The sequence below is a fragment of the Cucumis melo genome, chromosome 8, assembly GCF_025177605.1.
Source record: "Cucumis melo cultivar AY chromosome 8, USDA_Cmelo_AY_1.0, whole genome shotgun sequence".
In the NCBI taxonomy this organism is placed as follows: Eukaryota; Viridiplantae; Streptophyta; class Magnoliopsida; order Cucurbitales; family Cucurbitaceae; genus Cucumis; species Cucumis melo.
The window spans coordinates 16408342-16480430 of record NC_066864.1 but is presented as its reverse complement, the minus strand read 5'-3'; the positions used below and the strand labels follow the sequence as shown (position 1 = coordinate 16480430).

Below are 72089 nucleotides of genomic sequence, written 5' to 3'. Positions count from 1 at the left end.
ACGTAGGGAATGATTCATGTTCTTGGTGGAAAGGAATAAAAAGCTAATGTAAGATTTATATGATTTATGAAATGAGGTGTTGTGAGCCTATATTTATGAAATGAAAATAAATTTATGTGATGTATTGTATTCCTCAAAAAGGTATTTCTAAAAGCTTCATTCATTAAGTATTTGACTTCTGTGTTAAGTTTCCCTTCCCCAGGTGTTCAGGCGTTGAGACCAAGTAAAGAAGGATAAGATGAGTTTCTATGCGTGGAAGCTGTGCGAGCAAGCTGTGCTCTTTTACATTGTATTCCCTTGTAATAGGAGAGTAATTATACTCCTAAAAAACTTGAACACTGAGGGACATCTCAGTTTTGTGAAGGTTAGGCTAGGCATTCAAGTCTAAGATTTATCTTTGTACTAAGGAAGAAAGGAAAGTGTAATTGTAAGGTGTTGGTCTAAGTAATAAAAGATGTTGTGTTTATGTATCTTCCTCGACATTATTCTATGTTTATTGCTGGGTGGTTAAAAGCTTAAGAAGAGTTAAGTTAAGCAAGTTCTTAATTGATTATATAAGTTATTTTTCCCCTACGTTGAGTTGAGATCTCTTGAGTTCAAGGTTGGAGCTATGCATTGAGACTGGTAAAAAGAAGTTGTTCCACTTACTAGGCATTTAGTGTTTATCACGCGGTGTGATACGCATTGAGTGTCTAAGTGACATGCCTTCATCTGGTCGCATAAAGTGGTTTTTGGGGCGGAACAAGTGACATAAATGATTGTGTTGATCATGGTCAACGATCGTGTTGATAGTAAGCGATCATGTTGGTTATGGTAAATGATCATGTAATCCAATATAAATGGTCCTAAAAACTTTAAATCTAACGATCATATAATACAATATACATGATCGTTTAGATTTTGGTACATAATCGTTTAGAAATGCAACGACACATAGTTCTTTGTTAATATTTTTTACTAATCTTCTAAATAATTTAGAATTCTTACCGAATAAGATTAAGATGAAATAGAAGATTTAAACAACCAGATCTTATACTATAAACCTCGAAGAAAGAAAATCTGAAAGGGGAGATGAATAACTCGCAAACAAGATGAATAAATTGCAAAGAAGAAGAAGAAGTGAAGAAGTACACAACTTATCCCACAATATTCAAAACCAACAAGGGAATATATGGAATTTATGAAAAATTATCGGACTTTATGGGCTTTTCTTATTTTGTTATACAGGTCATAAATATTTAGGAGTTTTATTGCATTTATGTAAATTAACCTTAATATTATTTCATATATATCATATTTAAATGAAACTATCCACATAACTTAGATTATTAATTCAATTAATTTAATTAAATCAAATTGAATTAAATTGAATTAAATTAAATATCTCATATTTAATTTTAATTCATATTTGAATCATATTAACAAACACACACCATAACTGTTGGAAAGAAACGTCGAAGAAAATCTAAATGAAAAAGATTGATCATTTTAAAGATAAATTTAGAGGAAAAGAAGGTTGCGTTTTGAGAAAAGATGACGCAAGGAAAAGTGTCCACGTCTAAAAGTTAGCGCAAGGAAGCAAACGTTTTGCCTAGCAGAAGAGAGTGAAGTCTGGCAAGAAATGGATGCTCACTATCTATTGCAAGGAGAAGACAGACGAGGAAGAGTTGAGCATTCCATGAAGATAATTTTAGCATTTCAAGGGAGACGTCTAATCCTGAGATGAACATTCCAAGAAGATAAGTTTAGAGTTCTAAGGAAAGTAATTAATCCTGAATTGACTGATTGGTAATGTGTCGAGTTATAATTGGTTGCATGACCTGACAATCAAGTGAGTTACATATGTAAAGTTATAATTAGGAGCTAGTGGGTATAGAGAGAAATCAGTCAAAAGAATTAGTATAAATAGGAGGGAAGGTATCACAAGGAGTGTTGCTACTCATAAAAGTTGTCAAAAAGTGTTAAGAGCTAAGTTGTTGCTGGAAAAGCTAGGCGAGAAGATAAGGGAGCTAGGTGCCCTAGAAAGAAGAAAATCGAGTGTTTTCGTGAGTGATTTTTGTAAACGAAGTATTTGTGAATGATTTCTAAAAGAAATGAATTTGAATGTATCCCATTCAAGTTTATGGTTATGTATAACACATTATATATATGTACTTATATACTATTGTATTGATGTGGATGTTGCTGTTTGAAAAGAGAAAACTGTTGATTTATTATATAAAATGATTGTGATGCTTGTGTATGAGTAAACCATTAGTCTTATTCCTATCAAGTGAGCAGCTGTTATGTGGCGTGCACATAATATGTAAAGGTGTTGTGTGGACTACCTGTGCAACGAGAAAGAAGAATCAGAAAAACTCCTAGACATTGTGGATGGAGTGAACATCATAGTAGTCCACATGCATGATGCTGGCGAAAATGAATCGTAGTAGTCTTGGCGTGGAAAACGACTCATGTTCTCAGTAGAAAGAAATAAGAGCTAATGTGTGATTTATATGATTTGTGAAAAGAGGCGTAGTGAGCCTGTATTTATGAACGAAAAATGAATTTATATGCTTATATTGTATTCCACAACAGGTTTTCTAAAAACTTCACTCACTAAATATTTGGGTTGTTATGTGGAAAAGTTGAGTTTCCCCTTTCTCAAGTGTTAAGGCTTGAACCAAGTAAAGAAGGTTAAGATGGGTTGTTATGTGGAAAAGTTGATCAAGTTATCCATTTTCAGATATTTCAAATTTATTATATTTCAAGAGGGTTGCAGCTGTAAGGCCCTAAATCAAAAAGGGAGTCTTGTTGAAGAGGAGTCATGTTAAGAAAAGTTATGATGGTTAAGAGTAAATAAGAGACATTTTGTGAAGAAGGATGTGATGGAAAATAAGGCGATGTGAAGAAAAGTATTTGAGTCTAAGTGCTACCACGTTAAAGTAAGCAATACGATAAGGTTAGATGGCGAAGAAGAAACATGTGTTGACGTGAATTAAGCGTTTGATGTAGTAGTACAAGAGAATTCTTAAGCGTGTTGGATATTTTCTTCGAAGTACCTATGCTTAAGGAGTTGGGTCGTTATATGCAAAGATTGCAAGCTCTAACTTCTTGGGTGTTGTGTCAAACAGATATAAGGGATGAGTCAATGGAGATGTAATTTGAAAGTTCATCTTGTGAATGCAAATACATAAGAAAGATAGAAAAATGAATACATGAGTATTTATATAAAAATATTAGAGTGGATTAATGAGTACTTACGCCATGTATGCAACCAATGTCAAAGTCTAGATTCTCGCATGTTACAAAAATCAATAATATCTTCTCGAAGAACACATGTCTTTCTACCGATACCAAACAATGAGAATGGTAGTTGGTAACGAATCCCTGAATCTTTGTCCATTACCTTTTCAGCAAATCTGAGTATTGTCTTCAAAGGTAGTGGCATCTTGATATTGGAGTCACATACAACTTCTTTTTCATTATGAACCTAAGAAAGTCATAAATCCAACATTAATAAACTTTATAAGACTTATACAAACTCATGCATCAAATTGTGCCAAAACAATACTAATTACCTCTATAGCATCCTTCTGTTGATCATTCAAATAATCACATCCACATTCACCTCCTCTTTAACCACCTTCGTTGTGACATTCATTTTCTCCTTTTCCAGATTTTTTTACATTTGAATATCGTATTCCAATCTTGGTCTGGAGCAAGATCCATGTGCAGACGTCGGTGTAGATTGTGTTGAATCCATTTTTTATGAAGAACCTTATTTGGGTATTTCAATTGCAATACATCCACGTGTTTACTTAAACATTGAAACATTGTAATATATAGTTAAGTTTATGTCATTAATTACATAAAAAGCAGAAGACAAGATAATTCAAACTTTAACTTACTCTATATATGGTTGCACATCAATTGTATTAGCCAAAACATACTGATGACCTTGGTATAGAAGATCTTGTTCAGGTTTGAAGGAAACTTCTGCAGACGATGATTTACCAAGGCTTGAATTTTCTAAAGATGCATCTAATCTATCAATGCCTAGCCCAACAAAATCAACCCCAGACAAGAAGTCTGTACAAAACTCAATAGCTTCTTCTACTATATAACTTTATGCAATACAACCCTCTGGACGATGTATATTTCTCACATAGTTTTTCATGTATCTTTCGAAGGGATACATCCATCTAAGATATACGGGCCCACAAAGTTTGACTTCTCTTACAATGTGTACAGTAAGATGCATCATAATTATGAAAAATGATGGAGGAAAGTATTTCTCTAGCAAACACATAGTCACCACAACATCTTCTTCCAACTTTTCCAGTTGTTGCACATTAACGACTTTATTACATATCAGATTGAAAAATATACATAACCAAGTGATGGCATACCGAACGTGTTTTGGGAGTATAGATGTTATCGCAATAGGAAACAATTGTTGTAAGAGCACGTTACAGTCATGAGATTTTGAACCATGAAGTTTTGAATAAGTCATCGACACAAGGTTTTTAACATTGCAAGAATAATCTTTTGGGACCTTTACTTCTGATAATGTCTTAAGAACAAAACGTTTTTCTTCCTTTGTAAGAGTATAACAAGCAGGCGGAATGAAGATTTTTTTTCACTATTAATAGGTGCAAGCTCTGGTCTAATTTTTAAATGGACTAAATCACATTTAACATTCAAGCCATCCTTACTTTTTCCAGGAATATCAAGAAGCGTACCCAATATATTCATACAAATATTTTTTTTCAATATGCATCACATCTAGACAATGTCTAACATGAAGATCTTTCCAATATGGTAGCTCAAAAAACGAAGACACACTATTCCAACAACTCCTTGCACTTCCTTTCATAGGTTGTCTTTTTGTCTTCTTTTTTTCTCTTGGAAATTCAAGGTCTTTTATTCTTGAATATATAGCCTCTCCAGAAAAAGGTTCTAAAATTGTTTTAAGCTCCTTTTCACCATTAAATGACTTCTTTTGACGCCGGTATGGATGGTTGCATGCTTGAAATCTTCAATGTCCAAGGTATGCCATTTTCTTCCCATATTTTAGTCTTATAGCGGATGTATTATCTCCACAAATTGGGCATGCCTTATAGCCTTTCACACTAAATCCACTAAGAGATCCATATGCAGGAAAATCGTTTATTGTCCATAACAAAACAACCCTTAAATTGAATATTTCTTCTAGATTAACATCATAACATTCAACACCACATTCTTAAATATTTCTTCAAAGTACCTATGCTTAAGCGTGTTGGATAAGGTAGGTGTTCTGTTGAAAGGACTAAACGACCCTCTGATGGAAATTAAATGTCTGTTGCTTCCTGAGAAAAGAGTCAGGTGAGTTGAGCGTTATGAGAAGATAAGGTTAGCATTTCAAGGAAAATGTCTAATTGCGAAGTGACAGCTAGCTGATGTGTCGAGCTTGGGTTGGCTGTTGAGTACGGCGAAGCGGTTGAGTAATGCGTGTAAAGCATGGAAAGAACCTATGGAGGTGAAAGGTTACTATAAATACGACCAAAGACCGAAAAAGGAGAAGAAGGAAATGAAAATCCTTTTGGTATCCTGTTAAGAGAAGGTTTGTGAGTGTTAAAAGGCAAAAAGAGAAAGCCGAAAGCAAAGGAGGAAAGTGTAGAGGTCAAGCATTTCTGTGGGTGATTTTCATGCTTAAAACATGCATTTTTTCGAGTGATCTTGTAAATATATGAATGATCTTTATCAATAAAAGAAATGTTTAAGGAATAATTATAATCCTCGCTACAAGAAATTGAGGGATTTTCGATGCATAAAACAACGTCAGAAGAGGGAATGTCGGAATAGTCCCCTATTCTCGATGATGTTTTACATACAACGGGATACAATAAAAACATTATTTTAATATTACCTTATCCCGAAGTTTTATAAAGGGCGTCGAAAAACAAGAAGCCATTTCTGATGCCTGGGTCTAGGGCATCGGGAATAGTTCACAACTAAAATAAATATATAACGTTTCTTGACGTCCTATGCATGATGTTGAGAATAGAGACACCTATTCCTGACGGTTCTTGTCCGGTGTTGGAAATGGGTAAATAGTTCCCGATGGTTTGCATGGGACGTCGAAAAAACTTGAACATTAATTATGTCAGAGCAGGATTCCTAATGCCCCATGCATGACATCGAGAATGGTTATACTTGTTCCCAATGTCATTAATGATTTATCGGGAATGTTTTAAATTATTCCCAACGATTCACTAATGGCATCAAGTATTGGGTGGAATTCCCGACATCTTCTTGGTGCATAAGGAGTTTCCCTATATATTTCGTTTCAATTCTAGGAAAGATATAACTGAAACGAAGGAGAATAGGAGAAGAGAAGAAGGAGAAGTCCGAAACGAGAACAGTCGCACCTTGCCTTACCCTCACTACCATTTGCCTTGTCGTCGCCATCCCCTCGCCCCCGCGTCGTCGTTCTTTCATTTCTAGTAAGTTTAAAACCATTTTCTGTTATTTTTTAAATTAGTTTAGGTTAGAAATTAGTTTAGGATAGTTTATAGTTTTGTTTTTTTGAAGTTAGTTTAAGATTGAATATTGAATTAGTTTTAGGATATTAAATTAGTTATGGAATGTGGGTTGAAAATTTGAGGGGGGATGAGTTATTTGAGAAATTTGGTTGGGGAATTTAAATTTTGAGTTGAAATTTTGAAATTTTGAAGGGGAAGGGGATTTAGAATTAATTGAATGGAATGGAATGAGTTAAGAATTAGAGAGGGGGTCGAATTGGAATTTTTGAAACCATAGGGGTTCAATTGGAATTTTGAAGGAGGATTGATGAATTGAACTTTTCAAGGGGGTGGGGTGGGTTTAATTTAATATTTGAAGGGGATGGGTTGAGAATTAGGGGGTGTTATTACTGTTTTAAAAAATCTGTAATTTGTGTTAAGATTTGATTTAGCTATCATGCAGTTATGGTAGCCTTTAGTTCAATTTTAGTTATTTGTTGTTGATTTGGGATGGCTATCCTACAGTTATGGTAGCATTTTTTGTTTTGAATTTGTTTCTATTTATGATGGTTTTGAAGATGTGGTAGTAGGGTAGCTTGTAAGGTAGCGTTGTTGGAAGGGGTAGGTAGTATGCGAAGATTGAAGTTGTTTGTGGTTAATTAGGTTGTGGTGGCTATCCTGCAGTTATGGTAGCCTCTGTAGTTTGAAGTTAGTTTTAGTGAAAAGTTTGGGAGATTGTATATTCGGGGTAGTAAGTTTAGGATGTGAGAGGAGGAATATGCTTATAATCAAACCTATTTATGTTTTAGGGTCTTTAACAATGGATAAGGGTTGGATGAAACTTAGGAATATGTTTTTCCTTGAATATAGAGAGTGAGTGACCCAATTTTTAGAAGTTTCCAAGTTTCATGTTGATACTTACAGACGAATCAGATGTCTATGCAAGAGATGTATGAACTCAAATTGGAACTCATTAGAGGGTGTGGAACGACATTTACTTACTATTGGAATATCTCCCTACTTCACAGAATGAGTGTATTATGGAGAGTTAGTTAGCTTTAGAGATACAGAAAACATTAATGGAGGAACTAGTAGTAGCCACTTTCATAAAGAAGATGATATGTTTGGTATGCTGAATGATTTACAAGTCCCGATTGAAGAGAAAGAGGAAACAGAGGAAGGTCGTTTGAAGGATGAATTGTCGAGGAATATTAGGATAGATATAGAACAAGATACAACAGACCACTACTACAAATTTGAGTTTTAACAACGCAAGTTTTGCATCATAAAGACTTTTAACGACACAATTTTCGCGTCATTGAAGCCACTATCAAGAAAGGTTATTTAACGACACTTTGGAAAACGTGTCATTAAATATGCTTAGATGACACCAAAATTGCATCATTAATACCTTTACCTTGACACAATAAATATGTCACCGTTATCTATAACTCGACACCAATATATTGTCATCAATACCCTTATATTGACGCAAATCATGTGTCACCATTATCTATATCTTGACACTAATATATTGTCATTAATACTCGTAGATTGACGCTTTAAATGTGTCACCGTTATCTATTACTCGACACGAATTTATTGTCATTAATAACCTTATATTGACGCTTTAAAAGTGTAATCATTATCTATACCTTGACACAAATATATTGTCATTAATACCCTTACATTGACACTTTAAATGTGTCACCGTAACATATCACTCAACACAAATATATTGTCATTAATACTATTACATTGACAATTTAAATGTGTCACTGATATCTATCACTCGACAGAAATATATTGTCATTAATACTCTTATAACGACGGTTTAAGTGTGTCATCTTTCAATATAACTCGACATTAATGTATTGTCATTGTAAATGTTTCGTTACACAAAATTGTTGTCAAGAAGTGTGCTTTGACGACACTGTTTCTATTTAATAAAGGCTTATATGTCGACACATGTTTTGTGCCGTTATTCTTCATTTTCGCAACACATATTTTTCTGTCATATATTTCTTCTTTCAAAGAAATTAAATACTAAATTTCAACATTACCCACATATGTTTGGAAAGATATTTATATTGATAATAAAAAATATAAATTACATTGTCGGTAAAGGTTTTACAATAATCCAAAAAATAAATTAACTGTAATGTTACATGTATGTGTGACCTAATCTAACCAAATTGACGCATAAATGAACTTGATTGATACCATAGTCCATGGATTCTTCAACTATACCTGCAAATTTGAAATAAATGAACCTTAGCCAACATTCATTACGGAAAATGCATAAGCATAAGCATAAACATACATGCGAAACAGAAATCACCTTCTTAATAAGCAGATTAATAAACTTTTCAAAATAAGTGCCCAAAGTTCATACAACCAAGGTTTTTAATAAAAGACCCATAAGGAACGCAAAAGAAAAAAAACACTGACTACATAAGAATAAGCATAAACATAGTATATAAATGTTGCAAATGTAAGTTCCAATTCAATCTTTAGATTCCAAGCAATGTTCTAGTTTGCATCAAGTTGAAACTTAACATAAATTTACCCTTAGGCCCCCTCCTTCAAAGCCATTACAAAACAATATGATTCCTATAACATATGTCTAAGTGGATCAAACAAAATAACTTTTCAATGACTACCATAACTGCAGGATAGTCAACATAACAAAGTATCAAGTTCCTAAGTACATGTCAACACGATTCCTAAAACATATGTCTAAGTGGATTGCACAAAATAGCTTTTCAATGGCTACCACTGTAGGATAACCAAAGCAACATTCCTAAGTACATGTCAACATGATTCTTAAAACAAAATAGTTAAGTTATGGTTGCAAAACATAAAGCACGCTTACTAAATCTCCACCCCCATATTTTGATTACCCTCCACAGAGGCTTCTGATAAATTAAGTTAACATCATTATCAAAGTTATTCCAAGAACAAAAGTTGCAACCAATGTTATGAGAAAACAACAAACAATGTAACAAATAACAAACACTCTAAAAATTTACATAAGAAGGTGACTCAAAAAATCCAAATAATATATAAAATGCAGTTGCAAAATAAGTAAATCTCAAAACTTTCTTACCATGAGGATTGGGAAGTGTTGTTATCAAAGATCTCTTGTAGATCCTCTTCTATCAAATTCAAACCAAAAAATCGAGTAGACAATGCATTGATCCAAATTATCTTTGTTTTTCCCTAGGAACCATAGCACAAGAAAACATCATCATTGACACACAACACATAAGCAAATCTTTAATGGTTTAAATTGAGAAGTCATAGTTTTGTAACTTATCCTCGTATAATTTTTAATTTAGTCTATCACTATTCATAAATGTTAAAATTAGATGATAATGAAACTTACATAGCATGATACTTCATAGATTAGCACAAGTTTGAAAAAGTAAAAAAAAATCATCTAAGTAAGGAAAAATTAAATTTTTTTACTAATTGGAAAATGTAATGTACTTACAAAAACCAAGAACCAAGAAAAATGATAAGAAACTCAACAATTTAACTTACAAAATTTTTTTTTACTTTTACTTTTTACCGTAGCTTGGTGGCCAGTTAGGATGTTAGACCCAAGGGAATGATTCACTAGAAGAAAATTGGGCTTTAATGTCGGTTGGAAAAAATGAACAAAGACGTTTAATGTCGCTTTTAAAAAAGCGGATCTTTGATGTCGTTTTAAAACCGACATTAATCATTCATCTTTGATGTCGGTTTAAAACCGACATTAAAGATCCACTTTTTTAGAACCGTCATTAAGGATATATTAAGGACAATAGTTTTTATTTTTTTAGGGTTTCATATATATATATATATATATAGATGGGTTTTAGTTTCTTAGGGTTTCAAATCCCCCAAATCACTCGTAATTTTCTCATCCATCTTCCCATCAGATGGAGACGAAGCTGCGGCTGATTCTCATCCATCTTCCATCGTAAGTCTTTAGTAGATCCTTACATTCACCTCTTCACTCTATCCTAAGTCAGTCAACTGATCGCCAAAGTTGGATTTAAACAGACGCCAAGTTCTCGTAAGGATTCTCGACGGAGGATCCAAAACATTTCGTTGATTAAGAGGAAGCTAGCGCCATTCGACAGGAGGAGCCGGCCACAGACTCTGCTTCTGAAGTGGAAGGTTGAGGATAGAGTCGATGGTAGAGGTGAAATGGACGAGGATGAGAAGAAGTTGAAATCGAAGGACGGAGGAAAAGATCTCCATCGGGTGAGTCGGGAAAGACATGTGATCGTATCAGAGAGAAAACTCGCCGCTGGTTTTTGGCGGTTTCAGAAGCCAGAGGTTAGTGTTCACGAAGGAAATAGTGGTTTGAAATGCACACAGAAGCAGGGGATCAGTTCTTAGCCTATTGCTGGCCATGTTCGGGTTTCAATTCTCCGCCATCACAATAGCAACATATTTGTTGGAAGAAGCATCGACAGACGTAATTGTTTTATTATTTCCATTTTAATGGATTTTTTCTTTCTTTATTCTTATTCTTGTTTTTATTTTTCAGGTTTGAGCTTAAATACTTCGATCCATTTCTTGTTCTTGATAAGTTTTCTGGTAAACCCCAGTTCTACAAATCTCTAAATTTTTGAATTAATTATTTAATGTTGTGTTATGGAAATTAAGTTGAAATTTTGTTATTGTAATGAGTGCACCCGGTGGGTTTCCTGATCATCCACACATAGAGGATTTGAAACTGTCACTTACATGTTACAGGTTTCTTATTTAATTATTTATTGTGATTGGAATAAGAGTGAGTTGTTACACAGAGAAAAATGGAAAATCATTTGAGTTTATTTTTATAATGAATGAAATTTTTGTTTGTTGAAAATGATTAAAGGGAGCAATGATACATGAAGATAAAGGAAGAATTGAAGGTGGTGACTTGCAATGGATGACTGCTGGCAAAGGCATTGTTCACTCTGAAATGCCTTCTTCCATTGGCACTTAACTTGGCTTACAACTTTCGATCAATCTTTCCTCCAAACACAAAATGTAAGTTTGTGTTTTTATCATCTAAATTAAATAAATAAATCATTGATTTTATTTATTTGTGCTTTTATGAACTATAAATAAACTATAATGTAAGTTTATGAACTATAAACTTAAGCATGATCAGTTTCACGCGGTTGCGACACAGATGGAGGCGTATGGTAAGAGTACACTAATTGATTGTGCTTAAATTTCTTTTCTGGTGTTTTCATTTCTCTCTTCTCATCGGCATTTGTATACACTGAGGTTGATTTTTGCAAGAAACTATGTTGTAAGATTTTATATCCAATGTAATCAGACAGTATGACCACTGGGGCGTGGGGCCACAATTTTGGTTCATATCAAGGCAGCCCAGTGCCTCACATATATTTAAAGTTTGGAGCTGGATTACAAAGTTGTAAAAAAGTGATTGAATATAACTTTGGAGGTGCTCTCTGTCTTTACCTCTAATTCCAAATTTAATGGTTCAAGCCCTCTAGTTAGTGCTAAACTGGATTACAACAGAAAATCCTCGAGTAAATACATCTTGGGTATCTTGCTTGTTGTAGGAAGGTCCATTGATAGTTTCTTTGGCAGATGAGAATTTCAACATGATTTCAGTTCACAAAGCAAATAGAACTATTGGTTATTAGTTGTACCTTTCCGCGCGTCTCCCATGTCAGTGTTATACCTCTATGCAAACAAAATTACATTATCATAGTCACAAAGTTCTCTCTATGCAATCAATTTTTAGTTTCTAATTCTACAAGGTGAATTGGTGGGTATGCCATGGATGGCTTAATACGGTTGTGAGACTACAAAAGAAATGCCAGCGTATGACGTAACTTTTAAGGAAAGTGTAAGATCATTTGAGTTAATGCGGTTGAAGTAATATCTTGGATTCTTTGCTTGGAGAGAAACTATCAAAATTTACATTAACAGGGAAGAACGTGGGAGATTATGCCTTAAACCAAATGCATATGGTTTGATGATTTATTCTTCTCAATGTGCACTATTATTCTTAGCAATTAATTTCTGTAGGAGTTTTTTCTGGAACTCCTAAGAGGGACTGTAATTTTTGCATTTAGCCTTTCAATATATCTATGAAAAGCATCTCTGCCTTTCATTTGGAAAGAGAAAAAAGAAAACAGAGAAATTTGCTCTTGCCTGCCCTGATTTGTGCTGTGGGGTTTAGTTTGCATTTTTATATTTTTTGATTGGTCTTCATTGATCAGAGTTCGATCTTAGACTACATCACTTCATAGTTCATCATCTTTTTTTAAAGAAAAGTAAGTTTATTGTTATTTTTTATTTATTTCATTATGCTTAGACTCTTGAAAGGCCTATGATACTGTAATTAGGCTTACTTTTCTTTACATCAAGTACAACATAAAAAATGCCCTGCTCTCCTGGTGCTCATTTGCTCTTGCCTGCCCTTATTATTTGTATGCATTTGCATATAAAATTGACGTAGTTGTCTTTAAAACTGAACTGAGTTCAACAGAATTCTCTTTTACTGGTTTTTTTGAATGCAGTATCATTATTGCAGAGAATAAGATGAAGTCGGGAGTGATTTTTGAGGTCATTCTTTTAAAAGATTTTGTGAAAAGGATAGAAAATAATTTGGCCTGAAATAGTTAAGTTGGGTTTGGGACTTTTTGGACTTGGCCTAATTTTCTAAATATACTTAGCTAATTTGCAGGGAAGAGCACTGTGGCCTGTGCCTTGAGTCAAAGCTTATACAAAATAGGAAAGTTAGCTTATATCCTCGATGGGGACAATGTGAGGCATGACCTGAATCGCGACCTTGGTTTTAAAGCAGAAGATCGTGCTGAGAATATAAGGAGGGTCGGTAAGTTTGATTCGTTATCATTTATAATAACACTCTGGCCTGTTCTGTTAATGATTTCTAATTAGTATACCTCTTCCATAAATTAGGTGAGGTTGCAAAATTGTTTGCAAACGCTGGAGTTATTTGCATTGCTAGTGTGATATCTCCATATCGAAGGGATCGAGATGCCCGTCGTGCCATTTTGTCTGATGGATACTTTATTGAGGTATCTCTTCATTTTTGCGTACTATAGATTTTGAGTTGGTTTCTCTTACCTTGCATCTGAAATATATTTTACAAAAATTTGCTAAAAATATATAGGTGTTCATGGATGTTCCTCTTGAAGTTTGTGAAGCAAGAGATGCAAAAGGACTGTATAAGCTTGCATGGGCAAGGAAGATCAAAGGTCACTGCAACTTGTTATCATCTTCCTTAGATTTACTTGATGATCTCTTCAAACTTTTATAGGCTTTACTGGTATCGATGATCTGTACAAAGTACCATTGAATTGTGAGGTAATTCCAAATTCTGGAGGAAAATGACAAAATTTCTTTGAACATTCTTTCAATAGATTAATGCTTATACTACATTGAGAGTAAATGTTTTTGCAACATATGCTGATGGTTAGTTAAATAGTGAAGAACTTGTGGACATAACATAGTTGAACATTGTGTTTTGAACCTGATTGGGAGACCCTTTGAACTTTCTGTGTGTACTGTATGTGGTGTAAATGAAAGTCAATGATTTTGGCTGTTAATTCCTCCTTTTTCAGGGGACCCTTTATTTCTCCTATGAGTCCCCACAGGCTATAGAATTGCTTACTACTATGCTTGACATGTTTGTTTGCAATAATGGAGATGATAGAAATCATAAGTTATCAGATTAAATGGTTTATTTTGATATTGCTTGTAGGATGATTGAAGTCATCAGATTGAAAGCTAAGCGATTGTGTAGATAGCCAGGCGGTCGTTGAAGGTTGAAGACTGAGAAGGCGTTTAGGATTTCTTATTTAAGTCTTGTCTTAGGATCTTGTTTTATGTACTATTGTAGAATGTATATATAAACACAATATTAAGTTTTCATTTTGTGTATACAAATGTAAAAGATAAATATTATAGTTTCTAAAATAATATTAATTTTATTAATTTGTTGGAGCGAGAAAAAAATATTTATCTATATTGATTCAATGTTTATAAAAAATGGACAATAATACAACAATTAAATAAATATAAATTTCTAAAAATGGACAAAAAGAAGCCTTTAATGTCAGTTTTAAACTGACATTATTGGCCTCTTTAATGTCGGTTTTAAAACGACATCATAGCCCAATCGACATTAAAGGGCTTCAATAACACTATCAAAGATGTCGGTTTAAAAACGACATTAAAGCCCAACCGACATTAAAGGGCTTGAATAACACTATCAAAGATGTCGGTTGAAAACTGACATTAAAGGCTTTTAATGTCGGTTTATAACCGACATTAAAGACATCTTTAATGTCGGTTATAAACCGACATTAAAGCCCAACCGACATTAAAGCCCTTTAATAACGCTTACAAAGATGTCGGTCGCCAAGTGACATTAAAGGCCTTTAATGTCGGTTTTAAATCGACATTAAAGGCCAGATTTCTTGTAGTGATTGCTAATAAAAATTCTTGAAACCTAAGCTTGAAAGGAAAGTGGTTAGTAGAAAAAGGAAAACATAAAAGAATATTTAGGGAATATCAAGAGAATTTGTAACAAAAATCAAAATAAGTTGTTTTTTAGATGCAAATTTAATTAGCAAACAAAAAGTAGAAAAAAAAGGGAAGAAACTCTCAAACAAATTGAATACTCATTGCCCTCTTACCTCTTAGAAGATTACCTTTCCATTGGATCAAAAAAGATTTGCTGGAGTTTTTGAGAGAAAATGACAGAATGGATAGAGAAGAGTAAAGAAGATTGCTAGAGTTTTTAGGAGAAAATGGAAAAAATGAGAGGGAAGAGTTCTGGCAAAATGAAATTTAGAGAGATTTTTGGTGAAAATTGGAGTTGGATTGATCAATTTTGAAAAGAAAGTGGTTAGTAGAAAAAAGAAAACATAAAATAATAAGTAGGGAATATCAAGAGAATTAATAAATAAAAAAAAAAACACTATTCAGTCTCATTTTAAAATATAAAATTGTTGATATATTTTTTTTATAAACAATTTATTAATTAATTTTTCAAAATGAGAAATTTCATGTATTTATGGAATTTAAATCATAAAATCCATAAATGAACATCACTTCTTTTCCATCTCAAATTTTTATATCCATATGAAAAAAAAAAACAAATGAATTTTTCATACATTTTATAATTATAAAATTAAAAAATAAATATTAATAATAATATTAGCAAAACAATGTAAAATATGACAAATACAAGTTGGAAAATAATACAGGTTGATATATAAAAATAGTTGGCAAATGATTTGGCAAATAATACATAAAACAATACATTTGACAAATAATACAGGTTGGAAATAATGTACAGGGTTGGAAAATAATATATAGGTTGAGAATAAATATATTGAAAACAATATAAAATAATATATTGTAAATAATATAAAATAATATATTCGAAATAATATAAAATAATATATTCGAAATAATAAAAATAATATAAAAATAATATAAAAAATAAATTGGAAATAATATAAAATAATATATTTGAAATAATATAAAAAAATAAATTAGAAATAATATAAAATAATATATTGAAAATAATATAAAATAATATATTTGAAATAATATAAAATAATATATTGGAAATAATATAAATAATATAAAATAAAATATTGGAAATGAAATATTGAAAATAATATATTGGAAATAAAATATTGAAAATAATATATTGAAAATAATTTAAAATAATAGAAAATAATATATTGGAAATAATATAAAATAATATATTGGAAATAATATAAAATAATATATTGGAAATAATATACAATAATATATTGGAAATAATATACAATAATATATTGGAAATAATATACCGGTTCATAAATAATACAGGTTTGGGAAATAAATACAAAGTGTAATACGCAGATTCAGACCTAACAAACTATTCTGCCTTTCACAACTCTAATCAATATATTTAATAAACAGTAAACAAAAAAAATTAATAACAATCAAATTAAAACCCTAAATCTAACAAATTTAAATCAATTGGCTTAAACAAATTTAAAAATAGCATAATAAACTCAAATGACCTAAATCTAACATATTTGAAACACATTTTAAATCAATTGGTCTAAATCTTTAGCTAATAAACTCAAATGACCTAAATCTAACAAATTCATTGAAATCAATTGGCCTAAATCTACTCAATTTGATGCAAATTAAAGAAGTAAAACCTAAATCTAACAAATTCATTGAAATCAATTGGGTTAAATCTACTAAATTTGATGCAACAATAAAAATAAATTTAATTGGCCTAAACCTAACAAAATTAAAGGAGTAAACTCAAATGACCTAAATATAACAAATTCATTGAAATTAATTGGCTTAAATCTGCTAAATTTGACGCAACAATAAATTTAATTGGCCTAAACCTTACAAAATTAAAGTATAGTAAAGCAGACAACTCAAATGACCTAAATCTAACAAATTTGAAGTACATTGAAATCAATTGGTGCTAAATTCGAAGAAACAATAAAAGCACATCCCTAACAAAATTGAAATCACCGTAAAATCAATTAACGTAATTAAAAAAAAGTTTGAAAAAATACACCGTTATAATTGGTCACAATCTCAAAAGGGAAAGGAAATAGAGAAAAAAAAAATACCTTTGAAGACCAATATGACATAATAGTTTCCTTAGCTTTTTTTTTTTCAACTCTTCCAATTGATCTCAATCTAACATACCCTCTCAAAAAGAAATTCTTTTTATAGAATAGAGAGGCCAGTATCGTGTTTTAAGAGTGGAAGGTGGAAGAGAAGAGGGAGAGGAAAAAAATCTTAGAAGAGAATTAGGTGAGTTGAGGGAAAATAAATAGGAAAAAAAATGTGATATTCATTTTTTTTGTTTTTTTTTTAAAAAAACAAATGGTTAAATTCAAATTCAAATCAAACTTTCAAAATAAAATAAAAATAAAGTAAAATAAAGTATATAAATAAAATAAAAAATTAAATAAAAATAATAATAAATAAAGGACAAATGTTATATGTATGACCTCTTATCCTTAGAAGATTACCCTTTGATTAGATCAAAAAAAAAAAAAAAAAAAAAAATTGTTGGAGTTTATTCTTATGACGCAAAATTTATGTCAAGAAAAATTAAATAACGACCCAAAAACTGTCATTAAAAATTCTGCATTTGTTAGTTTTAACGACATATTTTACTTCCACCCACCCTTTTTTTATTTTTAACGACACAATAATTTGATTACTAGTGTCGTTAAAACTCAAATTTGTACTAGTGGACATATTTTAAGACTTATTGAATGAAGCACGTAATGAGTTGTACCCCGGTTGTTCTGAATTTTCCTCCTTGAATTTTTTGGTTAAGTTGATGCACGTGAAGGTTCTAAACGGTTAGAGTAACAAGTTCTTCAACATGTTTTTAGAACTCTTAGGAGCAACGTTTCCAATGTGCAATAGTACTATCCCCAATTTATTTTATGAAGCCAAACAAAAACTTCGTGACATGGACTTGGGATACGAGACTATTCATGCATGCAAGTACGATTGTGTATTGTATTGGAAAGAGTTTGCTAATTTTGAACATTATCTTACATGTGGCGAGACTCGGTGCAAGGTTAGTCATAATAGATGGAAAAATTTTCACATAAGGTATTGTGTCACTTTCCTTTGGTACTGAGATTACAACGCTTGTTTTTCTCGCAGGAAGGGTCCACAGACATGAGATGACATAGGGATAAACATGTTGAAACAAATGATGTGTTGAGACATCCAACTGATTCAGAGTGATGAAAGCACTTTGATTGCGTATTTCCTGATTTTGCTTCTGATGGATTTAATTCAGTCATATGAGTAACTCATATAGTATGTGGCATGTTGTATTACTTCCTTACAATTTGCCACCATGGAAATGCATGAAAGAGATAAATCTCTTGATGTCACTGCTCATACCTGGTCTTAGATTTCTTTGTAGGAAAATCTATGTGTATCTTCAACCATTGATTGAGGAACTGAAAGAGTAATGGAATTTTGGGGTGTGTACGTAAGACTCTTTTATAGGTCAGTTCTTTCAGCTACATGTAGCTTGTTGTGGACGATTAATGACTTCCCAGCGTATGGTGACCTATCAGGGTGGAGTACAAAGGGGTATCAGGCATGTTCCATATGCATGAGTGATAGATCGTTGTTCGAGATACAAGGTAGAATATCCTTCACGGGATATCGATGCTATCTTCCAAAGAACCACGTGTGGCGTAGAAGTAGGCTACACGATGAAAAGGTAGAGCGTAGGGCTCCTCCAGTGGTGATGAATGGGCATGAAGTCTTAGAATAGCTAGATCAGTTGGAATTTCCCGTTATGAGTAAACATCTTTTAGTAAAGGATAAGAAAAAAAAGAGAGCTCTTAATTGGACAAAAAGAAATATATTTTTTCTAACTTCCTTATTGGTTGAGACTACTGTTTCGTCACAAACTTGACGTAATGCATATTGAGAAAAATGTTTGTGACAATTTGGTTGCTACATTGTTTAATATTGAAGGGAAAATAAAGGATGCCATGAATGCTCGGTTGGACCTACGATATCTAAAGATAAGAAAGGATTTACACCTTATAGAAGTTGGTAACCGATTGGTCAAGCCACATACAAGCTACACGTTGTGTGAATGAAAGAGAGGATTTGTTAAGTTTTGCAAGTTCGTGAAATTAGTTAAGTTTTAAGATGGATTTGTTTCCAATATATCACGATGTGTGAATGAAAGAGAGGAAAAAATATTAGGTCTCAAAATGCACGATTGTCATGTTTTATTAAATCGGCTGCTATTTATTGGTATTTGAGCATTCTTAACGAAAAACGTGTACAATGTTATTACCGAACTATGTAATATTTTCCATGTGTGCACTAGAACCATAACAGTAAGTGATTTGGACAAATTGTAAGCAGATATCATAATCATATTTTATAAGTTGGAAAGAATATTTCCACCTATCTTCTTCAGCATTATAGTACACCTTACCGTTTACTTACCATATGAAATTAAGATTACTGGTGCAGTTTCTTACAGTTGGATGTATCCCATTGAAAGAAGTCTACGCACTTTGAAACAATATGTTCGAAACAAAGCACGTCTCGAGGGATCTATTGCAGAAGTATTTGTAATGAATGAATCAAGCACCTCTTGTTCGCGTTACCTAAGTGGTATTGAGACTCGATTTACTAGAGATGGGTGAAATGATGATACGATTCAAGAGGACGAGGTGATTGGCAAGTTTGAAATTTTCAAGTAGAAAGTACGACCATTAGGTACATTAAGTCTTTGCACTCTATCACGGAAGGAGAAACGCCTCATCCATTGATGCTTCCTAAACAAAGTATACGAAATATCAGAGTATCACAAGTAAGCATTTCTTATCTTCGTATTTCTTAGGTGTAGTTATTGAGTATTTGTTATACATTGTTGTTACACAATTAAACTCACAATCATCCTCGTCAGGAAACATTTAAGGTTAATACGTCGTCAGATTCAAAATACTACTAATTGAAAGACATCAATAGGGATTCCTTGATTGGTTTCAAAGTCAAGTATATAGTGTACACGTATGACAGTATGCACTAACGTATTTACACGTGAATGTATATAATCATTGTCACATTGATTTCAGGTTATAAAATTGCGTGAGACTGAAAATCTATTTCATGATTTCTTTTTACATGTGATGGGACCATCATTTAACGTTTGTTATTATAATGGATGCAGTGTGAGTGTAGGCTGAGATTTTACATATCAGAATGTGATTCTCGACGCACTACACAAAACAGTGGAGTGATTGTAATTGGTGAAAGCAATGCAAGTGAAAGTACTAACAATAATTTCTACGGTATTCTTGACGAAGTATTTCACGTTCAATATCCGATGAAAAGAAGTGTTTGGCTATTTAAGTGTCGGTGGTATGACATAGACGTCAATAAAAGTTAAAGAGCACATGTGGAATTAATGTACAAAGCTATCAACTCGTCCCATTTTTTGTTCGTCGAGGAACCGATAATTCTTGTGACGCAGACACAACAAGTATTTTACCTAGATGACCTAAAAAATGGTAATAATTAGAAAGTTATCCAAATGGTCCAGAATGAGGTATATGGAACATGCTCGAAGTGGACAATGTTAAAAATGAGAAACTGAATGTACTAAAAATTGTTGTTGGCCATTGAGTGGATGAACACATTGAGGATGACACTCTGTACAGGATTGACATTGATCCCACCACCGTTGAATGATCGGTTGTGCGTCATGTCACTAAAGACTTCATAGACGATGGGGATGAACAATTGTCACATCAAAGTGGAACAAGCGACAACGAATGATAGTGATGAATCACTTATCCATATATTTATTTAGTTTATATTTGAATTTGATTACGTGTTCGTATTTGTTTATTTGTTTTCTATGTCCACAGACACTATGTCATCATTTTTGAGCGGTTTTGACGAGACAGATGCAATATTCCTCTAGTTCGTCGATGATCTAAATAACCTTGTAGGAGGATTGTCATCGGTGGATGACAATTCGAGGGAGGCTAATTGAACTTTTTTCGCCGATTATTTAAACTTTTTTCTCACGTTAACTTGTTATTATAATTTATTCAATAGTACTGCTTAACCATCGCGACTTTGGCTCTTAGGAGACGTGTGTAGTCTCGACTCTTGGAGTTTGAGCACTATGTTCACGCCAATGAGAGGATTTCAATGTCGATTGCCTCTGGTTCAGAGAATTCTATTTCACCACACGTTGTTCGCTTCAACCAGGCGATAAGCATGTGTGTGTGAAAGACATTTCCAGCCTGTTGCCTTAAGTGGGCAGATGTAGGCAGAGAATACATTGGGGTCATTAAGGGCGACCTATAGGTAGGTCCATTCCACATTTCTATTTTCATTTGAATCATATTTAAGTTAACCAAGCTAATGTGTTGTTTTTTTTGTAATGTGCAACGTTTTTTCGTGCTTGATTTCAATGATCAAAGGAACGAATAGGTTCGTTGAGCATCAAATGCTGAGTACCTTTAAAGAGTTTAGGGATGACTATTATAGACACTTCAAAAGGTATAGGAACCCTGAGGAGGCACGTGCGAACCCACTACACATATTGGTGGGACATATGGAGGATTGACACTACCTCTGTGATTATTACATGAGCTGTGCATTTCAAGTGAGGAACTAAAAGCTTTATAATGTTAATTCTATTTTCAACTTTTAATATGTAGAAGAAATAAACAATATAATTGTTTTCATGTAGGAGCAATCACGAGCCAACAAGCCTACTAGACAGAAGCAGCCTTACAATCATAGCAGCGGGTCAAAGTCGTTTCTACAACGATAGCACGAGCTTGCTGAGCAAATAGGGGAGTCGATCGATTGTGTGAAGTTCTTTCGATAAACATACGTTCGAGATGGGACATTCATATCGCAGGCCATAAAGGATGCGTATGTAAGTTATCTAAGCAATACTTCTGCCCTTATTTGTCCTTTTTAATTTATTTGTGACTTACTAACTTAGTTTCTAAATTTGTTGCATAATTAAATGTTGGAACTCCAGTCTCAACCTACCCCAAAGGGTCTCAGCCACTCTTTGGGGATGAGATATGCGAGACTGTGTTGGATAGACGACCGAACTACTCAAAAGGCCTTGGTTGGGGACCCAAGCCCAAAGCCCGCAAGACAGCCAATGCGAGTAGTGCCACAACCTTGACGCAATCCACGACATAGCTCCAATTACAAGCTGAGCTTGATGAAGCTAAGCGAACGATTGAACAACTCACAAGTAGAATAGATACGGAAGCTTATAAAGGACATGACTCAGGCACACAAGGACCACCACATGATCTCTAGCTTTGTAGTACGTATATATGTTTCCATTATTCTTAAGTTCTTGAAATGACATTATTTAGTGATGATATGCATATGTACTAAACTTAGGCACTTTTGTATCATTGTAGGTCGTGCGGTATAGAATGACATACAAGGCTTATTATGAGACATACATTATTTTGTATGGATTTCTGTGTACTTTTTTTTTTTTGGAGCATTTACTATTTTTGATTTGTATTATGAACATCTAAACTTTTGTTCAATTTGATATTTTATTTCGGTGTTTACTAATTTATTATGAATTTTCTATAATTTAATATTGCATAAATCCTACTAGAATCGAAAACGAATATGACTATTATAATTGAATAAAAATATTTCAGAAAAAATAAGAATATATTTAAACTATTTTTCGACGCACCTTATAAGTCGAAAATATGGTATATATCCCGACGTACCTAAGAAAGCATCGGAGATGGTTATTTTCGATGCATGGCTGACATCAGACATATGACTCGAGGATAGATTGTCTTCCACGCACAGATGACGTAAAAAACGTTGCCATCGGGAGACATATATTCCTGATGCCTTGTTGGTGACGCATCTGGAATCTGTCCCCCGATGCATTTCTTTCGACTCTATTCCCAACGTCTCTTTCAATATTGGGAACTTAATTCCCGACGTGATTATACGTCTTTCGACGTTTTTATGCATTGGTAGTGACCCACTTCTTGTAGTGCCTTGTAATCTTATGCTCGTTGTTGATTGCTTTAAAATAGTTACTAATGTGCTACGTTGTGGTGTATGAAAAGCTTGTGAGCTACTACTTCTTTGTTGTTGATCATGATGATTGTAAGATGTGTTGTGGTGTGATCTATCGCAAGATGCTAATGGAAATCCCAGGTTGAACACAAGACGCTGGTGAAGTGAATCCTAGGCTTAGACGAGTAAATGTTGGTAAAAGTGAATCCTAGGTCCGAGCGAGTTGAGTTGTGATCTTGTTAACTAGATGCTGGTGAAAGTGAATCCTATGTCTATAGTAAGATGCTGGTGGAAATCCCAAGTTTATCGTGAGACTCTGGTGAAGTGAATCCTAGGTCTAAATGATGAGATGAGGAAGGGAGAATCCCAGGTCCCAACGAAGAGTGGTGAATGCCTGATAACTGAAATACATGGAATTTATTGTTTTACTATGATTATGAAACGATGCGATGAGATATATATATTTATGTATATATTCTTTTGTATTTTGATATGACATTCTTGTTATTATTATATTTAAAGTGTTGTATTTCCCAAAAGGTTTTCTCCTAAACCCATTACTCACTAAGTTTTTGACTTACGTTGTAAGTTTCCCTTCTCTAGGTTGTTAGGCATTGAAGCCAAGTAAAGAATGGATACCAGGCGTGGAAGCCAAGTAAATGAGGAAAAGGTGGGGTGTTATGTAAACTTGTGTGGTGATCAAGCTGTGTCTTTCCATATTGCGTTTAAGGAGTCACTAAGTAAGAACTTCGCTTGTTAACACTGAGGGATGCAACTCAGTTTTGAAGAGAGGTCGCTTGTTGCATCACAGTTTTGTGAGATTGAAGACGATGAGTGGAAAAACTAAGCTAAGCATGGAAAGCCCTAAAGATTGTCCCTGAGATGGATTGATGGGCATGAAATAAACTTATTAACCACATTAATCAATATTCTTAACTGTGTACACTCCACTAAAGACTCACAGATTAACTCTTTTCACTATAGATATATTTTTGTGTCCACAGATATAGACCAATAACAGTAAGTTAGTCCTTCACAAGTGTCCGTAACACCAACTGGGTCAAATTATCGTTTTACCCTAGATTACTTCTAGTCCTTAAATATCGGTGTTCCTCTAAGGAATAACCTATTTATGATCTAACCAATAAACACAAACCTCATCTTGTGCCATAGAGAGGGTAGGACCCATTGTTCAAGTTCAGGAGACACTGTTTAAGAGAACACTCATCTACTTACCCTAGAGTCAGGAAAGAGTGAATTCCATCTCGTGTGATTATGTTCTCAGATCCCTGCTCGGTCTTGTCCCCAAAATGATAAGTTTATTGAGTCAGCAATTTTACCACTCTCACCCGTACAAATCAAAGAACAATCTCTCAGAAACAAAAGTTCATAATACACTCAGGATTAAGACTAAGTTACCTAGGCTATCCTAATGAAATAGGAATCTAATTAGTGAACGAAGTTACATCTAGTGGTTACTATTTCGTGATTTGGTCTTATGAAAACTCATTGCATAGGATACCCTGACGCACATTTAACCTACACGAACACGTTGGATCATTGTATTTGTATAAATATAAAGTGAGTTATATCCATAGTGTTACCACGATAAGGTACCCCACCTTATCCCTATACTATAGACCCTTTAAATTATATCCCGGACATTGATCCTTGTATGTCTCTATACACAATTCAAGAACTCATTAAACAACTTAGAATGTTAGTTAATTGGATTTAGGTTATTAAGACATAACTAATAATATAATCAATAACACTTTATTAAAATTACAATAATAACACTTTATTGATAATGATAAATGGTTTACATTTACTAACTATGAGTTTTATGACATAAAACCCAATACAATTTTGTTATGAAAAGGAGAAATTGCACAAATATCCTACTAAACAAAATTTACTTACTAAATAAAGCACCAATATCCCTTTATTTAAACCAAGACACTAAATCACAATGACAATATGGAGTACAAAATTACTTCATCTTTTGTTTCTTTTATCAAGTAGGACGAGAAGCAAGGGACACACTAAAGGTAGTATAGTAATTACCGGCCATTTGAATCAACCACTGATGTAGTAGGAATAGGGTATTATGGTCAAATCCTTAATTTAATAGGATTAGAATTAGTTTCTTTGGTTTATTAAGATTAGAATTAGTTTCTTTTATAAATTAGAGTTATGGTTGGTTTCTTTTATTAATTAGGATTAAGATTAGTTTGACTTTGCTACAAACGGAGTACTTGTCTTCTTATGTTCACAACATTTAAACATAATAAAATTCTCTCATTTGGTATATATCAATTTTGGTGTCAGAGTTGTCGTTTGGACCAATATTGATTGCCATCGATGAAAAATTGAAAAACTCTATATATGTGATGCGGATCACAAGAGGGAGCTTTATGAGTAAAGCTTGTTGCCGAACAATACACTTTTAACAAGGGGAACCCTTAAATTTCAAGAAAAAACAAAAATTTATCAAAATTTTGCAAGAATGAAATTTTATACAAGAACTACAAAAATTTGGGATGATAAAAATTATTATAGAAAACAACCAAGAAAGACTGAAAAACCTGCACGAAAATTTAAGAATCGGTGGTACAACAATTATGATGAAAAATCTTGTTCACAAACACCCAATTTGTACATCAACTGTGAAGTTTTGAAGAAATGAAGAAGTATGTAAAGAAAATTCAATGTTTGTTGGGAGAGATAACTCAAAATGTAGAGCAATTTTCAGAAAATTTGAAAAATTTAAAAGAGATGTAATTCAAGAAATTTGCTACGAGGAAGAAAACGATGAATAAAATCAGAGAGTCCATACAAAATTTCAGGAAAAAAAATACCCATGGGCAAACTGATTTAAAAAGACTTGAAAACCTAATTAAAGTCGACTACTAAACAACGGGGTGGAGCTTGGAGGAATATATTTTCTAGATCCGCCACTGAATGGAGGGGTGACATGTCTGACTAAAAAAGTTTGGGTATTTGATCGTCAAGTAAAAGATGAAAGATAGATTATTTGTAGAAAATAATGAAAAAAACTGTGTTGACAACCCATTTGCAGTTGTACACAAAGAAAAAGAAGACGACACAACTTTTTGGCAACCCACCTGATCTCACAAAATTTTCACATTTTTTCAAACCCTACCCAAAATACCCATGACCCATGTATTATGCTTCTACCAAAAACACAAATCTAAGTCCAATTCAATTTTGACCGCATTCCCTTTTATTTGATTGATATCTATTAAGTGTCCCATAAAACTCGTTCCCTATTGGATTTTCTTCACTCTTACAAAATGAGTTTTTCTTCATTTTCTGAAAAGTATGCACATTCTTTTTACAATAGAGAGTTTTTTTTGAACAAATTAGTTCTTGGGTTCATTGACTTGCTCATAAAGATTGAATGCTTTTTATGTTAAATGTTCCAAGATGTTTTGAGTGGCTTAATTCTTTATTTTTACCTTCATTTTTGTTTTAAATCTCGAGGACAAGTTTTTTTAGGGATAGAATAATGTAGTAAGAAAAGACTATTGTGGTCAAATCCTTAATTTATTAGGACTAGGATTATGGTTAGTTTCTTTGGTTTATTAGGATTAGAATTGGTTTTGTTATTAATTAGGTTCAGAATTGGTTTTGTTTATTGATTAGGATTCACATTAGTTTGTTTTTGCTATAAATGGAGTATTTGTCTTCTTGTATATTCACAACTTTTAAGCATATATAAAATTATCTCATTTGATATACATCAATTTTGGTATCAAAGTAGCCGTTTGGGTCACTGTTGACTGTCATTGGTGAAAAGCCATGAAACTCTTTGTAACACCAATCACAAGAGGGAGATTTATGAGTTGTGCTCGTCGCCGAACAACATACATTTCATAAGAAGGAACCCCTTAAAATTCAAAACAAAAATAATAATAAAACCAAAGATTTTGCAAGAATGAAATTTTATAGAAGAACTATTACAATTTGGGACAAAAATTATTATTTTTATTGTAGAGAGATGTGAGGCCTTGAATGCGTTCTGCCTTACGCGATAGGAATGCATGCAACAAAGAATTGACTATGCGACGAAGGCCACACGAGGAACTGTTATATGTTTTGAGCTTACTTCATCGGAAAGTAGTGACGTTAATCTTGTGTAAGGAAGTCGGCAATTGATTTGGCTTTGTCGTCCAATCCAAATTTAGGATAAGAAAATGACAGTTACACGTGCCATGTTGGCATTGGCTAATTCTTACTGCCAGGTAGAAGTCATTATTTCTGCATGGAAAGTGTCACAATAAAAGCTTATAATTAGGTGAAGTCTGACCATTTTGAAGTTGTTTTTACCCTAAGCCTACTTATGAAAAAATTGAAAGAATTTCCAAGATTTTCTGAAGATTTTTGGAGAACTTGAATCTGACAAGAAGTTTGTAATGCCCGAAAATTAAGATATTTTTTGAAGTTAACTATCTTAGTTTTTTTTTAATTAGGTTTAATTTATTAGGCGTTATTTAATTTCATTTTTCATCTAATGAAAAATTATTTGGTTTTGTGGAAATTGGAATTTTATTAAATAATTTTGGGTTTTTTATAAATTGTAGGAGTGGAAATTTTTGTAGAAGTTTGATAATTATATGTATATATGGATATATATATATATATATATATATAATTAATTAATTAATTAATTATATTTGTTGAAGTATAATTATTTAATGAAAAAAGATTGTATTTTGGAAATAGAATAAAAATGAATAAATTGTTGAGGGATAATTATTTGAAGAAAGGATATTTGTTGAGAAAAAAAAGGAAAATAAGGAAAAAAATTATATTTTTTAAAATTATAATTAGTAATAAAAAGATAATTATTACAAAAAGAGAAAAATTTGATTGGACGGGTGATTTTAATGAAGCGAGTTAAGATTTGATTTTATTTGAAAAAGAATTAAAAGGAAAAGAAAGATATTGTTATTAATAATAATGATATTATTATTACTTTTATTTAAACCCTCATCGTTCTGCATGCGAACTATTCATCTTCTTCCTTACTTCATAAAGAAACCCTAGCGCCGCCTACCATACTTCACTATTCTACTGTTGCCGTCAACTTTTCTCGCCACGCGCAACTCTCCAAGAACACCCCTATTCGTCTCACCGTCATCCACAATTAAAATGAAGACGTCCTTGTAGTCGTTTCCAGTCGTGCATTTCAACCAGAGAGCACCCCGCCGAGCATTGTGTCGTCTCCCCTTCATCTGTGTCCAACCGTCGATTTTTCCTTCCACGTTTTTCCCTCGGTCGAGCCTTTTATCCGTCGCAGTTCTTCTCGTCGCATGCGAAGCCTTCGTTTGAGGTACTCGAGCTGTCTTCCACTTCCGGATTCACGAGCCGAGCCACTATCCTTGGGTCGTCCAATCCCTTTCCCTTAGTCGTTTTCCTTTCAAGCCGAGCCACTAGCTAATTTTTGCCTCTCGTAAAATTATTTGAGCCATTTGGGGTAAATTATTGGTAAGTTTTGACTGGATTTTAGGTATGCCCATCCAATATTAATTTTTGTCTAACTAAATTGATTTTTGATATTTAGTTGAATTAAGTTGGATTGTTTTTTTTTTTCCCTCAAAGGTTCAATTGGCTAATTGGAGGATTTAATCTGTGTATTTTTTTTCCATCAAGGTTGAATAGGTTTCAACACCAACTTTGGGTAAGTTTATTTAAAAGGATTTTTGGGTCTTTAGCCAAGTGTTAGTTTTATTAATTAATTTGTTGAATTTTTCCCTAGGATTGAGTCATTGGAAAATCTTTAACTGTCAGCTGGCGATTAATTCTTTTAGCTAATCTCAAGGTAAGAGATTCTACTATTAGACCTTCGAATTTAATTTTAAGAGTTGCATGTATTTTACAATTATGCATTGATAGTAGTTGAGAAGGCATAATGAGATGTTATGGTTGTTGACTGATGTTACCTTATGACTAAGCATGATTTATGGATTCATGCTTTATGGACTGTTATGATTATGGACAACTTTGATTGATGATTCTTGCCATGTTATGTTGACGGTTACATGCTTTTGGATTGTGGTGTGTCTGTTAACTTTGTTTGTTAAACTTTTTATCCCACCGGTATTGTGATCCTATGTATAGGATCACTCGTACGACTAGGAGTCTTCTTACGGGATCACTCACACGATTTAGGGGTGTACCTACGGATCACATGCACGGTTAGGAGATAGTTATATTGTGTATATGGGGTCATCCGCACAACTAGGGATGTCTCGATGGGATCGCTTACACGATTAGGGGTGTACCTACGTATTATAGATATGTTTATGAAGTGTGTACTTACAATCACTCGTATGACTAGGGGTGTTCCACAGAATCACTCGCACAATTTAGGGGTGTTCATACAGTCTCACTCACCCAAGTGTGCTCCATTGAACACACAATGTTATGATTATGACTTTAACAAAAAGGTAACAGATCATCTAGCGGGACCAGTAGTGGGTCCCTTACTGGTTATATTTATATACTCACTATTTTTTATGTTTAATATTTCATGCTAAGCTAGAGAATTTGGAAAGCTGACGAGTGACATAAAGGATCCGTGACATGCCATATGAAGACACAGTTTAACTTCCACGTCTATTTATATATTTTTCAGTACTTTAAATTTTAGACATTTTACTTAAAGTTTTATCTCATTTATTTATCTTTATTTCCTTAAAATGAGTTAAGAACCTGCGAGTCACGTTTTCAAACTATTTTTCTTAGTTTTGATAATCTTATGTTTTGTGAACATTTATTTAGTATTGAATTTATAAGAATTTTAGTCGCTCTTCTTTTCAAGAGAAAGTGTAAATTGTTATTTGTTTTTTTAGTAGTAACCTTAACTTAGTTTAAAAGTTTGAGTCATTATAGAGTTGCAAGAAAGTTCTTGGCTCAAGAGTTAGTCAAGGAAGCTCATTGCTTGTTAGTGGTTCTTCTTTAAAATGTTTTCAAAACAAAAAGGATTTCCAATGTGTGTGCATTCTTAAAGATATTTCCACTGAAACCTCCAAATATAAGCATGTGATTTATAAACGCATAAGATTTGATAATGAGTGGAAATAATGAAATGATGATCTCTTGTACCCCATGCGATGAGAATGCCTAATACTTGTGTGATCTAGTATGGGATGCCTTATTCTTGTTGTGTGATCTGGGATAAAATGCTCTATTCATGTTGTGTGAGACCTTGAATAGAATGTCTCATACTTATGTGATTTGTTATGGGACGATGCCCTTTTGGTTGTTGTGTGATCTGGCATTGGAAGACGTGTTCTGCTTAATGAAATTGATGAAACTTGCTGAATGCGTTGAGATTACTCTTCATAGCTGCAACTTCGCAAAAGAGTGTGATAAACGTTTAAGCTGTGGAAAGGGTACAAAAATATAATTAGATAAGCAGAATGATTGTGTGTTGTAATTGTAAGATAAATGGTGGTGAATGTGTTTCTACGCAATATGAACCTTGATGATTGATTTAAAAATAAAATGATTTTTCATACGATTTGTAAATGTTTGATAATGGGATGTGAATCGTGTTAATTGTGTTAATCACCTAAAGCATGATTTGCTCTAAACTCAATACTATTATGGAAATAAAGTATTTGTATCATATGTTTTGGCGAAATGATTTGTGGCTCATTAAGGCAACTTTAATTTATTAAAGGTGTAGATAAAAAATCTCACTCACTAGATATTTTCGTCTAACCTTCCAAATGTTTTGTTTTATTCCCCCAACTTGCAGCCTTGATCGCCTATTGTGTCATTCATGAACACATTATTTTGGTAGTGGCTATTATCAACTCGCATAACATGTAGAAGCTAGGCGAGAAGAGTCTAAAAGTCATATTGAGTTATGTATAGTTCTTTTGAAAGGAACTTTATACTATGTATTGAATGTAAATCTATTACTTAAAATATCAATGAAGTCTTCTCATTTCACTTTAGTTCATATTACGCATTTACGCTTATCGGTTGAATTTAATCCTCTTACTAGGCCTTCTGCATGTATCTCGCAGAGAGACTCGCGTAGAATGATTAGGGGGTCATGTCTCCACTTGGTTGCATAAAGTGACATTTGGGTGGACGTGACAAGAGAACAACCAAGAAAGATGGAGAAATATGCAAGAACATTAAAAAAAAAAAAAGACGATTCTATGAAAGATGTCAAGAAAATTCATAATTTGTTTGAAGAGGTAACTCAAAACGTGTAGCAATTTTCAAAAACATTTGCAAGAACTTAAAAAATATGTAACTCAATAAATTTGCTATAAGAAAGAAAACGATGAACGAAAATTGAGGAGCGCGCAAATAAAGAAAAGAACACGACATGGATCAAAATTCTTGGCGGTGATGCAAAACTCCTCGGTGAAGACAAGCAGATTGGGATTCACAGTGAAGAATATGATAAGCAATTAAAGAAGAAATAACTAGTCGGTGAAGAGGTTTTGGAAAATATTTGGAAAATTAAGCAGCATGAATGATTTGATCTTTTTAATCAGCCACTCAGAGTCTATGGATGAAAGGATAATTGAACCCTATTTTTAATTAAGTCTATGATAGAACACTAGGAAGTGTGTTCTTGGTATTTATAAAACAATCCAACTTTACAAAGTAACAGCAGTAAAAAAACAGTCTAAAAACACAGTGCAAACACAAGTCTTAACACAGAAAATAACCAAACCAAAGGAATCCACAAAATAGAATTGAACTTCAACAATGTAGAAAATAAACTTGTAAAGACTATAGGTAACTTAACACTTCTGCCTTCCCTGTTCTCCAGGAAGCTAGGAGCCCGCCATTCTTCAACAAAATAACCACACCTCTCTTCCCTTCCTCCTATCCTTTTAACCACCCCTCATATAACTAACTAGGGTTCCCACCAAGGCGGTCTCCACTTCCACCACTTCTGTCCTCCTGTGCACGTGCCACTTTACCTTTTTTTCTTTTGCTATATTGCATTATAATCGATGGTCTATCAGTCTAATTAGTTTGTCATAAATGAAGCTTTGTATGCAACAAATAGAATCCATCTTCAACTCTCTGTGGTGCGATACCTTTGTTCATATCAATTATAAGTTATGCTTTTAAGTTACCTACGCACATAAGTACTTCCGCACATGTATTCTTCAAGGAAAAAAAAAATACTTTTAAGTACCTAACTTTAACTTTTAATGCATTACATTTCTTATTTCTCTATTTTCTTATTATCCTTATCACCACCTATTTCCTCCACTACAAGAAATCGAGATTTTTCCGACGCTAAAAAACGTCGGGGGAAGTAAAAGATACGTCGGAAAAGGATCTTCCGACGCAGTTCTCGGCGTCGGGACAAACGTCGGGGGAAGTGAGTTGGGATAGGCTTTCTCGACGCTGTGTTGGTCACGCGTCGGGAAAGCCTCTCCCGACACCGTCTTTCCTGACGCAATCCACGACGTCAGGAAAGCCTCCCTCGACAGGCTTTACCATGCAGATTTGTTAAGGAATCGTTTTGCCGACACTATACTGAAAGCTCGAGAAAGGCACTTGAAAAGGTTCGTTAAACTTGAGATTTTTCTTGTTTGTCCAATGTTAGGCCAACCCTATGATGCACAGAGGCACACATATTCATTCAATGAAAGTTGTTTCAATAAAAAAAAATATTCATTTAAGATATATTTGTTTAGAAAGTTATTGACTGACTTAGCTACAGGGTGACAAACGGGATCCTGAAAAAGTGAGAACGGAGAGAGAAGAACTTGAAAGACAGCAAAGAGAAGATTGGAGTCTTTACATTGATGACAACACAATCATAGTAGAGAAAGTAGAGCGATCAAAACTATTTCAGGAAGTTACTAATTCCTTTTTCAATACAGAAAAAGCACTGTTGCAAGCAGAGGCAAAAGCCGCAGAGGATGCTCGGAGGGAGGCTGAAGCTGAAGTTGCGACCGCGGCGAGGGACAACGATGAGGGACGGCAACGACGATGGAACGAACGGCGACGAATGTTTCTCTCTTCTCTGAACCTTTTCCCTTTCGTTTTCAATTCTGTGTAAAACATAAGCAAAATAAATATTCAGGGGATCTCCCGACGCACTACTTACGGCGTCGAGAAAACCTAGACCTTTTCTGACGCACTACTTACGGCGTTGGGAAAACCTAGACCTTTCCCGACGCACTACTTACGACATTGGGAAAACCTAGGACTTTTTCGACGCACTACTTGCATTTCCCGATGCACACTTACGACGTCGGAAAAACCTAGGCCTTGAGAATACCCCTTATTTCCCACATGAGGCTTTTCCTAACGCACTACTTACGGCGTCGGGAATATCTAGGTCTTTCCCGATGCCGGCCTAACGCGTCGGGAATACCCTTTATTTCCCGACGGCCTTTCTCGACGCATTAGGTCGGTGTCGGGAATATCCCTTATTCCCTGACGTCTTGTGCTCGACGCGTGAATTGTGCGTCGGAAAAACCTCTTATTCCCGACGTCTTACTTTATGCGTCGAGAATAGCTGTTTCTCCCGACGTCTTACTTTATGCGTCGGAAGAACCTCTTATTCCCGACGTCTTTTGTGCCGACATCTTTTTCGACGTTGGGAAAAGCCCGATTTCTTGTAGTGCTCTTCACTCCTAAAATTTGTCTTCCTCTTTCAACTTTGTTTCTTTAATTTCTGGTCCTTTTTGTTTTTGTTTTAGTTGAACAGGTAGGATAAAGACTCAAATATTCTATGATATACTAAGTTGAGTTTTAATTTCTTTTACGCAAAAGTTAATGTAGGATAGCATATTCTACATCTAACCCATGTATTACACTAGTTTGTTAATCCTGCAAATGATGTTAATTAACTTTAAATAACATGATCAAAAGCAATTTTGAACTCGGCAAAAAGTAATTTAAAATATTTTAAATTGATCTAACATGTCACATAAATTTCACTATAACTATATGGACAAAAGCAATCAAGAAATGAGAATTTTGTTTTGCTCTTGAGAAGTTATTTCAACTCATAAAAACACAAATTGGAACTAAGGAAGTTCTGGAATATACGTCCAAAAACGAAGTCCAATCTTCTAAGAAAAAAAAAAGAAAAGAAAAGAGAAGAAAGAAAAAGAAAAACAAAGTTAAGCCAAATGATGATTTGAAGATCTAAATATGAAGCATTTGTTTGTTTCTCCATAACAAACTCACCTGCTCGTGAGAACTTTGCACAATTTTTTAAAGTTCTTTGGACCCCTTTGATGGCCATCTCTTTTGCTATTTTTTAGTCTTGAAAATCTGTTTTTAAAAAATATACGGTTTGATAACTGATATATATATACATATATATATACATATATATATATATATATATATATATATATATATATATATATATATATATATATATATATATATAAACCAGAAACTTGTTTTTAAATGGAAAATTCTTGTAAATATAACAAATCTATAAAATATTTACGTTCTCAATGAAAAGGTTAATTTTGCCATTTTTTCAAATATTCCAAGTTTGTTCTTTCCTCTTATTTTATTTCTTCTCCTCTTTCTCTACCAATTTTTTTTTATCTTCCTTTTCTTCCTTTTTTTTTCTTTTTGAAACCATTATTTGATTCAAGATTGTTTATCAAATATATAAGACCTATTTTTTAAAAAACTATCATTTGGTTGTTCAAGATCTTGAAAAAACATTGTTGCAAAATCTAAACGTGTAAAAAATCAAATCTAAATGATAATGTACCAAAAAATCTATAAAAAAATTACTTAGTTTTGAATAGCCAAATGTAAAATATTGTGTACAAACAAATAAACAAATGAATCTTAAAGAAAAAAATTGTTTATAACCAAATTAAATATCATGTATGGAGAATCTTGAAAAAGAAAAATTAACCAAATCTAAACGATCGTTTACCAAATATATTACGCTACATAACATTTTTTTATTTTTCATTGTGAACCTATGAAATTTTTTCGTTTTCAAAATTGTTTTATAAAATATAAATATTTTGTTGTTTTATTATATTTTTTAAAAAATTCCTTCTTAAAAAAAAAAATTAAGAATTCCTACATTTTAATTTTCAAAAATAAAAGAACAAAATCAACTAGCAAACGTGATTTAAAAATTAAAAAAGAAAAAACAAAAAAACAAAAAATAAGAAATTGAAACGATTACTAAATTGAACCTTTGTTTCTCCAAAATCATGAATTGAATCTCGTGGAGCATTCTTAACCTTCGCCAAATTTCAAAAACAAAAACAAAATTTTAAACTCTACTAATTAACCATTTCGATTTTTATTTTTAATTTTTAAAATTAAACCTATAAACAATACTCCAACCTCCAACTTTTTTTCCTCTAGTAAGCTACAAATTTCTAAAACTAATTTTTTTTTTAATTATTGATATTTAAAAGGCATAAAAAAGAAATAGAACTCTAAAAAACAAAAAACAAAAAATCAGAATGAATACCAACAACCTTAACCATTTAATTTTTTATTTTAAGATTGAACTTGCTGACTAATAATTTCCAATCTTGTTAAGGAAACAATTGATTTCCTTACTAAATTTTAAAAGCAAACACAAGGTTTTTACCATGTTAGAATTCTTAGAAAGTAATATTATAAACACCACGTCCGACTATAAGTTTCTTATCTACTTTTAACACTTATTTTTTAAAACATGATATTGTTTTTAAAACTTAACTAAGAAATCAAGTGTTTCTTCAATAAATTAGAAAGCTAAAACTATAGACTTTATGAGAAACTAGTATAAATTTTAAGAACTATGAAACCACTCTTCTTTGTTTAAGTTTTAAAAATAGTAGATAACAAATAGACATACGTAATATAATGTTTATAAATATATTTTTCAAAAACTAAACAAAATAATTATCAACAAAATCTTGCTTTTTCATATAAAAAAAAAAAATTTAGCTTCCATATTAAATAAAAACATTCCTTTAAAATAAATACAAAACAAATACACTTTACATGTGATAATAGTATTTATATGCCTAATTTTTAAAAGCTAAATACTAATGGAATCAAAGAAATTATTCCCTAATCTTTTTGAGTAACAAAGTTATCAAGTATTAGGAAAATGTACAAAAACATTATATCTGAGTAATCAATAAAGAGTAAAAACAACAAAACTAATTAATGATAACAGTTAAATGTAGATTACCCAACAAAAAATTCAAACCTTAGAAAAAAAGTTTTAATCAAGGCTTAAGACATCGATGTCAACAAAATAGCAAAATTATTTTTTTAAAAAAATCGATGAAAATATCAAGAAAATGAACATTTTTGGAAAATATTCTAACAAAACATTCAAAAATTAAATTTAAATCAGTAAAACTAAACATTTATCATTTTTAAACAAACTTCTATTAATTATATTACATTTATGTTAGCAATAACTTGTTGCTTATTTGTATGTTTGTGGATTTTCATAACATACAAATGTCGACATGTTAATGAAAATTTAATGCTACGTTTCTAATACACACATGTGCCCTGGGTGCAGTAGAGCAAATCTCCAACTCTCGGTTGCATAAAGCTAGCAACTTCCCACCAATATTAACTAACAAATGCAATCAAAACAAGATAACTAAACCAATATATTACAATGAGTTGACGATGCAAAATACAAACTAATAGCTCTACTAATTAAATCACCATTAAAACAACAAAACACGAAGAATATTAAGTTCCTAAGAAATTTTTGTGATAGGGACATCATCAAGGATGAATTGACCAAGCTTACCTGCCCTGAATAGAGTAAGTAGTTTCTTCGATACTCTCAAACGAGCTTCTGCTGCCATATGTGACACCTTCATCGCTTTCTGCAATGCTTCAAACTGCACTTCTATAAGACTTTCTAAACCATTCTCGTCTTCAACGTTACCATCAAATTCCGATAGAGTTGTGTACAGAGCGCATTGAACTTCAGTTACAAGATCCTGAACAAATGAATTAGAAAACAAGTATACACAGGTTTCTTTTTTGGTTTATAAACCCACAAACATTGAGAGGAACGAAGAAAGTGCAACAAAAGTGAGGAAAAAAAATCTAAAGTAATGATGAACTAAATAAATTGACACCAACAAGAGTCTCTTCAAATGAAAATCGTGAGGAAGAAGAAGGGACAGGATATACATATGAAAGGAGGTGTATAATGTTATAGATTTTGGTGAATAACAGAACAATCTAAGAAGCACGAACACTTCATATTAGAGGCTATCAGTGTTGGACACGGATTCGTCTGAACATGCGGTGGACACGTGTTAACACCCCAATTTGCGTGTTCTATTTTTTATTTTTTATTTTTTATCTTTCTTTCAAATTTGGACACGCAGTGGACATTCATGGACACGCCGGAAAAAAAAATTAAACAAAATTGTTTTAAATTTGGGCCCAAATTTAAAGCCCTCTAGCTTCCTTTTTAAAATATATACATAAAAAAAACTCATCCCTTGCCTTGCCTTGCACTTCCGAGTAGCTGCAGCACTAACGATGCCTTCCCCAGTTCTTCTCAGTAGAGAAGAAGTTTTTGCCAACGCTGCCAGCAGGTTTCTACAATAATGTTTTGTAACTACTGCCAACCGCCTACTGCCGTTTACATCAATCCATTTTTTTCCCAATCTTCAAAGTTGAAACTCTTACATATTTTTTAATATTATTTGTTAAATGTTAGGATGACAATGATTAATTAAACTGACAGACATTTTATGCATTTTTAGTGGGATTAATCGAATACTTTATCTTAAATGTACATATATTCTAAAAGTATAATATAAAAATAGCATCCCCAGATGTGTCCGTGTTCTAGTATTTTAGAAATATTTTAGAAATATTTTAGAAATTGGCATATTGCCGTTTCCATTTACGTGTCCGTGCTCCTTAGAGAAGCATGAAAGGCATCCAAACAAGACAACCTACTAGAAAGGACAAAAACTTCTAAAAAATACATCCAGACCTACAAGATCATTTCAAAAACTGACATTGGTATAGAAGCGAAGAATCGTATAGGGGACCAAACATCACCCAGAACGCTCTGAAGGTCTCTAAAAGAGAATCTTTCCTAAGGAAATACCAAATATGCTAGGAAAAGACAACTCAGTCATCGCCATCTCAAATAAAAAATAAAGTTGAGAAAATGAAACAGCCAACGCAAAATAGCCTATCCCTTTTCTGTTCTTCAATGAAATATATTAATGCAGATAAGAGGGTAGAAAACGAAATCTACAACCTCCCAAAGAAAGTAGAGAGGTCTAAACTGCTGAATTATGAATCTCATTTTCGTTTGTGTAAATACACACAAATAATGAATCCCATCTAGCAAACTAAAACCCAACGAAGTAACCAATCTAAGAGGAAGCTGATGGACCTCCCGTAGCAATGCAGTATTATAGAAAGGGTAGGAAAGGGAAAGCCATTGTTTGCAGGAATTTGGTTAGGGACTGAGGGCTTCTCTGGAGAGTGAGGGGAACTGTTCTTATTTCATCGGTGAATGTAATCTGTGTTGAAATTGGTGTCAGGGCAGCACCATGGGGAAAATAGTAAAAATGGCTCAAAAGAGAATCGGAGAAAAAATGGGAGCAATTGAAATATCAAGAATGAACGTGATTATTGTTCCACGTTTGCTAGATATTGAGGTGGTAGAAAGGGAAGTTCAAGAGGACGATAAATTAAAAGCAATATTTGACCGATTATTGACGAACCCGGATTGCATTCCTCGTTATACGGTTCGGCTAGGCAAGCTGTTTTGTAGAAGCAGGTTGGCTCTTTCGAAGACGTCGAGCTTAATTCCTACCATCTTGCACAGTTTCCATGACTCGGTCATCGGGGGACATTCGAGATAGTTACGCACCTATAAACGCATAGCAACATAGTTGTTTTGGGAAGGTATGAAAAATGACATCAAGCTGTATGTGGATCAATGTCATGTGTGCCAACAGAATAAGATTCCAGTGTTATCTTCGACCGAGCTGCTACAACCGCTACCTATTCCCAACCGTGTTTGGGAAGACATATCCATGGATTTTGTAGAGGGATTACCATGCTCCAAAGGGTTTGACACCGTATTGGTGGTTGTGGACCGCCTAAGCAAGTAAGCTCATTTCATAACCTTGGCCACTTTTTCTCGGCCAAAACGGTAGCTAGCTATGGTGTTCATCGAGGAAGTAGTGCGTCTTCATGAGTACCCTCGTTCGATAAGGTATTTCTAAGTCACTTTTGGAAGGAGTTATTCTAATTGCAAGGCACCCAACTAAAGAGAAGCACGGCATACCATCCCCAAACGGATGGGCAATTGAAGGTTGTTAACAAATGCTTGGAACTTTATTTAAGGTGCTTTTGCCACGAAAAACCAAAGACTTGGAGCGATAAGATTGTGTGGGCCGAGTATTGGTATAACACCAACTATCAATCCTCTATAAAAAACACCCCCTAGCAGTAGTTTATGGACAGCCACCTCCTATTATTTCCTATGGCCAAACGGACACCACTTCGAACGATTCGGTGGAGTACCAATTACAATCCCAAGATGAGATGTTAGCTGCCCTAAAGGGTCACTTGCAACATACCCAAGAACAAATGAAGAAATTTGCCGATGTGCACCGTCAAGAGGTGGTTTTTGACATTGGGGACTGGATGTACCTAAAATTACAGCCTTATAGACAGCATTCAGTCGATAAGAAGCGTTGTCAAAAGTTATCTCTCAAGCATTTCGGGCCATATATTGTGTTGGGTAGAGTTGGAGAGGAGGCCTATTTGCTGGACCTGCCGGAGACCCCCCAAATACATTCGGTTTTCCATATACCACAACTTAAGAAGGCAGTGGGAGACAAGCATCAAATACAGCCAGACATAGCCATAATGACCAAATGGAGTTGGTTTTGGAGCCCAAAAACGTGACCCAAATTCGTCAGAATGATGCTGAACGGGTTTGGGAATATTTAATCCAATGGAAGGATCAACGAAGCCATGAAGCAACATGGGAGTCCTATGCCTTATGAATCGGTAACCAAACTTCCACCTTGAGGACAAGGTGGCTCTTCTCCATAGGGTATTGCTAGGCCTCCAATCACTCAAGTTTACTAAGGAGGGGTAAAAAGGAAAATTCCACCTACGCAACATGGTTGTTAGGATGGCAAGTGATCCTTGCAACATGGTTGTTAGGATGGCAAGTGATCCTTGCAACAAGTGGCAGCAAGAGAAAGGGAATATATATTTAGATGTTTTGTGTTAGGGTTCTTCATCTTGATCATTACGTATTTTGAAAGAACGTTGTTCATTGTGGAGAGTGCAGCCCTCTTATTTGGCTGATATCTTATCTGGAAACTCTTTTGTATAGCTAGAGACTCTATATTGTATATACAATTCTCCTCTCCATTCATATCTCTGTCGTGTGTTACTAGAAATATTTGTGTTGTTTGTGTGTGGTTTGAGTTATTTGCAGGTACAACAAGAATCTACTAGAAACTTGTTATTGGATTTAAGGACATCAGTTACCAAAGTTGTTAGAACTGAGACAGATGTTATTGATAAATAATTAAATTTGTCTTCAACCACTAGCTTAAGCTTTTGGGTCAATTGGTTGTTCAATATGGTATCAGAGCAAAGCAACAACGAAACCCTAGAAAACAACTTAGGAGAAACCCAAACCAAACCAGAAGCTGCCGCCACCGTGGATGCCACCATGAAAATAAAACAGTCCACTAGATTCAGAAGCCGCTGATCTACACAATGGGCCAACCCTCGCCATCGTCCGTGCAACCCTCCGGCCAGAAACAACCTCACACGTCACCCCTGTCAGGCACATGGGCCCATGCACCACCGCCTGCTCATCTGACCGCCCAGCTAACCTCCTTTATGCGCTGTCGTCTGTCCAACCGTCTTACCTTTTCGGTCATCCGCAGCCCCACGCACCGCCCATGCCCTCTGAACAACAATTAACATCTATCTGGTTCTTATGAACTATCTAGACCTAGAATTCTCTCCTTCCAATTGTAAACTACAATTCATTAAGATCCTTCCCATTGTAAACTACAATTCATTAAGATCCCATGGAACATTGGAAGCCAAAGACTCTAGGAGTTGATCAGTCGAATAATAAATTCTTTCCTTACCTCAACATATACCGCATCAGACTTATTTGGAGGAGCCCTCCTCTTTGGCTGGAGGTCATTAAGATTAAATCTGTGTCTTTCCTCTGGTTCATATTGAATACCTTCCATTCTTCTGTTATTCAAATGTCTCCTCCAATGCAAAGGAGTCCTTCGAGAATTCAGAACAGCCAGAAGATATTGAGCAATCCGCTCCTCACCCACCACTTCATCCTTGACAGATCCTGCTTCCATGTGAAAAATTATGGATCAATCTACAAGAAGATGCAGTACGCAATACAGTTGATATCAACATGATGGTGCCATAGAACTGAATAATTTGAAAGATAAACAACAATGACAATACAAGATAAACCAAGAGCTTGAGGTACTAGGACCCTCCCAATCATGAGATAACTCTCAAGTCCTAATTCACTCCGAAATATTGTTTATCTTCACCACTCCCCTTTCCTCTATTTATAACTAACTTCCCTAACAAACTACTTCACTAATTAGTAACATACCCTTGATATCCCTCTGATGCTATTCCTATCACAATAATAAGAGAACTAAACCACACTGATTCAATGAATGAGACCCAATTATATGATTCAGGAGGTTGGAAAACAAAAATATCTCATTCGGACTCGGACCAAAAAGCTACATTATGGGTGTGGAAACTGGAATCCATCAACCACATGAAAAAGGAATCTGCCCTCCACAAAAACAGAAAAATACCATGAGGAAATAAAATCATCACTCCAAACCCATACATTATCCATCACAAAAATACTAGTAAACTATCACAAGTTGTGATCCCGCTAAGCTTGGAAGATGGGCTCAGTTGGTAGAGGGGATGAGGACTCCATGCTCCCTCAAATTGTCTAGCTCTAGACTAAAAGTTACAATAATTTAAAAAGTTTCAGTACTTCCAAATTTTGTTTATTGTTGTCAGATTTCATGATTAATTATTTATTATATAATCCATATTTGTGACTTAAGCAGCAGTAATAATTAAATGAAATCAACCACACAAGCAGTATTTCACATTATTACATTATTTTTGTATAGCATATCTCAATGTCCATAATGCTATAGTATATAGCTTAACAAAATGTTGTTTGAAAAACACAAAGTAGAAATTCTTATAAACTAGAAACGACCTGCAAGTGCTAGTTTCAGCCCTGTCTCGGTATCTTGGATACTTGGAACTAATACACCAGGAGTGTCTAGAACGTATATGCTAGGTTGATGAGCAATCTGCACATCAGAAGAACTGCAAATGGTTGGTACTTCATGATTATAAGATTTCATCTCACAAAGGAAAAAGGAGGGGAGAGGCAAAAGTAGAAATTGATTACTAAAAATGAAGTTTGATCAAAACTACCTTGTAGCCAGCTATATCTTGAGTAACCCCAGGCAAGGGACCAACAGTAGCTCGCTTCCTTTTCTCCTGCACTATGAAAAATTATTGAACCACAAAAGTCTAATAAACAAAGCCTCCAGACCAAGCGAAACAGAACTTATACACTTCAATAGAAAAGAGAAATTGGCATGTTGCTCCAAAAACTAATCTTACCTGGAAAGCGTTCAGAAGCAATTTGATGGATTGAATTAATTAAAGCTGACTTCCCAACATTCGGAACACCAACGACCATAACAAGAAGAGTAGGTTCCCTTGAAATTGCTTCCTTTAGTTTAAATTCCACAAGCTCGAGAAGCTTTTTTATCAATAAAAAATCATTTACGCCTTTTTAGCAGAAAAATAAAATAAATAGATATTGAAATACACTGAATCAAACAAACTAGCTAGTTATACACTAAATCTAATAATAAGCTATTGCAATTTGCAATACACTTATGACGAGTTGTCAATTCAACATTGAGATGTAATGTGAAGTAAATACAAAAAGAAGTCTAAAGAGTTACCAAAGGATCACTTCAAGTTTACTAGCCAATACATGCACAAAACTAATCAGCATTCAGTTTTAAATATAAAACAGAGAGGATGAAGAAAAATCTAAACAACTAGAAACTTGTCTAACTAATCAGTTTTCATCTTTAAAGTGGAAGTAATAAATAATAAACAACTTAACAAGTGCTATCATCCAAAGAAAAAAAAAGTATCAACAAAGTATGCGATCTTCGATAGTTTTCACAATTCAATATATCATAGGAAATGAGGTGCTAGAACCTCGAGATTAATTACAACCTATAAATGAATACCACTGAAGCACTGTAGAAAGGGAAAATACCTTCCGAACAGAACTCTTACTGTGAGCGTTAATTGGTATGCAATCTTGATTGCATGAGTCAAAAAAGTCAACCCATTTCTGCAAAATTGAAGTCGTAAGGATAACAAAGCGAACAGAGAAAAACTATGAACAAAAAATGAGTAATGAACATACAAGCGCACACATCCATTCACATATCAATTTATAGACTTTTGAAACGGAAATTCGAAAAAGAAAATATATTGAGAACTCATAGTTAGAGAGGATTCAGAATTCGGAAATGATTTTCATATCCTATAGCCAAAACTTCGAAAACTCAATGAAACAGAATGGTTTAGTGGTGTCTTACATTCATGATATTAGAGTTAGCCAAATCTTTCTTGTTGAGGGCAATGACGCGGCGTTTGGAAGAGAGATGAGGCTGGAGGTCTTGATTGGCCGAGGACAAGGGAATTCGGGAATCCCTAACCTCGATGACCATGTCCGCGAGCTTCAGTCTATGGCGAATGGCACGTATGGCTGCAGCCATGTGGCCGGGGAACCAATTGATGGCTCCACCGCCGGCGGTGAACTCCATGTCTCCAAGAGCCTTCTTCATGACTCCGTTGATCCCTCTCATTTCTGTGCTCTCCGACGACGACGACGGAGGTTTAGGGTTTTAGACATGCTTTGCCTTCTTCAGTTATGGGCTTCGACCACATTTCTACATTGGGCTTTGCCCGTTATTGCAAGTCAAATTGGATGACTTTAACTCACTAAAATCAGAAAATTATGGGTTAATTCTACGTTAATTTACATAAATCCAACCAAACCCAAAATATTTAGGTTCGTGCAACTTCAGATTTACCTTTGCATCACTCCTCTTTCTTCTTTTTCCTCTTGTGTGATTTCTTTGTGATTTATTTTTCTATTTAAATCTTCTATTTTCTTTTTATCATTTTCGGTAAGATTCTTTGAAGTTATTTTACGGTTGTTTCAATATTTCTCTATTCATCTTCCTCATATTTGATAATACCAAGATCGTTACATATGATTCTAAATGATCAACACGATCGTCTACCATTATCAATACGATCGTTTACCATGGTCAACACGATCGTTTTAATTTGAAGCCTTTGTCTCATCGTTTGAAATAAACTATATGATCGTGTTAACATTATCTAAACGATCGTTTATCATAGTTAACATGATCGTTTACCATGATTAGCATGATCGTTTACCATGATTAGCATGATCATTTATCATGGTCAACACGATTATTAGATTTGAAGTTTTTAACAATCATTTACATTGGACTACATAACGTGTATTATAATCAACTTGATCGTTTACCATGGTCAACACAATCGTGTAAAGTATATTATTTTACTGCATAATTGTCTATCCTTGTAATATATCTTAAACGATCATGTAGTTATGGTAAACGATAATGCAACTAATCGTGTATTACTAAAGTATATTATTTAAAATGAACTATACTATTGTATATCATGATCTAAATGATCATAGATCATTCATTTAGACTATAGTACACGATCATTTAGAAGAAGATTATGCGCACGTGTTGACTGGGGTATCTTTGATATTTTATATTGTGGGCCTGTGGGCTTTTCCCATGTCAAAATTGTTCTATACGGTGTAAATATTTTATCGATTTGTTCTATTTTTGGAAAACTCCTTAATTCTAATAATATAGTTGTTATTATAAGTATCATTAAAATATTTTATTAGGATTAATATCAAAATGCAACGTGTCACTCATTTCACACTCTATCTACATTGTCACGTGTCTTTGAGATATTAATTTTTAGTGTCTATGTAAAGCCTGTGCAAATATTGAACCTAAAATTAATGGTTTTGGACTAGATTGATGAGTTTTATTCTTTACAGGAAAGGTGGCATATTACGCGTTTTCACTTCCCAAAAACCAAGCTTTATTTCTTGACTTCATGCTTGCCAAAATGTCTATAACTTGTAGCATTTTGTGGAAATTTCAAAGATTTTTGAAATAGTTGATAATTTTAGAGAACTTCTTATTTCTTATTTATTTTATTATATTCATATTTATATTTTAATATTATATTTTTTCGATGAGTGTGTTCTCATTGTGCCTTATTTTTACAACATGTTATTAGCATGAGTTCTTGTCATTTTCCCCTACTCATTATAATTAAAAAAAATATTATTTTACATATTTAGTATATATTAAATTTCTAATATAATTATTGTTGGGTTTTATGTTCTAAAACTCGTAGATAGTAATTGTAATTCGTTGACCGTCATTAATAAAGTGTTATTTTTGTAATTTCAATAAAGTGTTATTGGTTATTAGTTTTGTCTTAATAACCTAAATCCAATAAACTAATATCCTAAGCTATTTGATGAGTCTTAAACTGTATGTAGAGACATACGTGGATCAATGTTCGAGATACAACTTAAAGGGTCAATATAGTATAGGGATAAGACTAGGTACTTATTCTAGTAACACTATGGATATGGCTCACTTTGCATTTGATACAAATGCAATGATCAAACACATTCATGCAGATAAAATACGAGTGAAAGTATCCTATACAATGAGTTTGCATAAGATTGAGTCACGAAATAGTAACCACTAGATGTAACTTCGTTAACTAGTTACCTTTTTATTTCAATAGGATGACCTAAGTAACTTTGTCTTAATCTTGAGTGTATTTTAAACTTATGTTCACGAGGGATTTTCCTTTGATTTGTATGAGGTGAGAGTTGTCAGTTTACTGTCTCAATATGTTTATCATTTTGAGGATAAGATTGATGAGAGAACTGGGAGCATTCATACAGGATGAAATTCACTCATTCCCGACTTTAGGGTAAGTAGATGAGTGTTCCCTTAAAAGGTGTCTTCGAGACTTGAACAAAGGTCCCTACCCTTTCAAAAAAAGAGGAGTTCTGTTTATTGGTTGGACCATAAATAGGTTGTTTACTAGAGGAGCACCAGTATTTAAGGACTAGAAGTAACCCAAGTGAAATAATTATTTGACCCAGCTGACGTTATAGACACTAGTGAAGGACTAACTTACTTTAGATGAGGAGTTTTCAACCACTCGTGCGTTTTACTTCAAACCATTTGTCAAATTTCACATTTTGAGTCTAGTTTTCAAAGTAGGGCTGTCGGACAAAAGTAAGGTATGGAAGATTGGGTTTGGACTCAAGAAAAAGAGAAACGTCACATTTTGGAGTAATTTGAGTAATATTCACTTTTTAGAAGCTACAGAATGCATCTCCTAAATTTTTGAACTAAACTTTTGAGGTAAGAAAGAAAAAACATTTATAAGCAACTTTGTAAAAGAAAGTTTTCTTATTGGAGTTATGGGTTTTTTATTTATAAATTTTCAAATTCAAGTTAAATTTTTGGACTAAAAGACAGTTCTGGGTAATACTTGAGGCTGGCTAAGTGTTAAGAAAGGAAAGGAAAGTTGGTGCAAGATTTAAGCAAAGAAGGTTAGTGAGCATGCGTTATGGCCGGTACTAGGCACGCGACCAAAAAGGCGCGTGACATGCCTTACGCATGAGGACACACAACGCGTACAACCAAGGAGGCAACCTTTGTGCACAAGAACGTGCGTGGAACATCAGGTGTCATAAGCATGCTTGCATAGGGCATTGTTTGCCTATGGCCCAATGCCCAAACATCCTAAACCGCCTTATCTTTATATTTTGTACATAGTTTAGTCTATTACTTTCCTTTTGATGTCACCAACCCTGGGTGTGACGTTTCACACTTTTCATATGCAAGCCTGTCAAATCTAAAAAAGTTTAAAATGTACTATATGAGAGACCCATTAGTTGAATCCCCGACCAAGCCTTGTCATATTTTCTGCAATCAAAGCTAAAATATGGATTGTTTTAGTGATATACGACAGTTGTTCACACAATTGAATATAAAGTTCTATACTATAGTAATATGAAAGGAAACAAACAACACATCAACATATGTTACCCAGTTCGATGAATACACATCTACATCTGCGGGGCAATTTGTCCAAGATAGAAGATTGTATTAATCACAAATACAATAACAGTTGAATACATAGTTATGACTGAAGGAACAGTACTTTGACACTATTGTTACTATACTGTTCTAGAACTGTTTCAACAAAACTTGATTATGATGTAACATAATGATCATAACTAAACAGAGGGTATGACGAAAACTCCCCCTTAACCGCAACTCTAAATATGCCTTTGACTTTTTCTTCCAGAAGATCGAGAGCACCTTTTATCCGATTTTCTTTCTTTTTAAAATCGCTGATACCCAACAACTTCTTTGGGAAATAAATAGGAAAAGATCCTAACCAATTGAAGCCATTTTTTAAGGAAGGAATCTTAATCAATATCTTAACCAATTTGTTAAGAGAAATAATATGCAGAAATACACATGTGGGACCATACTATTAACAAATTCGCCTTGGTACCACTGATTTTTATTTATGAAATCAAGTACCCATTCTCATCTGAAAACATCCCACAAATATCCGAAGAAAGGCAAAACCATCACATCAGAATCAGAGTATGTAGAATAGCCAAGAAAATCCATTTCATTAACAAATGGGATAAAAATCAGAACTAACACACGTCAGATTAAGGGAAATACATATGTCAAGCTGAACAAAACAAAAGCAATTGAAGAGCTGAGCTTCTGAGCAAAAAAAAAAAAAAAAAAAAAAACTACTGAAGGACAATACCCAATAGACCCAACCAGAAACACAAAAACCAAATCTTCCCTTTGCTTGAATGCAAAAATAAAGATAACCCTACTGATCAGACGGAGGAGTAGAAGGCCCTGACGCTGCATGCCTAAGATCACGAAGAACGACATCTAAAACAGTGCGCCTATCAGATAGTTCACTGATTTGGCGAGTAAGAGATTGAGATTCAGCCAGTAGCGCTTGTAGTAGGCGATTGGCCAGTGAAATAGAGAATGTGGGACTGGTCCCTACAGGTGCACTGGTCCCTACAGGTGCATTCTCAAATGTTGCAGCAACATCTAGAATGTGGGACCCTTGAAAGAGTCGTATACTGAGCGGTATAAGACACGGAGCTGTGCCAACAGTATCAGTGGGGTCAAAATGGTCGGTTGTTGAGTCAGGAGAAAACCACTCAGGATTCTTGGGAAACAGATGAGGATATGAATAACAAACGTATCAACGTGGCGCATTAAGTGATTAAAGATGAATTCACCAACATTCATCTTAACTCCACTGCCCACAAGGTAGACAAAATGTCCCAAAGAAGTCAAGATAGTAGATGCATGAGTAGAGGGAATCCAGTTTGAGATACCAATCCTATGGAGAATCGCATATTTTACAGTCAACGAAGCAACCGGTAATTGCCCAACCGGCAAGACACGAATAGTTCCACCAGTAAGCTCCTCAGCCAAACGTTCAGAGTAGGATATGAGACAGTGTAGTCAGCCGGCAGCGCGATGCCCAGAAAGGTATTCAGTAATTCTGGAGACATTAAAATAGACACCACGAATATGCACCTTCCGATACTCTTTAGAACTCAGATCATTGAAGTCGGAGGGTAGATTAACAATCAATTCATGCATGAGTCGGGGATAAAAAGGACTAACCCAGAAACAGTCCGATGAAGCCCATCATTGCAGATTAAATAAAGAATGGCAAGGCACGAGTTATACTGGTCAGAAATATTAGCTTCATCAGCAATCTGCCGTTTAACCACATACTTCCATTTGTGTGCTCCCTCCTCTGAGTGAAAGGACACACCGTCAATTGGCATAGAGGGTACATTTGGGGGTATCTTTCTTTGGCCTGCCTTTGGTTGAAATTACACGTTGTCCTCTGATAGGGGGACGACGCAGACCAGAGGAGGAGCTGACATTATCAGGTGGTGACATCGAAATGGAGAATTCACCGGGGCCTTCAGCTTACCTAGGTTTTGACGTTTGATCATCGTGGGACGCACTAGGATCCTCAGTAGAGGCCGAAAAGTCCTCGAGAATGGTCATTTCTTTAGTTCTAGGTACATAATCTTCGTCAGTTTCGTCACTTGCATCGTCTTCATCAGTTGGAAGAGAAGCTGGTGGGGAAGCATGAGGTGATGACGGAGCAGCGGAAGACGGACCATGGCCAGTAGACCGAGATAGATCCTCCTTAGGAGGAGATGCTTCTCGTGGTAGGGATTGACCAGAATGAGACCCTACCTTGCGATGGAGAAGGGTTGACAATACCGCTTCATCTTTAATGTCAGAGGAATCAGAATCTAATACCACTATCTCAACAGAAACCTTAGGTTTCGGCACAGAGGAGGACGCAGTCGGACGGGAAGTGCGTGGTGGAGAAAACTCAGGGACTTCCTTTTTGACAGTAACAGGAGATACAGGGTTAGAAGATCACCCTGCATATGAGCAAGGGACAGGGTTGGGTACTTCACAATGCTGACCATCCTCAGTAGGCAGAACAGACCGATGAATTTTCTTATTAAGATGTTTCGTTGGGATACCCTTGTAGCGTTTGCCCTTTGAAGAGTTTGCAGATTTTGAAGGTGAGGGAGCCATGGAATCAGAAACGTTGGAAGCAGAAGAATTGTGGATGGAAGACGAAACACACGACTGATAAGTCTTAAAACGTGTGGTGACCATGATGAATAATCTGACATTAATATATCTGAGCAGAAGTGGATTTTGCAGAGAGAAATCCCAACAAACCCGAGAAGATCTAGGAATATAAAGAGATATATAACTGACGACACAATTTAAATTTGAAACTTAAGGGACAGGTAACCGAATTGGGCCTGAGTAAACACTAAAGGCCCAAACCAAATTCCATGGGCTTGGAGATTCAATAGGCCCTTGTCTAGTAAATTGCTATGCGAGCCGTTGACAAACTCTAATACCTGCTCGTAATCCTTCAAATGTGGATACATCCAAAGGCTTGGTAAAAATATCGGCAAGTTGCAATGAACTTCTAACATGTTCTAAACAAATAATATTAGCTTCCACTAATTCCCGAATAAAATGATGACGGATGTCGATGCGCTTTGTACGGCTATGTTGAACTGGATTTTTGGAGATGTTTATTACGCTTATATTATCACAGTAGAGAACCATAGAGTACTGAAGTATACCATATTCTTCCATCATCTGTTTCATCCATAGAAGTTGCGAACAACTGCTCCCTACTGCTATATATTTTGCTTCTGCAGTTGATAAGGACACACTGTTTTGTTTCTTGCTGAACCAAGCAGCTATATTGTTCTTAAGAAAAAAAACACCCTCCAGATGTGCTCTTCCGATCATCCGAACAGACGGCCCAATCAGCATCACAGTACCCTACAAGAACTTCAGTTGTATCAAAAGTATACCAGAGACCGAAATTACACGTACCTATTATATATTTCAGTATGCGTTTAGCACTGTGAAGATGGGACGTTCGAGGGTTAGCCTGATAACGAGCACACACGCCTACTGTAAAAGCTATATCTGGTCTGCTGGTTGTTAAGTAGAGTAAACTACCAATGATACTTCTGTATAGACTTGAATCAACCTTTTCTCCAGTGGCATCCTTTGTCAATTTGGGTTTGGCTTTAACCATTCCAAACTTGGAGATGAGATTCTTTGCATATTTTTCTTGAGAAAAGAAAATTCTAGTCTTGTATTGCTTAATCTGAAATCCTAGAAAGAATGTCAGTTCACCAACCATGCTTATTTCAAATTCGCCCTTCATCTGATTAACAAACTGTTCAACATATGTAGAGGACGTCCCACCAAATATAATGTCATCAACATAAATCTGAACTATAAAAAATTCAGTACCCTGTCGATATATGAACATGGTTTGATTTACACTTCCTCGTCGGTATCCTTGTCGTAACCGATATGTGGAGAGTCTTTCATACCAGGCTCTGGAGGCTTGTTTGAGACCATACAATACCTTATGCAGCTTGTAGACATGATCGCGATGAACAGGATCAACAAAACCTTTTGGTTGAGCAACATACACTTCCTCAGATAAATATCCATTTAGAAAAGCACTCTTCACGTCCATTTGAAAGAGTTTGAACTTTCGAAAACAAGCATAACTCAGAAGTAATCAAATGGCTTCTAATCTGGCTACAGGCGCAAACGTCTCGCCAAAATCTAAAACTTCAATATGAGAATACCCCTATGCAACCAGTTTGGCTTTGTTTCGAATAACTCTTCCTTGTTCATCCGTTTTGTTCTTAAAGCTCTATTTAGTTCCAATTATGTTCGCATGAGATGGTTTAGGCACAAGATTCCATACTTGATTTCTTTCAAACTGCAGTAGTTCTTCCTGCATTGCTAAGATCCAGTGCTCATTAGTAAGAGCAGCAGTAACAGTTGTGGGTTCCATGGTGGATGTGTAACATAAATTGGCAACCATCTTTGCATAATCTTTTCTCTCCTTCTATCGAGTGGTAATACCACTGTGAACATCACCAATTATAGAGCTAGAGGGATGATTTTTGGTTATATGTGTTGGAGGCAATATTTTCTGCATTGATGAACCAACAGTATCGGTAGTATCAGGTAATTTAACGGAGTATTCATTAGTCTGTTGACAGCTAGACACTGATGCTTCACTTGCACTGGCGTCAGAGTGACCAACTGATGTAGGTTTGATAAAAATGGCCATGCTGTCAACATTTGAGTGAGGAGATGAATTATCTTTATCGTCGGTTAGGGAAGATAGTTCAGACCCTGAAGTTTTAGTTTTCTAGGAGTAGAGAGCCCAAATATCTCCATCTTCTTCATCAATGCTTCCATTAGAGACTTTCTTATGATCATCTATGATGACATTGACAGATTTCATAACTATCCTCGTACGTCGATTATAGACTCTGTAGGCTCGGCTGTTAGTCGAGTAGCCAAGAAATATTCCTCTATCAGACTTCGAATCCCACTTTCAATGATGCTCTCTGTCATTCAAAATAAAACATGTACTACCAAAAATGTGAAAGTACTTCACATTCGGTTTTCTCCCTTTTCAGAGTTCATATGGAGTAGCAATTGTCCCAGGACGAAGACTAACCTGGTTATGTATGTGACAGGAAGTATTTAGAGCTTCAGCCCAGAAGTAAATAGGCAGATGTTTTACGTGAATCATCATCCGAGCCATTTTCTGTAGCGTTTGTCTCTTTCGTTCAATAACTCCATTCTGCTGAGGGGTCAGTAGGGGTGAGAACTCATGGAAAATTCCTTCATTCTCACAAAATTCAGTAAAATTTTTATTTTCAAACTCACGACCATGATCACTTCGTATGCGACAAATACCAGTATTTTTTTCTCTTTGAATTTGTAAGAACAATGTTTGACATACTTTGAAGGCCTCAGATTTATCATAAATAAATTTGACCCAGGTATAGCAAGAAAAATCATCTACACACACTAGAGCATACCATTTTCCCCCTAGACTTTCTGTTTGCATTGGCCCCATGAGATCTATATGGAGAAGTTCAGAATTCATGCAGTAGAGGGCAGACAGGTGGAGTTATGGGATGACTTGACTTGCTTCCCAACAGGACAATCCGAGCAGCAATCCTAAGGATTAATAGTGAGAGTGGGAAGACCTATGATGGCGTTTACCTTTACAACATTGGCAATGGACGTTCCACTTATGTGTCCCAATCGCTTGTGCCACAGGCTAGCCTCCTCCGCCTTTGACAGATTGCATAAATTAACCTCCAAATCCCAGTGATAACAGTTGTCAGACAACCTTGTTTTACGGAGAAAGTTTTGTTTTGACTATCTACCACATTGCATCTGTCCTTGCTAAAGCTAACTTGATATTCTTGATCGCACAATTGACTAATGCTAATCAGATTTGCTGACAGTCCCTGCACCAAGCGAACATCAAGTAGATAGGGTGATCAATAGTTCCTTTATTAGTGACTCTTCCTTTCCCTCCATCACTAAAAACCACAGATTCTGCATTGCATTCGCTAAGTTCTGAGAAGAAGGTGGCATTCCCTGTCATGTGCCTAGAGCAGCCACTTTCAAAGTACCAGTCAGAGGAATTAGGATTATTAACAGAAGTAAGAGTCACCTTGCAGTTTTTCAAATTCATTTCGGGCGCCATTCTGTCCTTCGTCGTTTTAAATATATGATTTGGCTGAGAGCATGTTGACGATACATCAGATTTTGCAGCCGAAAGCAGTAAGGTCGAATGTGTCCATGCTTTCCACAGAGATAACAAAATTTTCGTCTGTTTAGGTATTTTACAGGTGAGGCAGCATCCACTATGTACTTCCCTCTTGCATTTTCTGTCTGACTGTTCTGAGTGTCACACTCTCGTATAAACATAGTGTTGTTGTTCCCTTTGCTCTTCCTTCCTGTAAAACCCAGACCTCGTTTGTCATTGCATCTCTTTCCTTGGCCAATTAGATCATCTAGTTTTTTAGACATGTTTGTCAACATCTTTACAGATTTGGTTAGTTCTTCAAATTGATTTTTGGCTTCCTTTCATTCGGCTTTTAGAGTAACTATTGAGGACAAGAAGCTTTGATTTTCTTCCATCAAGCATTGTATCTTTTCTTGTTGTTGTATGATGATTGTGTGATCTTCCTTCCACTTCCCTTACACCATACTGTCATTGAGACAGTCGTCTACCATCGATTTCTACTGGTCTGATGCTTGAGAGGTTACTTGTATGGCTTCTTCTTCGTTCATAGTGGTGATACTGATCAAGGCCATTCCTACTTCTTCATCATCACTTTCGGAATAGTCTTCTTCATCTGATAAGGTTGCTACCAGACTTCTTTTTACGTTTGAGATAGGTTGCACATTCAGATTGAATATGTCCAAATCCTTCACACTCATGACAGCTGATTCCTTTACCAGACTTTTCAATTTTTGAAGAGCCAATGTCCTTATCATTTCGTTCGTGGTCCTTTCTTCGGTACAGTCCGGATGAAGAGGAGCTTGACGTTCTAGGTTGAGTAGCTGAGGAGGCTTCGCGGCTGTGGCGTTGACTGCTAATGTGTTTGTGCAACTGACTCTTGAGTTTTGCAATCTGCTTAGTCAGTAACTCATAGATTTTGCTAGAGAGTCGTTACTTTGAGATCCCCTGTACTCCTCTATGGGTTCTTCCTTTACTGAGGTTAAAGCCAGACCAGGTTTTCTCCTGCTTGCACTGTCTCCCAGGTTTAATTCGAACGTACGTAATCACCCGAACAATTCATCTAGCTTCATTTTTGACGGGTCATTAGCTTCCTCGATCGCAGTGACTTTCATGTTGAACTTCAATGGTAGAGATCTAAGGACTTTTCGAACAAGTTTTGAATCAGACATCTTTTCTCCTAGAGCATCTGATTCGTTGACAATGTCTAGTACTCAAACATTGAACTCAATGACAATTTCTTCTTTAGTCATTTGAAGTGCTTCGAAACGAGATGTCAGGATTTGTAATTGTGAAATTTTCACCTTTGGTGTAATTCCTTCAAAGGCTACCTCCAAGGTATCCCATGCGACCTTGGCTGACTTGCAAGTATAGATTAGCTTAAATATGTTTGGATTAACGGCGTTGAACAGTGCTTTTAGTGCACGTGAGTTGCCCACGGCTGCATCATCTTCTTCGCTTGTCCATTTTAGTTCAGACTTTCGTGTAACTTTGCCAATTTCATCTTTTTCAGTGGGATGCTTCCACCCTGATATAATGGCTCTCCAACACCTTATGTCTAGACATAAGGAATGCCTTCATGCGTGACTTCTAGTACCCATAGTTTCCTCCATCTAAAAGAGGTAGTCTAGTGGTTGAGTTTCCTTCAAGAATTCCGTCCACCAATGACCGTATGAAGACTCGCTTTGATACCAATTGAAATATGGATTGTTTTAGTGATATACGATAGTTGTTCACACAATTGAATATAAAGTTCTAGACTATAGTAATATGAAAGGAAACAAAAAACACATCAACATTTGTTAACCCAGTTCAATGAATACGCATCTACATCTGGGGGGCAGTTTGCCCAGGATAGAAGATTATATTAATCACAAATACAATAACAGTTGAATACACAGTTATGACTGAAGGAACAACACTTTGACACTATTGTTACTGTACTGTTCTAGAATTATTTCAGCAGAACTTGATTGTGATGTAACATAATGATCATAACTAAACAGAGGGTATGACGAAAACTCCCTCTTAACCGCAACTCTAAATATGCCTTCGACTTTTTCTTTCAGAAGATCGAGAGCACCTTCTATCCGATTTTCTTTCTTTTTAAAATCGTCAATACCCCACAACTTCTTTGGGAAATAGATAGGAAAAGATCCTAACCAGTTGAAGTCGCTTTTTAAGAAAGGAATCTTAATTAATATCTTAACCAATTTGTTAAGAGAAATAATATGCAGAAATACACACGTGGGACCATACTGTTAACAAAAGCTTTCTTTGCAATTGACAATCTTCAATGCTTTCTTTAATGATGATTTCAATGATTTTCTCTCTCTCACGTTTTATTAAATAATTTTCTCAAGAACGTGAAGGGCGACTACATCATATTGTGAGTTTGTCCACAATTTTTGGATTTTGCATGGCTGATTTATTGATTGAGAAGAACAAGTGCCATACAATCACTTGTATCATGTTTAAAGATTGCGATTGTGAAAAGTGGTATTAGAGCATAAGTTGGCTTATTGAAGGTTAAGAAGTAAACATGTCCATAACGAAACAGTTGGGCAAGGCTCATATAGACCGACTGGTAAAGCTTAAAGAGTAGATGCTCTACGTAGTGGAAGTTCCTGACTCTGTCCATTTCTTGGAAACCTGTATTTAAGAAATTTCTAAGAAAGCTAACGCTATTGATGTAGTGTCTGGTCATCTCGACGGATTACCCATACAAGAGTTGTTGACAAGAGTTAACACTCTAGAGATAAAATTTGTAAGAACAGGAAAATACAAGCGTGGGGATAGTTTGACAAGCTCTGTTGCCCATATAAAAGAACGTGTTATTGAGCTAGATATTCTAAGAAGATGATTATGAAAATGATAAACGACATGTCAGAGGATTTTTTAGTTGCCCTCAATATCGTTAGAAATGAAATTGCAGATGTGAGCACGAGGACAAACCTCACGATGCTAGCAATGGCAAACTAAGCTCCAGCTAGAGGAGAAGTCCTGATTAGTAGAATAAAGATTCCCGAACCCAAGCCCTTCTGTAGGGCAAGGGATGCAAAAGCCTTGGAGAACTTCATCTTTGATCTTGAGCAATACTTCAAGGCCACAAACACAGTAAAAAAAGAAGCCAAAGTGGCGTTGGCGACTATACATCTATCTGAGGATGTAAAGTTATGGTGAAGATCCCCTATATGTTGACATTTAAGAAGGGTTTTGCAGAATAGACACTTAGGACAATTTAAAGAAAGAACTCCACTCACAATTTTTCTCCGAGAATGTTGAAATTCTTGCTCGATAAAAGTTGTGTGAATTAAAACACACTAGCAACATTCAAGAGTATGTTAAGCATTTTGCAGGGTTGATGTTGGACATACGTGATATATCAGAGAAAGACAAAGTTTTTTTTATTGAAGGCATGAAACTGTGGGCGAAAACCAAGTTATATGAACAAAGGGTCTAAGACCTCATGTCAGCATATGTGCGATTGAATGATTTTTTGATCTGTCCAACAACTCTCAAGATGTGAGACGTTACCAAAGTTCCTCATTTCGTCGAAACAAGAGTAATCACCTGAGTTCTCCCAAAGCTGTCAGAGGAGATAAACGTCCGAGTAGAGACCGCAAGCCTTTCCAACCAAATACAGGAAACACATGGTTGTGACCCAATAATCAGAACTTATATAACCATTTTCCAATTTGTTTCATATGTAAGGGACCATATCTGGCTAGAGAATGTTCAAATTGAACTGCCTTCAATGCCTTCCAGGCCTCTTTAACCTCAGATTCATATGATAAATCGAGTCATGTAGAGGGTGAAGTTGTCCAAATAGAAGAAGAGATAACCCTAGAATGAAGACCTTGAAATTCTTATCGTCTCTCTAGAAGAAGGTGGGGGAGACAAGTGGGTCGATAGAAAGAGCATTATGGTTGATTTTGATGCAACTCATAATTTCATAATAGAGGCAGAAGCCAGACGATTAAGTCTCCGTTAAGATAAAGACACGAGAAGAATGAAAGCCTTAAATTCTACTATCCTACCTATTGTTGGAGTTGCAAAACGGGCTATGATAAAATTGGAAGGATGGAATGGCCCTGCAGACTTTGTGGTAGCAAAGATGAATGACTTTGATATGGTACTTGGAATGGAATTTCTACTCGAACATCAAATGATATTGATGCCTTTAGCCAAATGTTTAGTGATCACTGAATTTGCCCCTACCATTGTACAAACAGACATTCACCAGCCTAATGGGTTAAAAATGATCTCAGCCATGTAATTAAAGAAGGGTCTCGCTTAAGATGAACCAATGTTCATGGCCATCCTGCTTGAGTCATTGGAAAACCCGAGAGAGAAGTATAGTGATGTGATGCCTCACGGTTGGCCCAAATCTCTACCCTTGTGAAGAATGATTGCTCGCAAGATCGAGTTGCTGCTAGGGGAAAAACCGTATGTGAAGAATGCTTATCATATGATGCCAATGGAGTTAGCTGAACTTCGGAAACAGTTAGATGAGTTGTTGAGTCCATAATTTATTAGACATGCAAAAGCTCCATATGGGCCCCCAATCTATTTCTAGAAGAAGAAAGATGGAAGCTTACGGTTGTACATTGACTGCAACGAACCTTCTGCACACTTATTAACCAGATGAATCCCCGACCAAGTGTTGTCGTACTCTTTTCAATCAAAGCTTTCTTTGCAATTGTCAGTCTTCAAAACTTTCTTTAATGATGATTTCAATGATTTCTTTCTCTCTCACGTTTTATAAAACAATTTTCTCAAGAACGTGAAGGAAGGCTACATCATATTGTCAGTTTGTTCGCGATTTTTAGATTTTGCATGATTGGCTTGTTAACTGAGTAGAAAAAAATGCTACATAATCACCCATCCCGTGTTTGAAAGTGCAACGACCCAACTCCTTATACTAAGTTGAAGCCATTACTAATTTAAAAAATAAATAAAATTTTGTAAAGTTTGGATAAAAATAAAACAAAACCTCAAAATTTTCATTTAAAAGCATAAACAAATGTGACTAGAGATAAGTATAAAAATAAAATCCTAACTCGGGCCTCATCTAATTTTAAAGAAATAACAAATAAAGAATAAACAAAAATGCAAACATTAAAGTCTGAACTAGGACATAAAGCAGAAGCAAGAGATCCCTATGGCTCGCCACGGTCACTTCTGGTCGCTCGCCAGCTTGCCTTTGCCTTTACCTCTGCCCCTGCTTGAAAAATAGAAATGGAAAGAGTGAGTATAAAATACTCAGTAAGGGACCCACTACTAGTCCCGCTAGGTGCCTGTTAACTTTCTATTAGAGTCCTGAAAGTGGTACCCAAGAACTGACATGTTCCCGAACACGTACAACATGTGATCCCGAAGGAACATAACTGGTCTTCAGTGAACCCAAAGGAACACCTAGGATAAACTGGTCTGTAGTGTACCCGGAGGAAACACTAAGACAATCGGGCTGCGAGCGATCCCGTCGAATCCCTCGAATCATGTCTATGTCAATGCCAGACTGGCGGTCCTGTCGGACTACGCGGTCTTAAAAAGGTGGTGATCTCGAAGGACACCCATGCAGGTACGACTCTAATAGGATAAGCTAACATACACTCTAGCCATAACATGCACGTAACAAACCATCATCACCTCATCAAGTCATGTCATATCATCATGCCACCTCACATCATCATGTCATATCATGTCATCATTAATTGCCATGTCATTATGCAATCTGGTCATCAGTATGCATAACTACAAATACATGCGATCTCTTAATTTCATTCGTAGATCTAGTAGTAGAATCTCTTACCTGGAGATTTGCTCACTCGAATTCTAACAGTAAAATCACGCTTTCCAAGCAGCGAAGTCCTAACAATTAGAAAAACACCAAATTTGAATAACCTAACCACCAAACGACCAAGGACCCACGAACTCAGTCAAAATAACTTACCCGAGGTCGAGGTTACGACGAATAAGCCTTTAAGTGGAGAAATTCCACGCTCTAGGAATCAATTGGTTCAAGATGTCCCTTAAGAGAAATAATTTAATTTAACCCCAAAATTAAATTATTTAAGATCCAAAAATTTCAAATCTTAGTTGGGTATTCCTAAACCCAATCAAACTTACCAAAACAGGTGAAAAGGACCGAAAACAGGCTGACGGCTCAAAGATAGGTGAAGCGGCTAGGCAGCTCGGTTAGAAAGCAGAAGGCGGCTCAGACAGATGGCTCGCAGATGGAGTATGGCTCGAGCAAGCGACTCACACGTGCAGGATAGCTCGACTACGGTGCAGGCGCGGACGTGTGGGTCGGGTCGGCTTCACGCGACTATGGAGGCGCACAGGTTGCTGGCGGCAGATGCGGTTCGAGTTTTCGGGTTGATGGAGGCGGACGCGGCTCGAGTTTTCGGTTTTTTTCGTGGGTAAGTCGTGGCAGATGAACGACGACGGATTGCGGCTACCGACGATCGATGGTTCAGCGACAGAGACGTGGCAAAGATGGGACGGAGACGGACGACGAAAAGCGGGCGGCGAATGGCGAATCGACGCGACTGAAGACGAAGGCTGTCGATTTTCCTTGCGACGGTGAGGATGGGATGGCGTAGACGATGAAAAAATCGGCTCGAACGGTGTTGCTTCGGCTCGGAGCTACGAACGGAGGACGGTGTGAGGAAGGGTGCGACGACCGACGGCGGCGGTGGAGTGGCAGCGACGTTTAAGGTTTTTTTTAAAAAAATTAGGGTTTCCTTTGTGCACGGGTCCCGAAGCCTATTTAAACACAATTAATACCAATATCATTTTCTCTTTCCTTTTCCTTATTTTATTTGCAAAACAAACCAATCTTCTCTCTCCTCATTTAAATCTCACTAAATCTCCCCTTTTATCTTCTTTTATCTTTTCCCAAATAAATCACATAATCTCTTTCCTCAACCAACCAATCATCTTTATCTTATCAAACTATATTTTCATAAATCATTACATTATTCTCACAAATACAATTGTTAAGTCCTTAAGTCCAAAAATACCCCCAAACATACATAACCAAAACAAACATAAATTCCAACTTAACAAAAAAATTTGATATTTTAAATTATCCAATGAATCAAATCTCCATAAGATAAAATCTTCAACATTTAAATAACACCCCAAATCTCAAAATTATACTTAAGATAATAATATTAAATTCCTAAATTTTGGGGCGTTACAGAAAGATTGTGATTGTGACATCAGGCGCGCGACATGCCATGTGCATGAGGTTAGCATGTGACAAAGCTTGGTAGAGCCTTGCGCGTGAGCCAGCATCCCTATTGCCCATGCCTATGCACCAGCTTATGTTAAAGGACATTTTTTAGCCATTTTGGTGATTTTTGGCATTTCTAAGTAGAGTTTTGATATTTTCATGATCAAGAGGATTAATTTGAATTAATTACCATTATTTCAAGTCAAGAAGAAATTGGGAAAATCTATAGGCCAAGGATCTAAGCTTGTATATATGGGTGAAAAATGAATCTCTAATGTTGTTTCAACCATGTTTTACAAGTTATTATTTAAAGAATGCTTTGAGAAAATGTTTAATTTATATTGATTTATATGAAATTTACCAAACTTGTCTTTGAAAAGTTAACATGTTTGAGTTATTTGATTTATGAATGATTTTTAAAGCATATAATTTCTTTAAAGTATTTGATCAACATGATTGCTGAGGAATATTTATGGCTAGCAGGAAAATGAGTTTGACAAGACATGGTTATGGATTGTTTTATGCAAAAAGATTCTTTAACATATCGAGACATTGTTTACAAAGCTTGTGATTTTATGCATATTTTGTCTAAACTAAGTTATCTCAAAATGGCCCTACTGGGCAGATTATAGGTTGTCAAGGAATTTGATGTAGGGACACTTATCTCTGAGGAACAGAGTTAGGGACGCCTATCTCTGAGGAATAGATTTGGTATTAATTAGCTCTGTCATCTCCTGAACAGTAGATTCTCGAGTTCTAGATGAGGAAAAACTAGTACTTACTGTTGTCTAAATGTTTATCAAACTAATGTATTTATATCTTTATGATTATTGTTTAAATGTTTATGAAATTTTGTTTAAAAACCTAGTCACTCATTGAACTCATTTAACTTATGCCTTTCATAATGTTTTCCACTTTCTAGGTAGAGGTCGTGTTCTTAGAGCCTGATATGCCATTGTCTGCCTACTGAAGGGTTCTGTCTTCCTTTCTTATGTTGTCTTATTGTTTTGAACTTGGTACATACAATCATGTAATGTTAATGTCAAAAGTTAGAATCAGGTTGTGAGTGAATCTTGTAACTAAGTTAAAAGTCTGTATAGGACTTTTGTTTTTTAATATTTATTAATAGATGGGCTGCACTGCAGTCTTATTTTATGAGTTGTGGTTATTTTGTTCCAAATGTGTTTCATTTAGAGATTAGAGATTAAGGGTGAACTGATGTCGTTGAGAAGGGAACGAAATCAGTTGACTTCATGTCGTCTCTCGAACCAAGAAGGGTGGTCTTGGAGGGGGTGTGATAACTGATTTGAGTGAAGCGAGATGGAGGAATGGCTTGCAAATGATGTCTGCATGGAGGAGAAGATCGAATGAAAGGATTAGTGCACTTTGACTCAGGACGCTTGACTCGGAAGGATCAACTTGAAAAGGCTTCAAAGTTGGCTCGCTTTCATCGACGAAACACAACGGCGCGCATAGAGATTGATGCACAGTGGTTGAGCATGGCAAACGATGTGATAGAGAGGAAACAACGAGGAATAGCAGGTGGCGATGTTAGGGCAAACGTGAGAAAGAAGAAGATAGGTTTTTTTTACGTGGCAAGTACTCCGAGGTTGATTTATAATAGTAGTAGTAATAGTAATGATAATGATAATAATAATAAGGGGGGTTTTCATAAATATAATAAACCGGTAAAATATTTATGACCCGTGTATCAAACCCATGAAGTTAGCCATTTTTAAATATTCCAAGTTTGTCCTTCCATCTTTCTTCCCCTCTTCGTCTGTTCCATCATCTTTCTTCTTTTTTTTTTTCCAAACTGTTATTTGGTTCAAAATCGTGTATTAAATATAAAAGATTTATTTTTTTCAAACTTTTTTATTTGGTTGTTCAAGATCGTGGATTCAATATAAAAGAATGAAGAAAACGTTGTTCATATTTGGGTAGCCAAATCTAAATGATCGTATACAAAAAAATAGTCAAATCTAAGCGATCGTGTACAAAGAATCCTAAAAAAATCGTTTATATTGGGGTAGCCAAATCCAAACGATCGTGTATAAAAAAATAAACGATCATGTTGACAAATCTAAACGATTGTGTACCAAAATAATCTTAAAAAATCGTTTAGCCAATCTTAACGATCATGTACCAAATCTTGAAAAAATCATTTGGATTTGGCTACCCAAATCTAAACGATCGTATAACGAAATTAAACGATCGTCTACAGAAATTTAAGAAATAAATCGTTTAGATTTAGCTACCCAAATCTAAACGATTATGTAACCAAATTAAATGATCGTGTATAGAAGACTTGGCTATTCAAATCTAAACGACTAAATCTAAATAATCGTCTACCAAACAATAGCCAAATATAAACGATCGTGTACCTAATATATTACGTATGTTGTTGACGGAACATTTTTGGTATTTTCATTGTGGGTCTGTTAACTTTTTTCATTTTCGAAATTATTCTATACAGTGTATATTTTTAAATTTTTATTTGATCATTTAAAATTGTGTACTAAATATAAAAGACTAAAAAAAACGTCGTTTAGATTTGGGCAGTCAAATTTAAACGATTGTGTACAAAAAAAATAGCTAAATCTAAACGATCATGTACAAAAAATCCTAAAAAATCGTTTAGATTGGGGTAGCCAAATCTAAACGATCGTGTAAAAAAAATAAACGATTGTGTAGACAAATTTAAACGATCGTGTAGCAAAAGAATCTTATAAAAAATTCATTTAGCCAATCTAAACAATCATGTACCAAATCTTGAAGAAAAAAATCGTTTAGATTTTGCTACCCAAATCTAAATGATCAAATCTAAACGATCATGTAACTAAATCTAAAAAACGGTGTAACCAAATTAAACAATCGTGTACAGACAAATTTAAAAATAAATCATTTAGATTTGGTTAGCCAAATATAAATGATCGTGTACCAAATATATTACGTACGTTGTTGATGGCATGGTTGACGGGAAATTTTTTGTAATTTTCATAGAGGGCCTGTAGGCTTTTTCCATTTTCAGAATTGTTCTGTACAGTGTAAATATTTTTTCGCTTTATTATATTTTTTAGAAGACCCCTAAATATAAGTATGTTTTCCTTAATTATATATATATATATATAAACAAAAATTATAACCCCTCAATTTAATTAAATAAACACCTAAATATATTTAATTAAATTAAATTTCAACAAAACCAAGTAATTCACATTCAATTATCTAAAAAATAACACCCAATAAATTCAACATGATTAATAAAAATTAAGATAATTAAATCCAAAATTTACCTTAATTTTTTGGGCGTTATAATATTTTTATCTGGGTTTGTTGGCTTTATATCGTAACACCATTGATGTAGTGGAGGGAGGAGTGTCCACCCCATCACGGAGCATCTCCTCACTAGGTCCAGGATGGCGGCGTGAAACCGATTGACATCGTTCTCCATCAAACGATATCTGTCGACCCTGCTTATCCTGAAACTTTTAACTATGTATTTTATAAACAGACGTATACCCTGCGGAAGTGAAAAATATTGAACTTAATAAATAAATAAATCTTTATAAAGAATCTTCAAATTCATCCAACCTATTGACAATTTGTTCAAACAGATATTACATAGACAAGAATAATTTCAAAGTATCACCACACTATTTCTCAATACAACCAAAAACCTTACTAGTCAATTATATACAAAACAACTTACTCCCTCGCTAACTTAATTACAATTTCGAAAATGCATGAATGTGATGAGTCGTACATAAAGCTACTATATCAAACTTCTAGCAGAGTAGGCAGATTTGTAGTCAGGCACCAGAAACATAATCTCTACATGTAAGGAAAATAAAACAATGAAGGGTGAGCTATAAAGTCTCGTGAGTGACAACTTTTAAAAATAAACCATGTTTATTTGAAACTATGAGCAATAAGTAAACTTAGCAAAACAATTCATTTCTCAACCTAACTTTCAAAACCTTTCTATTTTCTTTCTTGTCATACCTTGAATTTCATGTGTATACTAGAAAAAACTCTAGGCACCAATAGCACCATATCTCGTTATAGCTATCATGAGATGGAAAATCTAGACGTCTATAAAGGCTCTCATCTCTTATCAAGTATATGTGACAGAAACTCTATGCATCTACTGGATACCCTCATCACATGACCTCTGTGCACAGAACAATCTCCACCCATAGGGTTGCTATTAACTGAAGACATCTTAATATAGACTAAAACATGTTTAGAAATCTCATGCTAAAGCTTTAACTCAATTAAGTTAGCATGCCATGTAAATCTCTTGCATTAAGGAAGTCTTAAATCTTTGTTTAAAGAAACATTTCTCAAATTGAATGCTTTAAAAACTCAACTCAAACGTGCTTTCCATAAACTCATTTCTAAACTTGAAACTCATGCTTTGTAATTAAATCATAAATCAAGTATATTCAAATACTTAAACTCAAGCATGCTTCAAATGCAATATCAGAAATCAAGTTTAGAAATTCATTTTAAATCCATTTTTGTCACTCATTACTTTCAGCTAGTCTGTGGTCTATAGATTCGCCCTAATTCCTCTTACCCTAAAAATATCAAGAAAAATTAAGTCAAATCTTTGGTTTCGTAACTAAACAACTTCCTCAACTTCTTTCCTTTCTCTTTTTCCACTAAAGAGAGCCATTTTCTATCTAACCTTGATCTCTTTGGAGTCTTGACAACCTTAACTTGCTCAAAACTACTTTCAATTAAGCTTGCCGTAGCTCAAAACGAGCTTCTGAAAAGATTAGAGTTTGAATCATCATCCAAATCTTACAAACTTGCTCTAAAGCTTTCTTAAACAAAGAAGAGGAAGCTTGAACTTACTTGGATTTAAACCTCAAGCTTTAACTTTTCTTTTTCAGCTTAACCTCGCCAAACCCATACTTTTCCAGAAACTTCTTGAGAGAAAACCCTAAACTGAAGCTTGACCAGACAACCTGGTTGCCTTGCCTCCAACTCTCCTAAAAGCTCAACTTCTCTCAAACTCTTCTCTCTACTTTGTTCTTGAAATGGAATGGTGTAAAATGAGGTAAATAAATGTTTTTGGGTCTTAAAATGAACATTACGTCCGAACAATGCCAACCCTCACACAATAGAAAATTTCAAAAAACCTATGCATCACGCGTCCTTTAATTTAATGACCTCACCGAGAATGGCCAAAGATCCTCCAAGATCTACACTCTTCTCAACTAGACATGTTCAAAATCTTACTCGAGAACCCTAGGGTTTTCCTTTTTCTGCTTCTAGTCTTGATCAAACACAATCCCGAGATGGCTGAAGAACACAATCTTCAAACCTTTCTGTCTTTCTTCTCGGTCGACAATTACCGAGATGCTCGTGCCTTAGTTTTGGGATTTACTCTCTGTCTTTCATTTCGTTCAAGATTACTCAAGGCTGTCGAGATCAATCAAGGCTACTTGAGATCCTTACTTTAAAGCTCTCTGTCTTTTCTCTCGATAGAGTCTTAGCACCTTTGTCCTGAGATTCCACTTTCGGGCTTTTGCTTTGCTTTGATAAAATCCAGGAGGTCATCATGAGTTGCTTGAATTGCTCGAAACTCTTTGAGTAAACTCTTAGCCTTTCTCAACACTTAACAAGCAAATGGAATAGAAGATGCATGTATTACAAGAAGCGTTAGCCCACAAAACACCATCAAAGGCTAGTGACCTTATCTCGACAATGGCGAAAAACTCCTAAAAATTTAGGAGTACAACAACCAACATGGATCACCCGACATTTAAAAAGGTAAATGAACTTCGTTCTCAATTGTCAAATCTAACTTCTCTTGTTACTTAATAAGCAAAAGGAGCCAATCATCAAGTTATGTTATGCAAAGTATGTTGGATTGCTTGTACATTTAAACTACCAGTGTCTCAAGATTACAAAAGAGGTAAATGAAATAGGAGATTTTAAGCTAAGGTATGATCTCCATAGTAGCACATATAATGTAGGATGGAGAAACCATCCTAACATGAAATAGGAAAATCAAGCTCACTATGATCAAAGACCTTCCAACCCAACCACTTTTTCTCAAGGTTTTTCTCTAGAGGGTATAGTTAAAACTTGAGCTAACAACTCTCTTAAGTTTCAACAGGATCTTCACCAACTACAAAAGGAATCGATACAACTCAACCAAGAAACCAAATCATTTCAATAAGAAGTAAGGATCGATCTCACACATATTGGCAACCAAATTACACAGTTGGCTACGACGATAAGTAAACTTGAAAATGAAGGTAAATTACCCGCTCAACCAGAACATGCCAACATAAGTGCTATAATGCCAATAAGTGGAAAAATCATATCTTCCACCACTTGAGAGCCAATTGTGAGTACCTACCCTCATTCACTAAAAATCCAAGTTGAGGTAAAAGATGATGAAAAGAATGAAATGTAACACCAACGATCCACTAAAAAGATATGTGCAAATGTGATTTGAATTTCAGAAAAATGAATATGGATTCATGCTCAAGAGGTTGAAATTAGTCAAGATGGAAAAATGGTAAAAAGTCTAAATTTTGACTTTTGACTTGAAAAAGTCAAAGTATGACTTTGACTTTAATAGTCAAATGACCAAAATGCCCTTGGACTAAGTTAGTGGAAAAATCTAAAATTTTGTTGGATAATCCCACTAACGCTTAATGGGATAGGTGACTACATGAGATGTGTCCTAGCCCACTAAGTTCCACTAATTGTTAGTGGATTATTAGGTGTTGAGATTTAATAAATTAGTTACATGCAATTTTGCATGTAATTAGTCTATAAATAGGGTATTTTTCATATTGAACAAAATATTTTTACCAATTTTGTAATTTTAAATTATAAAAATAATTTTTTTCCTTTCTCTAAAATCTCAACCTAATCTTCTTTTCCATTTCCATCCTTTTCTCAAATTTATTCACTTAACAGGTCCCATAACCCGGTTCTAAGTCTGAAAAATAGCGGATCAACACTAGTGGTGGTCTTGGTTCATAATCATTAGAAGTTTTGGAGAAGCCAGGAAAAGCTTCAAAGGTAAGAATTTATTTTAACCCTAATTAGTGTAATTAGGGTAGTCTTAAGCACGTTAATCACTAAAGTGTTTAGTTGCATATAGAGTAATTTTTCCGATCTTGTTTTTCGCTGTGTTTGTGCTTTCCATAAAAAAATACACTTTACAAAACCATAAACCGCATTAGTATCACTTTGTTCCTAAAACATAAATACTGAATATTGAATATCCTCAACACTTAGACTACTGGGACGAGAGCAAAGTATAATAGAAGAGAAGTCCGCAGTGGAGCTTAGTCGTGAGACTTTAACAACTAGCGATTTTTAAGGTCGTGAGCAGCGAAAATTCAAACCTGGGATAGATGTTTTAGGCTATCAAGACTTTAAGAGTCGGTCTGGAGGCCAAGCTCGAGGCACATGATTTCTGGTATAATGCTTATCAGAGGAAAAGCTAGAGAATATCGAGTTAGTATGCTAGATCAGCAGTAAGATCACAGATAGGTCAAGAGTCTGTTGCTAGTATTTTTAGGCGAACCTCATGTATGAGTTGTGGGAGGAATCATTAGAGTCGGTGTCTTGTTGGTGCTGGTGTATGTTACCAGTATGGATAATCAGGGCATATCAAGAGAGATTTCCCACAGTTGAGAGTAGCAGTTTAGAGGGACCAAGGAGTTGAGTCTCAAATAGTTGAGCAACCTAAAGTTTCATTAGCTGCAGGAGAGGATACCAATGGTGCAAGGCATAAAGGGGTTGTTGGAAGACCTAGGCAGCAGGAATAGGTCTATGCTATGACTCAACAAGAAGTAAAGGATGCACCAGATGTTATTACTAGTATGGTTTTTATTTGTAATGTGCCTGCATGTGTTTTATTAGATCCAGGTGCTATGCATTCCTTTGTTTCTAGTATATTTCTGACTAAGCTGAATAGGATGATAGAGCCTTTACCTGAGAGGTTAGCTATATAGACTCCAGTTGGCGATGTTTTACTTTTCAATGAAGAGTCACATAATTGTGAGATTTTAGTAGAAGGCCTCAGTATGTTAGTGGATCTTCTTCCACTAGAATTGCAAATGTTGAATGTAATTTTGGGAGTGGATTTCTTATACACTTATTATGCTTCTATGGATTTCCATAAGAAGGAAGTAATTTTCAGAAAACCAGGTTTGGCTGAAGTGGTTTTCAGAGGTGAAATAAAGATTGTCCTTACAAGTTTGATTTTAGCGCTGGAAGCTGAGAAGTTGCTGAGAAAGGGTTGCACAATGTTTTTTTGCACATGTTGTAGTGTAGGAAGAGAAGTTGAAACCAGAAGATGTTCCGATAGTGAACGAATTTCTTGACGTTTTTTCAACTGATCTGTCAAGCTTGTCATATGATAGAGAGGTGGAGTTCACTATTGAATTGTTACTAGGAATGTCACCTATTTCACAGGCGCCGTATAGAATGGTACAGAGCGAGCTTAAAGAGCTGAAAGTATAGTTACAAGAATTAGTTAACAAGGGATACCTCAAACCAAGTGTATCACCTTGGGGAGCTTCAGTGTTTTTCGTAAAAAAGGAAGATGGTACCCTCAGATTATGCATTGATTACAGGCAGTTAAACAAGGTCACGGTACGTAATAAGTATCCTCTACATCACATCGTTGACTTATTTGACCAGTTAAGGGGAGCAGTAGTGTTCATTAAGATTAATTTGAGGTCAGGATACCATCAGTTAAAGGTTAGGGAATCAGATATTCTAGAGACAACATTTAAAACAAGATATGGACACCATGAATTATTAGTGATGCCGTTCAATTTAGCCAATGCACCAGTAGTTTTTATGGACTTCATGAACTGGATTTTTCATCAGTATTTAGATCATTTTGTGATAGTATTCTATGATGATATACTAGTTTACTAAATTGACAGAAAAGCCCATGAGGAACATTTGAGGATTGTTCTACAAACACTACGTGATAAATAGTTGTATGCCAAGTTCAGCAAATGGGAGTTGGGGAAAACAAGTAGTGTTCTTAAGGCATGTAGTTTCAGCGGACGAAGTTAGTGTTGATCCATAGAAAGTGGAAGGTGTCATCAACTAGGAGAGACTAGCTAGTGCGACAGAAGTATGTAATTTCCTAGGCCTGGCAAGATACTACAGACATTTTGTTAAGGATTTCTCTCGATTAGCATTTACTCTTTACAACTTTGACAAAGAAGAAGGCTAAGTTTGAATGGTCGGATAAATGCAAATAAAGTTTCCAGGAGCTGAAAAAGAGATTAGTCACAGCAATTAGTCTGACACTTCCTGTAACAGGGAATGAGTACATGATTTATTGTGATGCCTCGAGGCAAGGATTAGGTTGTGTGCTTGTGTAGGAAGGTAAAGTAATAGCTTATGGTTCAAGGTAGTTAAAGAAGAATGAGTGATTACTTTACTCATGATCTTGAATTAAAAGTAGTAGTTTTAGCATTGAAAATCTAGAGAGATTATTTGTTCAATGAGAAGTGCCACATTTTTACAGATCATTGTTGTGCCGTCTTGCTTTGTGAAGGTAATTGATAGACCTTAATCTTTGTTTTTGGCCAAATTTAAATGGGGAAAGTGTATAATCTCGGGAGATCGAGTCATTGATAGTAAGTAGTTTATTTTCAAACTTTCTTTGTACATATACAAGTTATTTTATGATATCGTTTGGAAATTACCTTGACTTAAACTTGTTATGACTACGTTTTTATTTATGTTTAAACAATGTGTTTACGCATTGTGATTTTAATAATGTTTATGACTTGGATTTTATAAAAGCGGGTTTCAAGTTTTCATTTATACTTAAACAATTTGTGTGTTCACGATTTTAAGGATGTGTATGGCTTATACTCTATAAAATTGCGTTTCAAGTTTTTGATTATACTTGGTTTTGAAATATGAGTAACCGATGTTTATGGTGAACGAGAAAGTGATTTCTCTAAGGCTATGTGAATGTATTTTTGTAACGCCACCTATGGTTGTCAAGGGATTCCGAGGCTGAAAGAAGTCATGACCAGAGATCCGAGAACGAGAACCTAGGTGAGGACATGGATGGAGGATTGTGATTTGGCTTCGAACCTAGTTTAACCCAAGACGGGTGGCTTTATGTTCACATAGAAACGAATATGGAGGTTGTTACTATGGTAGGTGCTATGTATGTGTGAACTCCGTTTGACCGCGTGTTTCCTTGTAGATATGGATCACGTGTGACTATTTTGGACCGTGTATTTAGTATGCTATCATGGTTGGATTGGATGGAGGATTTTATTGTGGTAGGTGCTAAGTATGCGTGAGCTCCATTTGGCCATGTATTTCCTTATGGATATGAATCATGTGTGAGCTATTTCGAGCCATGTATTTAGTATGCTATCATGATTGGATTGGATGGAGGTTGCTATCGTGACAGGTACTAAATATACGTGAGCTAGTTCTGGCCGCATGTTTCTTTAGACATGTACAAGCTACCTGTGGTCGTATATTTAGACGCCTTGCGATGGTTGGAATGAGTACAGGTTTGTTGGCATTACTTGTGAGTTATAGTAATTTGTTATTTATTATTTCATTATTGATGCATATGTACATTTTTTTAGCATGTTTTATGAGTTTTTTTTCTTCTGAAAACTTGCCACTCACAGAGTTTTTGCTCATAATTTCAATGTTTTTCTCCACCCAGGTAGCGATCAAGGACTAAGCTTTGGTTGAGCTCCCCATCACCTTTGTATAATTTCCATTTTATATGTATATACCTAAGTTTTGCATTACTTTATAGGGTAGTTAGAAGTAGCAAGGGTCATGCTATAGATATGTGTTTGAAAGTTTTATTAATGGACTATAATCCTTTGTAACTAAATTCCTAGTTGGATATAAACTCTGATTGAGATTCTGGACTAGGCTGGTTGAGTGTATGGTGAGACACACTCAAGGTGATTTTTGTATTTGGAGATCTCTTGCATATATAGAAGTGCAAAATTTCTTCCCTTTACAGGTTTGGTTAACCCATATTTTAGGGAAGGTGCTGTCGAAATTTTTATAAAATTTTTGAAAAGCATTCTATCAATCCTACGTTTGAAAAGGAATTTTTTAAAGAGTAGATTCACACCACGATCTAGGTTAGAGGAAAAAATATAGAACGAGGTGTGACAGATCCCGTTAAGGATAAAAACTATTAACTTCCTATTAGAAGGCTCCTT

The 72089-nt window shown here is 35.0% G+C and overlaps 2 protein-coding genes across 3 annotated transcripts; one reads left to right on the top strand and one right to left on the bottom strand.

The window, feature by feature from the left end:
• Nucleotides 1-13190: 13190 nt before the first annotated feature.
• Nucleotides 13191-14353, top strand: LOC127143776 (adenylyl-sulfate kinase 1, chloroplastic-like; the record flags this gene model as incomplete). The annotated part of the gene is made up of 4 exons (XM_051088350.1): nucleotides 13191-13347; nucleotides 13434-13552; nucleotides 13648-13841; nucleotides 14239-14353. Coding segments are annotated over 3 exons (423 nt in total), but the record flags the coding sequence as incomplete, so codon positions are not given.
• A 22394-nt stretch (nucleotides 14354-36747) lies between these two features.
• LOC103499512 (short integuments 2, mitochondrial) lies at nucleotides 36748-44202 on the bottom strand. Of its 2 annotated transcripts, XM_008462534.3 has the most exons (7): nucleotides 43832-44201; nucleotides 43504-43581; nucleotides 42828-42969; nucleotides 42636-42706; nucleotides 42412-42508; nucleotides 41273-41493; nucleotides 36748-37102 (listed from the first exon to the last, which is right to left on the bottom strand). In XM_008462534.3, the coding sequence occupies exons 1-7, from the start codon at nucleotides 44099-44101 to the stop codon at nucleotides 36854-36856; spliced, it is 1128 nt and encodes a 375-aa protein (XP_008460756.2). In that variant the 5' UTR covers nucleotides 44102-44201; the 3' UTR covers nucleotides 36748-36853. The 2 variants fall into 2 exon arrangements, with proteins under 2 accessions (XP_008460756.2, XP_008460757.2); XM_008462535.3 differs by lacking the exon at nucleotides 42828-42969 and having other exon boundaries at nucleotides 42636-42701; nucleotides 43832-44202.
• Between the last annotated feature and the right edge of the window lie 27887 nt (nucleotides 44203-72089).

Excerpts from the sequence above, each read along its gene's own strand:
- LOC103499512 (XM_008462534.3), bottom strand. The coding sequence starts at position 44,101 with ATGAGAGGGATCAACGGAGTCATGAAGAAGGCTCTTGGAGACATGGAG. Across the intron at positions 43,582-43,831 it reads CTAACTCTAATATCATGAAT|AAATGGGTTGACTTTTTTGA; the intron begins GTAAGACACCAC and ends TCAATTTTGCAG. Across the intron at positions 42,707-42,827 it reads TGCTTCTGAACGCTTTCCAG|TGCAGGAGAAAAGGAAGCGA; the intron begins GTAAGATTAGTT and ends AATTTTTCATAG.